Source organism: Cucurbita pepo, chromosome LG06 (assembly GCF_002806865.2).
Source record: "Cucurbita pepo subsp. pepo cultivar mu-cu-16 chromosome LG06, ASM280686v2, whole genome shotgun sequence".
NCBI lineage: Eukaryota > Viridiplantae > Streptophyta > Magnoliopsida > Cucurbitales > Cucurbitaceae > Cucurbita > Cucurbita pepo.
The window spans coordinates 8,160,418-8,232,506 of record NC_036643.1 but is presented as its reverse complement, the minus strand read 5'-3'; the positions used below and the strand labels follow the sequence as shown (position 1 = coordinate 8,232,506).

Below are 72,089 nucleotides of genomic sequence, written 5' to 3'. Positions count from 1 at the left end.
AACCGTACTTCCTTCGACTCTTTAGAAGTATTTGTGAAGCTAACTAGTTTCTGCTTGCCCATAACACATCTCTCACACAAACCCATATCAACCGATTTTAGGCCTTCTAAAACTCCTTTAGCCAGCATCTTCATTCACTTAATGCACATATTTTCAAGTCACTTGTGTCATAGACTTAAAAGAGAAAAACTCTCAGCAATAGCAACCATGTTTATACACCCTACAATGGTGTATAAAGTTCTATAGTTTGTATGATGTGCTACCACCATAGCACCCTTCACAAACTTACCTGGACTATTTTCAAACTCTACTGCATAACTATGTTGTCCACTGACCAATGGAGATCAGGTTCTTCTTGAGACGTGTGATATACTGACATCCTTCAATGTCCGTTGATCTTTTGTTGAAGTTTGTACACAGACATCCCTCATCTGTTCAATCTCCAAGACTTTATTGTCAACAAGATACACCTTCCCAAAATTTTCAAATTAGAAACTTCAAAACAGTTCTTTGTTTGGAGATAAATGAAAAGATATACCTGAATAAAAAAATCCATGATTCAATCGAGTTGAATTGGAGCCTCCTCTATATATTTTCCAGAACTTATATAAATATTGTCACCTCTAGATGTGTGATTCTGCTCCTTCTTCAGTCTCATACAATACGTCTGAAAGTGCCTCTTTTCTCTACAATTTCAACATGTTACTTTTGGTGTGTTCGAATATTTTCCTCTGTTATTTGATTTTTATCGACCATGTATATTTGGGTCCTTCGATTTACTTCTTCTCCTCTTATAAACACTGAAAGCACTTTCTAATTAATCTCCAATTTCTCGTTTGTAAATACTTTCAGTGAAAACTACATCTCGAATTCATCAAACTTTAGTTTCTCGAATCCTCGAGAATAGCTGATCACAATAACAAAAGTATCCTACTATTCAGGTAACTATGACATCAAATTCAATGTTTTAATTTTATCTTCGAAGTTAATTTCCACAAAACAAAATGACTTACAATCATATTGAAGTCATTTATATGATTTGCAATAGATTCATCTTCAAATATTTGTAGATTGAACAATCTACGCATTAAATATACCTTATTCATAGCCGACGATTTTTCATACATATTTGACATTGCCTTCAACCAATCTGATGTTGTCTTCTTCTTGAAGATATTGAACGTCACATTTCTAGATAGCGTCAACATCATCAACCCTAGAGCTTGTCAATCCTTGAGTTTCTACAACTCTATGGTCATGGTATCCAACTTCACCACAGATAAGAATTCGTGATGATCTTTATGATACAAATACATCTTCCCATAACTGAAATTGAATCCATCAAAATTCTTGATAACAATCTTTCAACTTTCGATCTTCATAGATTGTGGTGAATATCTCTTAGCTCAGATAACCAATTGTTTTGATCGCATAACAACTCACACACATCATCATACTAATAACAAGCAAACTATAACCCTTTTTTCCTTTTCTTTTCCTTTTTACTTTTCTGTTTTTTTTGGGAATATGATCGGTTTAGGATCTTTTCAGACCCCAAATGATAATTTTGCTCCTTGGTTTTGACCAACATTTTTTATTTTTTATTTTTTTATTTTATATTTATCCTAGGTTATTGAGATCGTTCTAAGCATTTTTATGTGTCTCAATAAAAGTTTAGAAGTCTATCTTAAAAGAAAGAATCAAGAAAATTAATTCTCATTGGAGCTCGTGCATTACATATCCTCCCCTCCTTAAAAACATTTATCCTTCGAAAGTTTTTTATGCTTATTTCCCAAGGTAGGTCAACCTTAGGTCTGCTTATCTCACTTGCATTGTGATGTCATTCCGACCCTTGCTCCATTGGTTCATAACCTTAGTTATTTGCTTAACTCACGTCTTTCCATGGACAAAGAGGTCGTAATAATCCCTATCATCCTCCGAAACACCTCCTTGAGTTCTCTGACCACTAGCATAAGTCTAACACCTAGAGTGCACCTAGGGCTACCCTACCCTTTGTACATGATGCACTCCCTTACTGGGTATTAAGGGGTCATTCCACGACATCTCAGTCATGAAGGGCATGGTAGGATCACGTAGGTTCTAAAAGTTCTAATTCTAGTGGACATGTTCATCGATCATTTTTTTTTTAATATTATACATAAATGCATATCATTAAGGTCAATCAGCGTAAGATTAAACTATTAAAAGATAAAGGAGAGTACCTATTACTACTATTCTAGGTCATCATCCTCCCTCATTTCCCTGCTCTAGTACTTTATGCCCACCCTAGTTTTGTTAATTCTAGTTGACATGTTCATCAATCATTTTTTTCATCATACATAAATATGTACCATTAAGGTCAACAAGCAAAATGTTAAATGGTTAAAGATAAAGGAGAGTACTTATTACTACTATTCTAGCTCATCATCCTCCCCCATTATTACTACTATTCTAGCTCATCATCCTCCCCCATTGTCCTACTCTAGTGCTTTATGTCCACCCGGGTTATACTGTATAGGTAGGTTAGCATTTGGTTCTTCATTTGTGTATACTCGGCCAACTTGTGGCCTTGCCTGCCACACCTAAAGCACACCCCTATTCTCGCCAAACACTCGCCCTCATGATTGCGGATGCACTTTGGGCATACAATTTCGCCATCATCCTAACCATGCTCGTTCTTGCTTGTGTGTTCGTGTCAACTACGATCATTTCTAGTAGCATTCCTATTCGACTTCTTCTCTTCTTCTATGGGAGTTTGTGTGTTCGTGTCAACAATAGCAGCCATGTTTATACACCCAACAATAGTTTGAACAATCGTCATCTCTCATTACACTTGGGGCTTCATGTTAGACTTTTGATTGTTCACAAGTGCCTACAGAATCAAGCTTGTTTCAGCCCGAGTCTCCACATAGTCTGCATGAATGATCACAGGATATCTAGAGAGAGTTCCCGTCGCCTGTAAAGGCAACACTAGTGCATGAAGAGCTTCCTCAGGGGTCTATCACCACAACTCTCTTTCACTCCCTTCTGAGCACGTCTAGTCGTGCCACCCCTGTTTCCGCAACAAACAGGGGTGGGTGCAACACCAATGGTATTTTCCTTGGCACGAGTGCCCAAGGAACTATCTCAAGGGAATCTCGAGTCACGATTCTCCTTCGACCTCTCTTAGACACTCGTGCCTGCAACATGGCTCTGTCGACATTAAGAAGCAACTCTCTAGCCTCGCCCTAGGGTGGATGTTGTTCCGTTGTAGGTGTCGAAATTGTGATGTCATCTTCAACCCTTCTTCTATCTTTCCTAAGTTGAGGCCTGACGTAAGTCCCTATTCTCTTAGGAGCCATAATCTACCAAGAAGACAACAAACTTAGGTTACTACATATCCTAGCGCATTGTTCCATCAAGCAACCTAAATAGTAATCATCAGTCTCATAAGTTACATCCTCATAAGTCTTATAACACAATACAGGTCTAGACAACATATCTAGTCACAATGACGTGTGTCAAAGAGTTGAGTCACAGAGGTATAAAACACTCTACCTAAAAAAATGGCTTATAGGATCTAAAACTCGGCTACTCTAATATCAATCTATGATGACAAAAAATTTTGAATTTTCGAAAAATTAGACTACGACCAAAAGTCGAAAGATAAAAATAAATAAAATAAGTAAAGTAAATTAAACAATTAAAAATGCAAAAAGTAAGTTAAAATTTTGTCCCATTTAAAATCATAAAATAGCATCGAAAAATCCAAATCAATAGAAATACAAAACAAGTACTATATTAGTTATTTACAAGCGTGTCACCCGTGCGAAAAACCAAAAGACTACAAATGAAAACTCTTAAAGATAAGAATACAAACTAGCACTAACGCTCAGATTGACACCCCTCTGTGAAGGTTCAACTTCCGAGCACATCCAAACCTCACCTCGTACTTGAAAAGAAAAAGGGAAATGGGTGAATATAAAAAATATTATTAAAATATTATTATCCTAGGTCAAATTTTAAAATATTATTAAGCTCGTTTAGTGAGATATTTTAGTGAAACAGAGCCTTGTTGATCAAGGTAAAACAGTTGCAAATGGCTTGTATAAGATACTAATAAAAGACCATCAACATCTTCTAAAAACCTCCATTAGCATTGGTAGCAAGAAAAGAAAGAAGAAACAAGTGGATCGAAAGAAAAAGAAGCCGAAAAAATGAGCCAAGAAAACACGAGATGCTAATCCATATGAGAGGCTAATCCATATGAGTCCTAAACACTTCTTTAAATGCATAAATCTTACTTAAGCATCTTGACCGTTGCCACAAAAACCTTAATGCCTTATAATAGGTCTTTACAAATAGTTTATCCTTTTCCACATAGTTCATACCCCAAACAAATAGTCCCCTCATGAGATCTCCCTTGATTACCCTTATGACTTACCCTTATAGTCATAAGTGAGTCACACATAAAGTTTCATAACACTTGGAACTCCCTCAGGGTCTTCAAACATGTCAGAATTCTTGTAGGACTATTTGAGCTATTTACAAATACAAAACTTGGTTTAAGTTGAACATATTCCAATGATCTTGAAACTTTTCACAATCCTTCTAAACCACGAAATAAAACTTCATTTAATGTCATTTAGAAGTCACATAAGTCATAAACTAGTGGTATGTAACTTTAAAGTCATTTTGGTTATTGTACACTTATCCTTTGTTCAACTCTTTAACCTTGTCAAATGACCTCCAAACTTCATCCATAACCTGATCATGTCATGCTAAGTCTTCTATTAAAATATCATGGATATGAGAGTTCATTCATAGGGTTATTTTAAAGTCACTTGAATCTCAAGAAAATTGGGGGTTTAGGACCTTAAATTTTGGTTCTTGTCTTAAATATTCCATAATCCCTTTTAACTCTTACTTAAATTAGAGTTTGTATAGATTTTTGAGTGATTCCTACCCGTATTTTACTTGAGAAAAGTCTAGATTGGCTTGAAAAAAATTCATATACTTTCATCATTGTAAATCTCCCACTTCACTCAATCTCAATTCATAGTTTCATAATTGTATGTCATATTTCGAACCCCTCATATCGCAATCCACATCCATACAAGTGTGGAAAATATTAATAATCATGACACTACATTTTTTTTTATGTTTTGAAACATCTTAATAAAACATCTAATCTTCTTCGGCAAAATCATTTTCATGCCTATACTAGTTTCGGTAGCCTACTACTTTTCATGATTCTACGACTTCAAGATTTTAATATAAATTCAGCTAAATCTAAACCTGTTTTGGATCATCAATACCTCATGTACCGCTCACATTCTAAGCATAGTTAGTCACAAAAAAGTAAAAATAATATCGTTTATTATATTTCCTAAGGCATAATATCTTTTATTTTCTTTCGTCAGGCATACCTAACAGTGATGAAGCGTTCGCTGCAAGACAATGGAAACATTCTGAGTGTACATCGTAGGCTAGTCTACTGAATCTATAAGCATAGAGCTCTAATACAATTTATAACGAATCATGTCAAAGATTCAAATATTAGATTCAACATCTAGTGACCTCGTCCATTCCCCTATATCCCTTGCGATAGGGTCACATTACTTGCTTGTAAGACCCCTAGTAAAGTTAGGGACCTAAGTAAGGTTAATACCTAGGAAGGAATTATAAGGACTTAAAGGTGTTTGGAAAAGGTTTGTTAAGGAAAACCTATGCATAAAAAGCAAAAATGTCATTTTGAGTTTTCATGGTCGTGGGATGGAAAAAGTTACAAAATTCAATCCGAGACTACAAGAAAATTCATCTATCCAAATCAATACGAATCGGTTTCTAGGCACTCAATGAAGAAGTTTCATGAAGACCCAAAATCTAAAGACCTAAAAATAAAGGACAATCGAAGAAAAAAACTTGTGAGATTCGTTTTTTATGAATTTTGGAAAAAAAAAAAAACTCCAAATTTTTCGACTAAGGTCCTTTAAGCTTTAATCCAAGGATTATATAAACTCGAAGTGGATGAGAAAAGAATATTTCATAAAGAAGTTGACACCGGAAGAGCTCTCTATCGAGTTTCGCAATAACCTTTAGAATCTGCAAAAAGAAATTGGTATCATGTTGAGAGAAAGAATCGAGAAATTTGCTGCATACATGATAATTTTCCTTCAAAAATGAATTCCCAAGGTTGAGAGAAAGATAAGGAAGAAACCTCATGAAGGAATCGGGAGCTAAAAGTGCCAAGAACGTTTCAACAAATAACAAGTTTCTGGGTTTTAACTTTGGTGAGATATAAGTTTCCGAACGAACTTTAAAGCTTATAACTTTAGCTAAGGTCCATGACGATGTGAATTCTTGATCTCTAGCTATTCCATGCAACATGATCTTTAAATTTCATGAGAAATAAAGGGGCCGTAGAAGGCGATTTTCAAAGCAACCTCGCAACAGGCCACGCACTTGTAAATAGGTCTAATGAATACATATGTCTACAAAACGTACCATTTCATCAAATTATCCCTTTCCGTTTCATGGTAAATACTTTTAAACTTTTTTTTTTTATTATTATGTAATTTCCATGAGATCCGTAAGAAATCAATAGAATTATTACGAAAACAACAATGGAAATTGACTTATTTGTTTCTTCTAACAAATAATTATTCTTGAGAAAAATTTTATAGTATTTAAAATTCAATTTACATCCAAGTGGTCACATAATAAATAGCGCCCATGGCCTAATGGATAAGGCGTCTGACTTCTAATTAGGCGATTGTGGGTTCAAGTCCCACTGGGCGTGTCATCTTGTGAACATGTAACCCACTCTTAGGGCGACCATAATATGTGTTAGGATATATACTATCAAGTCAAGCACATGGGTTGTGAGGCTGCTGGGCTGGGGGACGAGCGTCTTGGTCCGAGTGGCTATTGGGCCTAAGGATGCACTCATAGGCTAGATGCATGTCGGGTCCGCTGCGACATCTGCCTGGGCTAACTGGGGTTGGATTTTTGTTGCTGCACAAATGGCCCACGTTTGCTTAAGGGTTACAAACCTATTTGGTTTGGACACAGATTTGAGGTTTGGGTTTGCAGTCCACCGAGGCTGTGGGTTGGATTTTTGGTCGGATTCTGAGCCTCAGGCTTGGGCATGGACAAATTCCTTTGATTTTCCCTTTTCTTTTTGTTTTCCCTCTTATTTTTTTTACGTAATTTAACCTAATTTTCAATCGAGTTGAGTTAATTTTGATTTGTTGTTGCTCGTAAATTCCTATTTTTTTGCAAAGTGACTCTAACTGTAATGGCTCAGGCCTACCGCTAGCAGATATTGTCCTCTTTAGGCTTTCTCTTTCGGACTTCCCCCCAAAACTTTAAAACGCGTCGGCTAGGAAAAGGTTTTCACACCCATATAAAGAGTGTTTCGTTCTCCTCCCGAACCAATGTGGGATATCACACTAACGTAGAGACTGAGAGAAAAAGAAGTTATTTGGAGAGTGTTTGAGGGAAATGACCTTATGAGTGGAGAGAAAACTTGCACGGAGTAGGTTAAAGTAACCGTACTTTATTTATTTATGTTNGATTTGTTGTTGCCCGTAAATTCCTATTTTTTTGCAAAGTGACTCTAACTGTAATGGCTCAGGCCTACCGCTAGCAGATATTGTCCTCTTTAGGCTTTCTCTTTCGGACTTCCCCCCAAAACTTTAAAACGCGTCGGCTAGGAAAAGGTTTTCACACCCATATAAAGAGTGTTTCGTTCTCCTCCCGAACCAATGTGGGATATCACACTAACGTAGAGACTGAGAGAAAAAGAAGTTATTTGGAGAGTGTTTGAGGGAAATGACCTTATGAGTGGAGAGAAAACTTGCACGGAGTAGGTTAAAGTAACCGTACTTTATTTATTTATGTTCGCATGAAGATTTGAGTTATCTTGATTCGGAAAAAATATTTACAACACATCTCCTATAAAATTGTAGACAATAACATGGTTGAGACAACTATCACGTCTTGCAATCGTTATTTTATATTTCTATTGATATGTCGATGGGTTTGACATCAAGATTGTTAGACGAACACGACTCTCCACAATGGTATGGTACTGTCCACTTTGAGCATAAACTCTCATGGCTTTGCTTTGGGCTTCCCCAAAAGGTCTCACACCAATGGAGTTAGTATTCCTCACTTATAAACCAATGATCATTCCCTAAATTAGCCGATGTGGGACTTCCATCATCCAACAAAGATAAGTAAATTAAAATTTCTATTATATCATCTCGCAGCATGAACTCTGCACATTGTATCTTTTGATCATCTGGGCAATTGGTCAGCCTAAACACTATCTCTATTGACTTCAACCATAGTTGTGCCACTGTCAGATCATCTGTAGAACCACTAAAGTTACGAGGGTCATCCCTCATGAAGTCTTGCAGGTGCTTTGCTTTTTTGGTTGATGATGAGGCATTTTCCTATTGCGTCGTTACTATTGTTTGCATAATTGCTTGCAATGATTCCATGAGGGTAGTTGTGGGGTCTTGTGCAGCCTGAGGTGTCGCTAGAGGTGGGGGTGGCACTATTTCGTCAGGTCGAATCATCGATTCCTCGCGTAACGGACCTCGATCTCTTCTTTCCCATTCCTCTATCTCTAATAGGGACGCCCTCTTCCTCGTCCTTTAGATGTATAATCTTTGCATTAATATAATTACATTAACATGCTTGACGACATGAACTTTATTTTAATAAAAATTAATCTACTACATGTACCATTTAATTAAACCAGTTACTATCTTTAAAAAGCATACCTAACGTTGACAGTACATCTGTTGGAGGACCATGGAAGGACATGTATCATACCTAAGGACATGTATCATACCTAAGGACATGTATCATAGGATTAGTAATGCAATCACACACCTAACATGATTGGGACCTATCTTTTAAAACTGTAACATGACTTTAGACTCTTTCCAATTTCAGGCAGGGTTCGATGTGTAGTACTTCTCCACCTACGACCCACGTACGCGAACATGAACCCACCAGGCAGGCTCGTATACATACTCCCTTAGGGCTTATGAAGCACAATGCATTACACGACCAGACGCCTAAGAAAAGAAAAGACCCGCATGATATCATGACGAATATAAATATCAAAGGTAAACACCCGTACTAGCATAACATAACGGAGAAGTATCTTAATGCACATGACATACATACATGCATGAAGTCTCAGGATCATTTATAACATGAAATTAATTTCATTTCTTTCTCCTTTCATTCATAACATATTTCATATATGCATCATGTATACATGACAATCATCACATAATCCATCACACAACTTTACACGGCAAGACATAACGTTACTGACATGAAATTTTATTTCATTGATAATATAATGTAAAGGACATCACATGCATACACAACATACATCACATGACAATAAAAAGAGCATACAAGCATCACATAACAATAAAAAGAGCATATAAGCATCACATAATGAATATGATACATGCATAAACCATAAGGCATGTACTATCATACATCAATCAATTATCTAACTCCAACAGCAACGTCACTTGCTTCTTTGGTCTTGGCCGAAGTTACTAATTACTCAGTAGCCACTTCAAAAAGTATATTCCAACGCTTAGTTTTACCAATGTAAAACCATATCACATACTTTAGAGCATATCCCTAACTTATTCTAGCTAAACATGACGATTATTTCCCATATAAGTCCTAAAACTAATTTAAATAGAAGTCTCATTTGAGGTCACTGAGGGTCGAAAACTTAGGAAATGATATAAAGTTTGTATACCAAGCCGCCTAAGCCGAGGAGCTGAGCTGCCAAGCCGAGCCTGAGCGAGCCGAGAAGCTGAGCCAAATCGCAAAGTTGCTGAGTCGAGTCGAGAGGAGCCGCAGTTGGAAAATGGGTCACATGTCAGGCACGTGCGGCGCTGAGGGCACGAGTTGTCACTCGAGTCAAGGTGCTAGTATAGGTCACTAGATGTAGGATGTTAGACTTAGTTGACCCGCGTCTGGAGAGTAGACGTCTTCACAGGTCGAAATGAGTTGGGTCGTGCACGTCTAGAATAGGTATTAGCTTTATGGGCTGCAATGGCTTAGGTTCGTGGGTTAGGGTTCCGACTTAAGTCCAGCAGCTTTGCCTCCTTCGCCCAAAAACACATAGTAATCCTTGATCTTTCTCCCCTCTTTTCTGATGGCTTTATGATGTCGTTTATGCACGATTCTATCGTCATTTGTCTACCTCTCGTTTATGCAATAACACGACACTCCTTTGCTCCCAAAACCCAAAAATCTTAACCAAAATTTGAAATCTTTATGGGGTAATCTCTCGGTTTCCTTCTCAGACAATGCTCTCGTTTTCTTGCTTGGATAACTCTCGGATGCGTAAGTGGGTTGCATAATGAAGAAAAGATTATGTTGGTGATGGAGAGCATGAAGGGTTTTTAAGGGGAGTTATGGTTGGTTACTCTACAGATATAATGTCTCGATTCCTCGCGAAGTTTGAGTGTATCGTTTTTTTTCCAAAATTCTACACAACCCCCGTTTCTTTTATAGGACCTCTAAATACTTGACTCTAAAACCGTTATAGTTATAATCGATGTATAAACTGTCTGGATGACCAAAAAGTGTCATGTACATCATTTATGTTGCAGGATGATGCACGTATATAGTGGAAATCTAACCGAGAATTTCTTAGCCCAGATGGTAGTATGAGCAAATGATCACAATTCAAGAAAGCATTTTAAGAAGAATATTACCCAAGCCAGGGAGAAGAAATGCTAAGTCCAAGCAAAAGGTCTAATCTTCCCCTTTTTATTTTTTAACCATTCCTCTTTATCTTCAAATGTTTTATTCTCCCTTCTATAAATAATCTTTTAATTAATTTTATTTAAACGTAATATTACAATTTTAAATAATTATTTTATTTTTTATTTTTCATTTAAAATTATTTGGTTTGAATTAGGATAATTTCAATAAAATTATTCTCTAGCAAAAAAAAATATTTAAAAAATTTCTTAGTAATTTATTTAAACCAATAAATAATCAATTTATCAAACACGTTCCCTAAAAAATTTGTTGCCCCATGTACTGAACAAGCACACATCTTAACCATTCAGCAAAAGCAACAACTTTTGATAGATGATCGGTGGATCGTGGACTAATGATCGATGACGGAAGCGTGCAAGAGTTCTGTAGCTGCGATTGCTGTTAGATCTGTATCATTGTCCCTGTTTTATATTTTAATGTCGTTTCATAATTAAAATGATCAAAATGCTCCTATAGCTACGTTCCACTAGTTTATGACCAAATGACCTCTAAATGACATGAAATTTAATAAGGAACTTTATTTCATGCCTAAAGGAATTATCAAAATGTTAAAAGAAACCAAAATTTGGGGATAAATGAGCCAACAATCCCTATAATAATTATGGGTTGATTAAATATTCTAAAGGATAAAAACAAAAAACAAACAACTTTATATGAGACTCATTTATGACCTTAAGGATAATTATGTGAGGTATCACCAGAGTATTAGAACATGTTTGGGATATGAACCAAGAGGAAAATGACGAAAGTACCCCTTAATCCTTTACAAGATGCTTTGGAAGTGACAAGATTTATTAATACCAAGTGACAAGATGTTTAGGAAGATTTATGCACGTGAAAAAAAATGTATATGACTCATATGGATTTTACAGCATACATGTTACGAAATTTTTTTTGGTTGTGCATCAAGACTTAACAAAGAACTCTTAAAACTAGAAGCCGAGATATCCCTAAAAAGCCTCCTGATATGCAATGAAACTTGGTCATACGACACAGACTACGTCGTAGGGAACACATGAAGTCCTGGACATAGGTATTTAAGCTATGTCACGGAGAACGCATGAAGACCTAGACATAGGTATGTAGATTGTATCGTAGAGAATACATGAAGTCCTTGACATAGGTATGCCGATTGTATCACAGGAAAAACATGAACCCCTAAATGTAAGTATTAAACATAGGTCAGGATTGAGTTGTTCATTGACCATAGGACCAACAGGACTCCCAAGGAAGTATTTAAAGGACAAGAACCAAGGTCTTCGATACAAAATCATGCACCAAATGGGGGTTATCTAAAAAAGGTTGAAAGAAGTAAGCAAGTCATATTCTAAGTAGTGGAAAGTTGGGAATTAAGACCAAGTTAAATATCTAAGATATTTCAGCATTAGTATCAACATGATATATCGATTTCAACAAAGAGCTTGAGCCATGAATCTACTTGACGTATGGATAGCACGATGGAATAAAGTTGAAGTAAATCGAACCATATATACGCTAGCTATTAAGCCAAAACTTCAAACACCTTACCATTTTTTATGGAATATGTTAATTTCACAATACGAGAAAAGATTACAACATAATCAGTGTCTTTCTATTATGTGAATATCTATTAACTACTAATCGAGTCTTGAAACTTCTTCTACCATCTCGTTCAGTCTTGATTCTGGACACTACTTGTTCAATAGAGCTCTCTTTCCTATGGATAACTCAGTCAACATTCACGTATTACTCTTTTGAAGTGAGCTCATCTCATCACTCAATCAATGAACTATGGTTCTCTTTAGTTAGTTAGCAACAAGTAGTGTAAATGATCTCCTTAAAACCTGCTTAGAGCGAATTTTTTAGCAGTAGTCTTAAGAGTTTCTTGAGATTCTGCAGCGATATTACTGGGTGAGGTTTTCTACAACTCAAGCTTAACTCCCACTTGCTTCGTAGTTTTAGAACTTTTCTTTTTTTTTTTTTTCTGGAACATGACACTTCCATTGAAAGTTCCGTCACAATGTCTCAGAATTTTTCTGTTCCTATCATCCCAAAATTTATATCCGAATAGGTCAGAATAATAGCTTATGAAGCAGTACTTCACAACCTTAACATCAAGTTTGTCTCTCTTCTCTGGATAAAAATTACCATACATAGTGTAACCAAAAGTTCTCAAGTCAGAGTACTTTAATTCATTTTGTGTCCATAACTCTTCTCGCTTTTCGAACCCCAAAGATACTAACGACCCTCTATTGATCAAGTAGGCTGTTATATTCACAACATCAACCCATAATTCTTTGGTAATCTAGAATAAATTCTCCTACTCCTTGCTCGCTCATTCAATGTTTTTTTCATCCTTTCAGTAACACCATTTTATCTTGTCTTACTCGGAACTGTCATACTTTCAGCAAAAAAAATGCTTTAAATTCTAATTTGTTGTACTCTTCTCCACTTTCTGACATCAAACATTTAATCTTCCGATCAATATGATTTTCAAGTTTAGCTTTTCACTTCTTGCAGGTGGCAAACAAATTTTAATTTTTGTTTCACGAAATAAAACAATACCTTTCTGCTAATATCATCAAGGAAGGTGACATAAACCTTGGATCCAAAAAATGATGGAACTCGAGATGGTTTCCAAACATCCATATGGACCAATTCCAACCGTACTTCCTTCGGTTCGTTAGAAGTCTTTGTGAACTTAACTTGTTTCTACTTGCCCATAACACATCTCTCACAAAGACTCATATCAACAGATTTAAGACCTTCTAAAACTCCTTTCACCGCGAGCAGCTTCATTCATTTAATGCTCATATTTTCAAGTCAATTGTGTCAGGCTTAAAGGGAGGAAACACTCTCAGCAATGGCAACCATATTTATAAACCCTGCAGTGGTGTATAAAGTTCTATAGTTTGTATGATGTGCTACCACCATAGCACCCTTCACAATCTTACCCGAACTCTTTTCAAACTCTACTGCATAACCTATGTTGTCCACTGACCAATAGAGATCAGGTTGTTCTTGAGACCTGGGATATACTGACATCCTTCAATATCCACTGATCTTTTGCTGAAGTTTGTACACAGACATCTATCGTTCCTTCAATCTCTAAAGCTTTGTTGTCAACGAGATACACCTTCCTAAAATTTCCAAATTTGAAACTTCGAAACAGTTCCTTGTTTGGAGATAAATGAAAAGATGTACCTGACTAAAAAATCCAGGATTCAATCGAGTTGAATAAGAGCCTCCTAAATATCTTTTCCTGAATTTATATAAATATTATCATCTCTAGATTTGTGATTCTGCTTCTTCTTCAGTCTCGTACAATATGTCTGAAATTGGCTCTTATCTCTACAATTTCAACACGTTACCTTTGGTGTGTTCGAATATTTTGCACGGTTCTTTGATTTTTATCGACCATGTATATTTGGGTCCTTCGATTTACTTCTTCTCCTCTGATAAACACTAAAAGCACTTTCCAATGAATATCCAATTTCTCGTTCGTAAATACTTTCGTTGAAAACTACATCTCGAATTCATCAAACGTTAGTTTCTCAGATCCCCGAGAACTGCTGATCAATAACAAAAGTATCCTACTATTCAGGTAAATATGACATCAAATTCAATGTTTTAATTTTATCTTCCAAGTTAATTTCCACAGAGCAAAATGACTTTCAGTCATATTGAATTCATTTATATGATTTTCAATAGATTCATCTTCAAATATTTGTAGATCGGACAATCAACGTATTAAATATACCTCATTCATAACTGACGGTTTTTCATACATATTTGACATTGCCTTCAACCAATCAAACGTTGTCTTCTTCTTGACGATATTGAACATCATGTTTTTGGATAGCGTCAACGTCATCAACCCTAGAACTTGTCAATCCTCGAGCTTCTACAACTCTATGGTCATGGTATCCAGCTTCACCCCAGATAAGGATTCGTGATAATCTTTATAATACAAATACATCTTCCAAGAACTAAAATTGAATCCATTAAACTTCTTGATTCCAATCTTTCAACTTTCGATCTTCATAGAACTTACTTTTCTCTTTTTTTTTTTTTTTTTTCGAGAATATGATCAGTTTACGATCTCTTCAGACTCCCAAAGGATCATTTTGCCCCTTGGTTGACTTTGACCAACATTTTTTATTTTTATTATTTTATTTTATATTTATCCTAGGTTTTCGGGATCATTATAAGTATTTTTTTGTGTCTACCACATCCTCAAATTCGATCTCTAAAACTCTCAATAAAAGTTTAGAAATCTATCTTAAAAGGAAGAATCGAGAAAATTAATTCTGATTGGAGCTTGAACATTACATAATCTCCCCTCCTTAAAAGCAATTATCCTTCAAAGTTGTTTATGCTCAATTACCAAGGTAGGTCAACCTTAGGTCTACTTATCTGATGTCATTCCGACCCTTTCTCCACTGGTTCATAACCTTAGTTATTTGCTTAACTCACGTCCTCCCATGGACAAAGAGGTTGTAATAATCCCTCTCGCCCTCCGAAACACCTCCTTGAGTTCTCTGACCACTACCATAAGTCTTAACACCTAGAGTGCACCAAGGGTTACCCTACCCTTTGTACATGATGCACTCCATTGTTGGGTATCAAGGGGCCATTCCACGACATCTCAGTCATTAAAGGCATGGTACGGTCACGTAGGTTCTAAAAGATCTAATTTTAGTGGACATGTACATCAATCGTTTTATTTTTATCATACATAAATGCATATCATTAAGGTCAACCAATAAAAGATTAAACGGTTAAAGATAAAGGAGAGTACCTGTTACTACTATTCTAGGTCATCGTCTTCCCTCATTGCCCTGCCCTGGTATTTTACGTCCACCCTAGATTTGATAATTCTAGTTCACATGTTAATCAATCATTTTTTTCATCATACATAAATATGTACCATTAATGTCAACAAGCAAAAGGTTAAACGGTTGAAGATAAAGGAGACTACTTGTTACTACTATTCTAGCTCATCGTCCTCTCTCGCTACCCTAATCTAGTGCTTTACGTCTATCCTGATTTTCCTGTTTAGGTAGGTTAGCATTTGGTTCTTCATTTGTGTATACTCGGCCAACTTGTGGCCTTGCCTGCCACACCTAAAGCACACCCCTATTCTCGCCAAACACTCGCCCTCATGATTGCGGTTACACTTTGGGCATGCAATTTCGCCATCATCCTAACCCTACTCGTTCTTGTTTGTGTGTTCGTGTCAACTACGATCATTTCTAGTAGCATTCCTATTCGACTTCTTCTCTTCTTCTGTGGGAGTTTGCGTGTTCGTGTCAACAATAGCAACCATATTTATACATCCAACAATAGTTTGAACAATCGTCAATCTTTCATTACACTTGGGGCTCGTGTTAGACTTTTGATTGGCCACAAGTGCCTACAGAATCAAGCTTGTTTCAGCCGAGTCTCCACATAGTCTTCATGAATGATCACAGGATATCCAGAGAGAGTTCATGTCACTTGTAAAGGCGACACTAGTGCATGAAGAGCTTCCTCAGGGGTCTATCACCACAGCTCTCTTTCACAACCTTCTGAGCACCTCTAGTCGTGCCACCTCTATTTCCGCAACAAATAGGGGCGGGTGCTACACCAATGGTATTTTCCTTGGCACGAGTGTCCAAGGAACTCTCTCAAGGGAATCTCGAGTCACGGTTCTCCTTCGACATCTCTTAGACACTCGCGCCTGTAGCATGGCTCTGTCAACATTAGGAAGCAGCTCTCTAGCCTCGCCCTCGGGTTGATGTTCTTCTGCTTTAGGTGTCGAAATTGCAAGTCACAGAGGTATACTAACACCCTACCTAAATAAAGTTTATTGGACCTAAAACTACACTACTCTAATACCAACTACCGTGACCAAATTTTTTTAATTTTCGTAAAATCAGACCCTGACAAGAAGACGAAAGACAAAAATAAATAAAATAAAAGTAAAATAAAACAAACAATTAAAAATTCAAAAAATAAGGTAAAATTTCGTTCCATTTAAAATCATAAAGTACCATGGACAAAAACCAAAATCCAAATCAATAGAAATACAGAACACGTACTATATTAGTTATTTACAAGTGTGTCATCGGTGCGAAAAACCAAAAGAATACAAATGACAACCCTCAAAGAAAAGAATACAAATTAACATAACGCTTCAGATCGACACCCCTCTGTGACAGTTCAGCTTCTGAGTGCATCCCCACCTCACCCCATACTTGAAAAGAAAAAGGGAAATTGGTGAATATAAAAATAAGTTTCCACCAGCTTGTCACAGGGCCCTAAGAAGTTTGAGCCTAATTCAGGTATCCCCTAACCGTTATCTCACACCAAAGTGGCGCCTATCACGAGCTAAATTATTTGTGTAGTCCCTCGTCTCCTCTTCGAGGATATTTCCTCCACACACAATGGTAGCTCTTCTATTTACTACTTATTTAGTCCCTCGTCCACTCCCAGAGTAAGTTTGTTCTACACACAATAGTATATCCTGAATCAGCTACTTGTGTAGTCCTTTAGTCCCACGTCCCCTCTCAAGGAAGATTATTATACGCACAATAATGATTCCTCATGTTATCTACTTATGTAGTCTCTCATCTCCTATCAAGGCAGGTTATTATACATACAGTAGCAGTTTCTTATATTACCGACTTATGTAGTCCATCGTCCCCTGTCGAAGCACGTTATCATACATACAATGTTAGTTCCTCATTTCATCTACTCGTGTAGTCCCTCATCCCCATTTAATGAGGGTTATAACCTACGTACAGTAGTGAGTCTTTGGGTCACTATTTTTATAGTCTCTCATCCTCTCTCAAAACGGGTTATATCCTACACATACAGTGAAATCTTCAAATTATCCGGTTCAAATTATCATCAATCTTATAAGTTTTAAAAGCTTTGAGTAAATCATTAAATATAAAATTAAAAGTGTTTAATATTTAAATATATATATATTTGGCTCAAAATAAAAAATTGAGGTCGAGTGAACTTTATATATATATATATAGGAAGTAGGAAAGTTGCACGTGGGAGTAGGGAGATGGAAAATTGTGCGTGTGTGTGTGTGTGGTTGTGTACGAAGCAAAAAGGCATTCAACTTTAATTTATTCTTCAAATCTCCCCCCACTCCACTCAATGGCCCAACTCCATTTTTTTGGTGGGAGTGCAAATGGTGGGCCTTCGTTGTACCCAAAACATCCCCATTCAACAACACCAATTATGATATGTATATATATAATATCCCACAACCTCACCTACTTTACCTTTTCTTTTTTTTTCTTTTTTTTTTCTTTTTTTGTGAAATCAAATCGCCCGATGTTCTCAATCACGGATCTCCACAATGGTATGATATTGTCTACTTTGAGCATAAACTCTCAGGGTTTTGCTTTGGACTTCCCCAACTAGCTGGTGTTAGGAATCACGACTCTCCACAATGGTATGATATTATCCACTTTGAGCATAAGCTTTCATAGTTTTGCTTTGGGCTTCCCCAACCAGCTGGTGTTAGCAATCACGACTCTCCACAATGGTATGATATTCTCCACTTTGAGCATAACCTCTCAGGGTTTTGCTTTGGGCTTCCCCAACTAGCTGGTGTTAGGAATCACGACTCTCCACAATGGTATGACATTGTCCACTTTGAGCATAACCTCTCATGGCTTTGCTTTGGGCTTCCCCAAAAAGCCTCGTACCAATGGAAATACATTTCGTTACATATAAACTCATGATCATTTCCTAAATTAGCCAACATGGAACTGACTCCAAACAATCCTCAACACTTTTTACTTTTTCTTTTCGTTTNATCTCATGGCTTTACTTTGTGCTTTCCCAAAACGCCTCGTACTAATGGAAATATATTTCATTACGTATAAACTCATGATCATTTTCTAAATTAGCCAACATGGGACTAACTCCAAACAATCCTCAACACTTTTTACTTTTTCTTTTCGTTTAGGTTAGAATCTCATTTTCGTTTCAAATTTGTTCCATTTTCTTTAGCATGAGCTTAATGGAGAGAATTTACGTTTATTTAACCTAAAACATAGGAGAAAGAGAAAAGGCATCTCAACACACACAAAAATTGATCTAGTTGATTCATGTAAAAGATATTCTGAAACAGTCGAATTTAAAAAATAAAAAATNATGGAGAGAATTTACGTTTATTTAACCTAAAACATAGGAGAAAGAGAAAAGACATCTCAACACACAAAAAATTGATCTAGTTGATTCATGTAAAAGATATTCTGAAACAGTCGAATTTAAAAAATAAAAAATTAGTACAACCACCAACCGTGGTACAAAATTCATTGACCGCTAATGAATTTTAGTGTAGAACTTCATGCATGTTGTATATCACACACGAGCATAAATGACTTCTCTTCAACAACATGAACATGATGGTGGAAAAGGAAGTGACTTTTGAAATATCAGAGGGCAAGAAGTTATAGATATTGTAACTTTAAGAAAAAACTTAACTTGAGAACTAATAATTGCTTACCGATTTCTTANGATGACTTCTCTCATATATTACGAACATATGTGTACAATATCATGTTATATGTGCTCCTTTCTTTTCTATTAGTTTTCGACAACATGAACATGATGGTGGAAAAGTAAGTGACTTTTGAAATATCAGAGGGCAAGAAAGGGTAGATATTGTAACTTTAAGAAAAAACTTAACTTGAGAACTAATAATTGCTTACCGATTTCTTATACCTAAATTATTTTATATCGTCCGGCTTTACAAGTGGCTCATCAAAGTCTTCCCTGAAACACCAACGATATTAAACGAGATCTTTGATAAGATATATATATATATATATATATGTAAAAGACTATTCTCATGGAAAGACTCTAATGCTCTCATGAAGTCTAACACGTAGATTATTGTAAAATTTAGAAGAATAATTTTGCACAAGTTTGAACTTGAAATTGATGTCGTTGGCTTGACTTGGATTTCAAAAGACAAAATTGGACTTTCATGAAGATAAATTAGTGACACCAACTTAAGCTAATCAAGTAAGTGGCTCTACTATCGGTTTCGGTTGATAAATTGTATTATGTATAATGGTGTGTTCCCTTTGGTCCCTGCACGTGCCATATGTATGAATGACATATGATGCTATGTTATGTCATGTCATGTTATGATATGCTATGCTATGATATGTTATGATATGTTATGATATGTTATGTTATGTTATGTCACACTATAATATGCTATGTCATGTCATGTTATGTTATGATAAGCTATGTCATGTATAAAAGCTATGTTATGATGTCATCATGTCACATGTCAAACGACAGCTAGAGCAACGTGTTTGCTTCGTAAGGAGACATATGTCACTTAATCTGATTCGACCCGCACCCACTTCTAACCCATAATCATGACCCAGTTCAACACCCACGACCTAAACCAACTACCTAACCCAACACGATCCTATCGCACCTTTTTGAACATGTGAAGGCGCATGGGGCACATGGATGCTCTATTATTAGCTCGCTCGACTCTCTTTTTCTATTTTTCGTCTTTATTCCAATGTTGACCTTAATTTCACTTGATTTAAGACCTACCAATAAGTTTTCAAGAAATTTGGAGCCTCCATATGGTGGTAAACTATGTTTGGGAGGGTATGCTTCATCCTGGTAAGTAGCCACATGCTCTTTAGGCAAGTAATACTTGTAGAGATTGCTAGGACTTGCTAGCATGCGAGAATATCTTATCTTATGTGGTTAACCATTAGGACTGAAAATGAGCAATTATGATGAGAATGATATGTATGTTATAAAAATTACGAAAATGTCCATAAGATGAGAATTCAAGCTCCATGGCTATGTTAATACTTTCCGCTATACTAAAGTATTGAATAGGATATTGTGATCTGTACTCCAGACGGTTAATGGATGTTATCTCCTCGTTGAGCATGCTTGAATGTATGATTTATTATTTATGATTTCCGTGCATTAGATGATTGATAAGGATATCTCCCTAATAAACATGTATTGATGAAAAGAATATGTTTTTCGTGTTTTAGGTGATCAATAGGAATATCTCCTTTGCAAAGCATACATGAGTGAAAGTTAAGAATAAGGTGTTAGAACTAGGGCTTGTTTTCACATTGTCTAAGATCGATACGTTTCTTGTAGACGTAGCACCCTAAGATCGTGAGCAGTGATCAGAGGTCTAGACCTGAGGACTAGTTTAGCCCATATGAGCTAACCCTAAACGATCTGAAAATGTGAGATGAGATCTAAACCACCTAGGAGCCAAGAAAATGTGAACCGACACTATTGTGTGTACAATAAAACCCACCTTTATAGAGGATAAGAGACTTCATAAATAGTTGATTTGAAGAGTTATTAGTATGTCTGGACGAAAACCATTTTGACAAGGGACGAGAGACTACATAAGTTGATGACAACCTTGAGAAGGGATGAGAGACTACATTAGTAGGCAACAAGAGAAACTATTACTATATGTAGAAAATAACTCGCCTTTAAAGAGATTAAGGACTACATAAATAGATAACATGAGGAACCATTACTGTGTGTAGAATATAACCCGCATATGGAGAGGTTAAGGGACTAAGTAGATTACATGAGTGAACCAAGTTAAGAATAGGATTCTAGAACTAAGACAATTTGCGCATTGACCGAGGTTAGTACATTTTCTCTAGACTGAGCGCCTTAGGATCATGAGCAGCGATTAGAGGACTAGACTTGAGGACTGGTTTAGCCCCTATCAGCTAACCCTGAGCGACTTAGAAATACGAGATGAAATCTAACCACCTAGAAGCCTTAAAAACCTAGTAAATCTCCACGACACTTGAGAAAAATTTATGATACTTATGAGGCCGCTAGCAGTGTGAACAGATCTATTTGAGGAGTCACTATTGTGTGTAATGAAACTCACCTTGGAACAAGGACTACATTAATAGTTGACTTGAAGAGTCATTATTGTGTGTGAATTAAACACATCTTGAGAAGGGACGAGAGACTAGTAGATGACAACTGCTATTGTGTGTAAAACGAAACTCACCTTAAGAGAAGATGAGGAACTACATAAGTAGGCAACGCAAGGAGCTACTACCGTGTGTAGAATATAACCCACTTTAAGACACCTTAAAAAGGAAACGAGGGTCTACATAAATAGATAACATGAGGTGTAACGTCCAAAAATTTTGTACTTAATTTAAGGTCGCCACTGTATACGTATCATGAACATTGAATGTGGAAATACTTCATTTAACTTTCATAAAACATCACCTTCATCTTAAAACACAAACATGGACTTGCGTGTTTTGAAAACACCTTTAAAACGATACAACAAAAGACTAAAATAAAATAAATAAACGTTTAACTTAAAGCATCCTATTATAGCCTAAGTCTAAAAAAAATAAATGTGACTACCCTATGCATGTGTCATGGTCTCGAGTTGCGATGTTGTCGTCAACCATAGTATGTGGTTTGAGTATTTAAAGAAATACTCAGTAATTGACCCCACTATTGGGGTTAAATGCAAGAACGTGCGAATGCAATGACGAGACCTATCATATCAGTCTATTTTCCTACGGCACTATCCTAACGGCAGCTTGGAACTCTACACACAGCCCATACGTGCGAGTATGGACTCACCAGTCAGTTCGCATACCGTTGGGCCCCTTTCCTTGTCGGACGAGCATGCTTGGTAGCTATTTGTGCCAGACACCCGTTAGAATTAGTAACTATCATGACAACATTATGTAAAACATAATGATAGTTCTCCTACCTATTGGTGTACGAGTCCGTACTATGGGGAAGGAATAGGGGTATCCCCAATGCATGAGCACATAATAATGCATAAGGTCCCAATATTTTTTCGTTTTCATTATTGTTTAATACAATCCCGCTAGCGTTTCGTACATATCATATCGTCTTTCATATCATTTCACATATCGTTTATCATATCATTTACCATATCTTTCATGCATACGCTGGGGTTGTATTTCATGCTAGTTCGTCATTTTGCATGTCAATCATATCATATCATTCAAATTACATAAATATATCATATCATAACGCTTCATGCTTCCACACAACAATTTTTATCATATATATATATATATATATATCATACCAAAATATAACGCATCACAATATATCATATCATAAACATGTCAATTTATCACATACCTCGTACCATAACATATTTCATATCATATCACAATATATATATATATATATCTCCATCATTCACATGTCGTATCATAATCATATCATATCGTAAATACTTCGTGGTCATATCATTCCCTAACTTATCATAGCATTAACATTCTTATACATATCACAGTCATATCGTTACATGAACGTATCTTAGTCATATCGTTATAGGAACGTATTCTAATGCTATCGTTCTATCAATCTATCATAATCTTATCCCTTTCTACCCATAACCTAACCGTATTCTTTTATGAATCGATCGTGACCATATCGTTTTTATCAACCTCTCATATACATAGCACTTCGATACATAACTTAACCTTAACGTTTCATGACCATATCTTACTCCTATCGTTACATTATGTTTAATTCATCATTCTCGTATCTTATCTCAACATATCATTGAACACATCGTACCGTAAGTATTATCATACAATTCACATATTATAACATATACATATCATATCATAAGCATATCGATCCATAAATAATTCACACATATCAATATATATGACACGTGCAGAACTACGGGGCACGTGTCAATATCAAATATAACATTGCCGATAGTAAGGCCACTTACTTGGATGACCTTAGCCGAAGTTCTACCTAACTCCAAATTAGCTTGCTTTCGTCCCTTGAATTCATTCCCATGGCACTTCACCCTATTAAAGATGTTCACCGGTTCAGTAATTTCTAATTCCTAAATTTTGTTAAGTATTTAACAAATTCTTAATTTTTCTCTCTAGATTTGATGTTTCTTAAGATATAAATATGTCTAACAATGCAATGCCTAAACATACCATTTATTAGATACTATACTTTCCTAATAACGTTAATTAACTAATTTTGTTTTATTTATCATTTTTTAATTATTATTATAATTTTTTTTATTTTTTTTTATTTTTACATTTGTTAGATCGGGAAAATTTTTGAACTAGGTCCGAATTTTTTAGAGCTTAAAGAATCCAAAGAAACTTTACTCGACACGGCGCATCATGAAATAATTCTTACTCCCTCATGATTTACATATGAACATGTTACTCACACACATGCTTGACGTCTTCAAACTAACTATTCCTAATACACAACAAATATGCATGTAAAACTATCCCGTTCATCATAAATATCGAACATGTAACACAAATCACAATAATTCACACATATCTTACCTAACCCTAAGATTCACCCGGAGAATCATTTACCTTGAAACGACCTCAATTCTACGTTCCACTTGTCGATACCTTGAAACGAGGACAATGAGAGGAAAACGTTCCACTTGCTGATACTACAAGGACAGAAATCAAAAATGTTTGAGTCGAGCTCTAACAACAACCTAAATAGAGTGTCGAATTGACTTAAGCTATGACAAATTCAGAGATCGCAGTTCTCCTTCAAACGCTCTACAACTAATAACTTCTCCTATAAATATTCCACTGTTAGTAACGAACACTCGACCATCACTAAATCGAGTAAAGACTAACTACAAGTCAAAATTATTAATTCACAACGAGGACAGTGAGAGAAAGTGAACGTTCCACTTACCGATACTGCAAGGACAAACATAAAAAATGTTTAAGTCGAGCGCTAGCAACAGCCTCAATAAAGTGGCAGACGAAACCGTGACAACGATCGAACCGACTTAAGCAACAAAAAATTTAGAGATCGACCATTGGACGACCAATATGAACAAAGATCTTGAGGTGGTTAACGTAATTTATTATTATATATTTGTATTCTATTATTCTATTATTTGATTGTTATTAGCATTAAAATTAGAGGAACGGTGGAGTGGTCAAAGGACACGGGGTTGACCACTATATATATATATATATATTTATTTATTTATTTGTATTACCGATATTATAAAAAAATAGGATAATTTTTAATTGGTCTTATTTGGTTTGCGAGTCAAAAATAATAATAATTAAAGGTAAGATAATTATTTTTCTTTTTTACTTTTATTTACTAAAAATGTGCTTACCTTTTTACCATTTCAAAACTTATTCATTAAACCTTTTAATTATTAACTAAATTTTAAAAATAAAAAATAATTTTTTTTTAAAACACGTAGATAAAAACAAAAATCACGAGTCTGCATTTAAAAGTTTAATTTAAAAAAAAAATAAAAAATAAAATAATTATCATTTATTTCACAAAATAATAAAAAAAAAACTTTATTCGAGAATTTAAAAACAATCGAAAACCTAAAAATTTACTTTATTTGAGAATCATTCAAGCTCAACATGATCGATCTTATTAGTGGAATGATTCGAATTTCAAACAAGTGTTCTTCTCTTGAGATATTTGATCAACGAGAATCATTCAAGGTAGACATGATCGATCTTGCTTGTGGAGTAATTCGAATCTCAAACAAGTGTTCTTGCCTTGAGATATTCGATCAACAAGGTAATTTGAATCTTACTACCCTTGTAGTGATTCCTTATCATTTGGTATCAGAGCTTTCTCTTGGGTTTTTTCCTTATCATTGGTTGACTAGTTATCTCCGAAGACTTCTATCCTATCTAATAAGCCAACGGGGATTGTTAGCCCCAACCTTGGAAACGAGAAGGTTAAGCTCGCTCTCCTTAATGAAAAAGTTGGTTGGTCAAGGATGGGAACAAGCGAGGAACGAGTGACTGGACCCCACATTGGGAGAGGGAGTCAACGGAACATCTCAGGCATTAGTGGAAAGAAAGATAACTCCAAAAAAAGGAACGTCAATTAATAAATAAAGGTTCCATAGCCGTCACCGCGACATCGTCATTTATTCAAGGTGCCTTTTACCTGAAAAATAAGAGTAGCACGTGATTTAAGCATTTTAAGAAATACTCGATAAGTAACCCCTCTGTTGGGGTCGAAAAATGCAATCACATGGAATATGGTGGAACCTATCATTTCATAAAAATATCATGATATGGAAGTCTGAACAAAATTGGATATGTAGTACTTCACTACACACAAACCACACATAGGCACATGGATCCACCAAGTGAGCTCGTATACAAACCTTATGGGCATTGCTCATCGGGCTAGCGTACACTCACGCACTAGACACTTCAGAGGGAAAGGACCTAGATAATATCATGACGAGTATAAATGTCGTAAGGTAAGCGCTCCTAATCATAAAAGAGAAGTATTCCAATGCATGTGACATATATAAATCATAATCATGACACGTGCACAGACTATGAGGTATGCACATCGTACATCATACAATTCGTCCAACCAAACTGTAACGACCTAGACCCACTGCTAGCAGATATTGTCATCTTTGGGCTTTTCCTTTCGGGCTTCCCTTCAAAGCTTTAAAATGCATTTGTTAGGGAGAGGTTTCCACACCCTTATAAAAGATGTTTCGTTCTCCTCCCCAACTGATGTGGGACATCACAATCCACCCCCCTTCAAGGCCTAGCGTCCTCGCTAGCACTCGTTCCTTTCTCATATCGATGTGGGAACCCCACCAAATCCACCTCCTTTTAGGGCCCAGCATTCTTACAGGCACACCGCCTCGTGCCTACCTCCATTCGGGGAACAACCTCCTCATTGACATATTGTCCGGTGTCTGGCTCTCCTCTTTGGGCTTTCCCTTTCAAGCTTCTCCTCAAGACTTAAAAACGCGTATGCTAGTGAGAGATTTCCACACCCTTATAAAGGGTGTTTCGTTCTCCTATCCGACCAATGAGGAACATCACACAAACAATAGTGAAGTTATTTACCTAATTAGTTTAGGCCGAAATTACTAATTACTCTTGATAATAGTCTAAACTGTTTATGGCACCGTAACACTAATAATATTACGTGCTTACCCAGATTCGTACCTGGGAAGGTTAACTAAGGTTCGACTATTTTGATATCCATCCCACAGCTTAGCATCCATTGATTATGGTCTCTGGACATTTCCACGAGGAAGTCAGTGCTATAAACTGATGTGACCAAGTCACTGCCATATTTAACTTCAACCTCACCAAATGAGCCTTCACAATTTCCTATACCCTCATCCAAACCATTTCTTCTCGGCCCGGTAATCCATACGCTTACTCGAACCATTTATCGGGCACAAAGTCACCCTTTGTCACACCTATCGCATAGAAGCATCACTTCACCGTGCAATCCACTTTTACATGCTCACAGCTACCCGATATTGTACTCTTTAGACTTTTTCTCAAAGTTTTTGAATCGCGTCTGCTTGGGAAAAGTTTCGANGCTACCCGATATTGTACTCTTTAGACTTTTTCTCAAAGTTTTAGAATCGCGTCTGCTTGGGAGAAGCTTCGANCCTTATAAAGAATGTTTTGTTCTCCTCTTCAACCAATGTGGAATCTTACAATAAAACACAAGGGAAGCAAATGAACGTATAATCAAATTTTGCCCTAAGACCTTGTTTTCCATAGCTCTTGATCTTCCTTTTCCCATTAAAACTAACCGTACTTGTTGCAAAAGTTTTCGTGAGGGATTTGGTTGAGGTCGAGGGGTTAGAGATTTGGGGCACTGGGAGGCCGATTCACGGTCGTTACTTATATGGAGGAAAAAAAAGATAGATTTCTCGTGCATATTTCAACAATGTTGTGGGTTTTGAAATTTGTAATGTCGTGGATTTTGTGATTTCTCTTCCGCTCTATTTTATGTATGGGACCCGTTCTAAAAAGGGAGGAAATTCCCAATCTAGACCGGCACCGAGAGAGTGAAGAACATTTTTTCTTAGGGATGAGCGATAAAGACCCACCCAATTTACTGTCACACCGCTTAATATAAATATATTTTAAACATATATTAATACGTGTGTATATATCTATNTTTATTTTTTTTTTTTTTTTTAATATTTTGAAATTTTAATTATAATATTTAAATTAAAAACTATGATGGAAATTCTAAAAAACTACGTGTCCCGAATTCAATATCCATAAAAATAAATTAATAGTTTAGTGAAAATAAGAAATGAAATAGGTGGCGAGGATGGGGACGAGACGAACCGCCCCACCTTGTGGAAATCTCTACCTATCACCCTTTCTCGTTAAAATTATTTTAAATAAATAAATTATTTAAAATTAATTAATACTTTTAAAATTGTTGGAGGTAATTGAGACATTCAACTAAATATTATTTATTTATTTATATTAAATTTTAATAGCATTATATAACATCAAACATTATTATTTAATAATTAGATACTTTATTTGTAGACATCTTATTTTAATATATCGTTTGAATATCTATTAAGATTTGAATTTAAATAAAAATATATATTTTAAAAATTAAATTATAAAGATGGTTGGGATGGAGTCCACGTTGGCTAATGTAAGAAATGAGTAACGGATACATCTTAGCCTTTTGGGAAAGATCAAAGCAAAGTTACGAGAGTTTATGCTCAAAGTGGACAATATCATACTATTATGGAGAGTCGTGATTTCTAAGCTTTTTGGTTATGAATGTTCCTACAAATATATCATGTCGATTGCTCAACTGTACTTTGGCTATCTTACGTGGAGCTGAATTAAGTTTTTTTCGTGTTCTCGTTGAAAGACGCGAGCGTACTCCTTGCTTTTGGGGATATTGATCTGAAGCTCGAGTACAGTCCGTGCGCTGTTTTTGTACTTTGGCTATCTTACATGGAGCTGAATTAGGTTTTTTTCGTGTTCTTGTTGAAAGACGCGAGCATACTCCTTGATTCTGGGGATACTGATCTGAAGCTCGAGTACAGTCCATGCGTCGTTTTCGTACTTTGGCTATCTTACGTGGAACTAAATTAGGTTTTTTCGTTATTCTCATTGAAAGACGCAAGCGTACTCCTTGCTTCCGGGGATATTGATTCGAAGCTCGAGTACGGTCCGTGCGCCATTTTCGTATTTTGTCTATCTTACGTAGAGCTGAATTGAGTTTTTTCAATGTTCTCATTGAAAGACGCGAGCGTACTCCTTTCTTCCGCGGACATTGATCCGAAGCTCAAGTACGGTCCGTGCACCGTTTTTCTTCTCTACCATGACGAATCAATTGATTTAACATACGCATCGGTCTTTCCTTTTTACTTATTACCATGGTTTTCTTTTTTTTTTTTTACTTTCATAAAATTACCTTATAATAAATTAAGTTATTTTATTTAGGAAGGGTAGGTTCGAATCTTCTTTATTTCATTTATAATATATAATGTTGCGTTTAAAAAAAAAAAAACAAATAATAATAATAATAATAATTATAATGGTTGGAGCTTGTCACGTCACTTTCCACGATGTAGCGCGAAGGCGTTTTTGACTGCGTTTGGTCAGCTCGGTCAGCATCGTCCGGGCAGCTCCCTACCCTCACAAACAAAATACGTCTCTCTCTCTCTCTCACCTCTTTCAAGTTTCAATCTCTTTCTCTCTCTTTCTGCATCCATTCCTCAAAAGTAGAGAGCAAAAAAAAAACACTAATCCCACTCCAAAAACACTTTCAGAGAGAGAGAGAATCCAAAAGCGAACTATCTTCGATGAACAAAGCTGTGCCCGTGAAAGGGGAAAACAAATAATGTCTCAAATTTTCTGATTTTTTTTCTCTCTTCTGTGTTCAGCTCTCGCCAGATCGGCTTTGCGTGCTGCTTGTTTTTCACGATTCTGTGTTCGAGCTTAAATGTTGAAGTTCTTCATGGATTTTTGAACTGGGTTTCGAGTTCTTGAGTTCTCGCGGAGTTTTTTGGGGTTTAGATTTTGTTTCCCAACTGGGGTTTTGGTGATTCTGTGGTTTTTGGGTTTGTTTGTGAGTTTTACCATTTGGATCTGATGTTGATGATCACTTAATCAAGATGGAGCACTACAAGGTTTTGGTCTCTTTGATCTTGCTGCTTCGTTCACTATGGCTTGTTTCTGCTAACATGGAAGGTTTGTTCTGCTTGGAATTGCTTTCTTCTTTGTTGAATTCGTTCTTTTTGTGTTAAATCACTTCTGAATGTGGAAATGCCTCTGTTCTTCTCTATCTCCTTTTTGTTTCTTGTGTATTTGGATAACTGGAATTGTTCGTGGAGGTTAAATAGTTCATTATTTTGTGTGTTTTTGTCTCCTTGTTGGCTTGGTTGTAAGATTAGGATGATATTCAAGCTGCCAATGGTGTTTGTTAGAGATTTATGCATAAGACTGAAATATGTAATCTAACATCTATTGTAGAAGTGGGAAGACACCTTAATGGGTTCTCCATTGAGGGGAATTCAAAGTTTATATGCCTCAACTAAGATAATACAAAAGGGTCTGTTGGTTCTTTTCCTTCATTTCTTGTTGTAAATGATCAATGGTTGATTGCTGGGTCAAGGGATGTAATTCGTGTTCTTTTGGCCCTGTTTCTAATGTTTATGTTAAATGAAATCAGGGAACTTCCAATGGCTTGTTTATAAATCTTGAACTATGGACTTGATGGTCGTTGTGGCAGCTAAAACCTTCTTAGTTGTGAGATCCTGCATCGGTTGGGGTTGGGGAGGAGAACGAAATACCTTTTATAAGGGTGTGGAAACCTCTCTCTAGTAGACGCGTTTTAAAAACCTTGAGGGGAAGCCTGAAAGGGAAAGCAAAGACGACAATATTTGCTAGTGGTGAGCTTGGGCCATTACAAATGGTATCAGAGCTAGACATCGGGCGATGTGCTAGCGAGAAGGTTGAGCCTCGAAGGGGGGTGGACATGATGTGGTGTGCTAACAAGGACGTTAGACCTAGAAGGGGGGTGGATTTGGTGGGGGTCTCACATTGATTGGAGAAAAGAATGAGTGCTAGCGAGGACGCTGGGCTCCGAAGGGGGGTGGACTGTGAGATCCCACATCGGTTGGGGAGGAAAACGAAACACCCTTTATAAGGGTGTGGAAACCTCTCCCTAGTAGATGCGTTTTAAAAACCTTGAAGGACAGCCCCAAAGGGAAAGCCCAAAGAGGACAATATCTGCTAGCGGTAGGTCTGGACTATTAGATTAGCGTTTTAAAAAAACTTTAGTCTCTTGGAACTCTTTTTTTCTTTGTGCAGGCATGTTATTCTTATCCCTTTGTTAATAAGTTCACTTTTATTTTTGAACAGGTGATGCTTTGCATAGCCTAAGAACCAGCTTGCAGGATCCTAACAATGTCTTGCAGAGTTGGGATCCCACTCTTGTCAATCCCTGTACATGGTTTCATGTTACTTGCAACAATGATAATAGTGTCATACGAGTGTAAGCTATTCGCTCATACATGGTCTCGTCTAGAGACGCGTATGATAAGTAATAATTCACAGGTCTACAAATAATCTCGCTCTTGTTTTACGTTTTCTTCAGTGATCTTGGAAACGCAGCTTTATCGGGCACACTTGTTCCACAGCTTGGCTTGCTAAAAAATTTGCAGTATCTGTAAGTACCATTCGGTCTCTTTCAAGCTGTCATGGTCTTGTAATATATTCCATCAGTACAATGGCAGCAATCATATCGAATTTTGTTGAGGGAAAATCTGTTTTAACTCATTATGCGTCGGTATGATATAATTTATTCCAAGACTATGAACCTTAGGCATGGGATCTTGATCATAATCTTCTGTTTCTTTTTCCGTGTATAGTTTCTTCCTAACGTGTTGTTTATAGTGGTCAACCAAAATCTCTTGTACATAATATCCTCAACGTCCTAGAAGGCTCGAATCCGACGTGTTGTTGATCGCACATAATAATACCGACGATAGTTTTTCCATTTTCATCATCAATCTTTTATTTGACTAAAAATCTTTGTTTCCCCCTTTCTTGATGACAGAGAGCTCTACAGTAACAACATAAGTGGAGTAATCCCAAGTGATCTGGGAAATCTGACTAGTTTGGTGAGCTTAGATCTTTATTTGAACAGATTTTCGGGTCCAATTCCCGACACGTTAGGCAAGCTGTCAAAACTACGATTCCTGTGAGTTGCAGTTCTAATTAGTCTATTCTTCTGTAAATCAGCTTCTGATTGAGTTGTTTTGTTTAGTTCTTACATTGTTTTTTCTTGGAATGTTTTAATATGCATAGCCGGCTGAACAACAACAGCTTATCAGGTCCTATTCCTATGTCATTGACTAATATCTCATCCCTTCAAGTGTTGTGAGTATTCCTCTCTCGCCTTCAAAAGTTCGCCAAATTGTATCGATATTGTACAAATTATGAGGATAGCGTTTCTTTTCTAGGGATCTATCGAATAACCATCTCTCGGGCGTGGTTCCAGATAACGGTTCCTTCTCCTTGTTCACCCCCATCAGGTTTTTCTTTGATGATTGTTACGAGTCCGTGATTTCTAACTTTGATTTGTACGACATAGCTGAACAACTTGGTTCGTTTATCCCCCGACAGTTTTGCCAACAACTTGGATCTTTGTGGCCCTGTTACCGGACGTCCTTGCCCGGGATCACCTCCGTTTTCTCCTCCTCCACCCTTTGTCCCGCCACCTCCTATATCTTCACCAGGTGACTTATTTTCGGGTTGTTAGTGTATTCTTGCCATGAACTGCAGCATACATTCCTGGAATTTTGTTTTTGCTATATTACCTCCTTACTGGGTTTTTGTTGTCTTGCAGTTTCAGAGTTGATATTTGATAAAATTCTATATAGAAGTTTGAAATTTCTCACTTGTTTTTCCTTTGATATTCCATGATTTGTGCTCGAAGGGCTCGTGTCTTTAGAAGGAAGTAGCAACGACAAAAGGAATGAAAACTGTGAATCCTAAAACGTAACAATTGTGTGGTTCGATTAAAATCGAACGGTTGGTTTGGTTCGGTTTGAATAGCTATAAAAAGTAAATGGAACCAAACTGAGCCGGTTCATGTTCGTTCCTTTCACACCTACCTTAGAAGGTCTAGTGTTCCCCATTCTTTCTCGTTTTCTCTTCCGAGATACGTAACAACTTTCAAGAGACGTTTTTTTGAACCAGAAGTTTAAAGGGACATTGAAGTGAACCATGTTCCAAATATCCTCTATACATAAAATCCTCGTGTCGAGTACTCCAAACAATAGAATATAATCCCCGTCCATTACAGCATTTAGCTAATGGGGAAAAATCCCTCCCTGCTACCTCCCGTTCTTCGTTTAAACGAGGATTCATGAGATTCCCCATCTCGTTTGGAGCAGGTCCCCTAGGGCTCGACTCCGTGGGTTAAATGGATATCTTTAGTTCCCAATATATTTCTTACGAGTGCCCTCACATCTCCTTGCACTTTGAACACACCTTGTCCTTATGGTTGGTTAACGAAATACAATCCCAAAGTTGGGTAACAATCAACATTTTTTTTTCTTGTTGGGAAAGAAATCTGATAACCTTCCAATATTGGAATGAAGGATTCTTTAATATGAAATCCAGCTAGTCGACGCTTCGAAAGTATCGGCCATGTGCGACAGACAAGCCCTCTTGGGGGAGAGGTTTCCACACCCTTATAAAGAATGTTTTGTTCCCCTCTCCAACCGATGTGGGATCTCACAATCCACCTCCCTTGGAGTCCCAGCGTCCTCGTTGGTACACCGGTCGATGTCTGGCTCGGATACCATTTTTAACAGTCCAAGCCCACTGTTAGCGGATATTGTCCTCTTTGGACTTTCCCTTCTGGACTTCCCCTCAAGATTTTAAAACGCATATGTTAGGGAGAGATTTTCACACCCTTATAAGAAATGTTTTATTTCCCTCTCCCACCGATGTCGGATCTCGCACCAATTCTATCAAAAACATTCTATTTACCGTGTTCGAAATTGACTATCAAACATGGCATGGTCATTTTTAGCCCAATTTCAAATTCTACCATTCAAACATGCTCAAATTCAAGAAATACATCAATTATAACCATGTTTTCTACTGTTTGCCTTGTTTTTGGGTTATGAATCAAGGGCTAAGCTTCTTGTGGTCGTCTCTTATGAAGTTTTTTGTTTATACCCTTGCCTTATTATCTTGTCTCTTCTATATTCTTTTGCTGTGAATAGAAATCGATTCTTAAGAAAAATAATAACCATAACGATACTTACCAGGTGGGAACAGTGCAACCGGAGCGATTGCTGGTGGCGTTGCTGCAGGCGCTGCATTACTTTTTGCAGCTCCAGCAATCGCATTTGCGTGGTGGCGTCGTAGGAAACCCCAAGAAGTTTTCTTCGACGTTCCTGGTCGGTGTTTTTTCCTTGAAATTTTTTTCGATGAACTTGGTTTGTCTGATTGATTCATTCGTTATTATATCGCTATGCAGCCGAAGAGGATCCGGAAGTGCATCTGGGACAGCTTAAAAGATTTTCACTGAGAGAGCTACAAGTAGCTACTGATAGTTTTAGTAACAAGAACATACTTGGTCGGGGTGGATTTGGTAAGGTCTACAAAGGTCGATTGGCAGACGGTTCGTTAGTCGCCGTAAAAAGACTCAAGGAAGAACGTACGCCTGGTGGAGAGCTGCAGTTTCAAACAGAAGTAGAGATGATCAGCATGGCTGTACATCGGAACCTGCTACGACTACGTGGATTTTGCATGACGCCAACCGAACGACTTCTTGTTTATCCGTACATGGCCAATGGAAGTGTTGCGTCTTGCTTAAGAGGTACCTTCTTTTACGTTTGGATCGCCTATTCCGATCGTCGTAAATCTAAATAAGATTCATATATGTTGTTTTCTTATCGGTTTAGAACGACCACCATCCCAACCACCTCTTGATTGGAGAACGAGAAAGCGAATAGCATTGGGATCAGCAAGAGGGTTGTCTTATTTACACGATCACTGTGATCCAAAGATCATTCACCGTGACGTAAAAGCTGCAAATATTTTGCTAGATGAGGAGTTCGAAGCTGTCGTAGGTGACTTCGGGCTGGCCAAACTCATGGATTACAAAGATACTCATGTCACCACCGCGGTACGTGGTACAATTGGACATATAGCTCCCGAGTATCTTTCCACTGGTAAGTCCTCTGAGAAAACAGATGTTTTCGGGTACGGTATCATGCTTCTAGAGCTTATCACTGGTCAAAGAGCTTTCGATTTGGCTCGACTCGCCAATGACGATGATGTCATGCTACTCGATTGGGTAAGTGTTTATTAGTAATTACTTGGGGTGGGGGGACAGTGAAAGTGAAGGAGTGTAAATATATATACATATGTTTTGGATGTATAATAGGTGAAAGGACTCCTGAAAGAGAAGAAGCTAGAAATGCTGGTTGACCCTGACCTTCAGAATAACTATGTCGAATCCGAGGTCGAACAGTTGATTCAAGTAGCGCTACTCTGCACACAAGGCTCCCCGATGGACCGACCGAAGATGTCGGAGGTGGTTCGAATGCTGGAAGGAGACGGGTTGGCAGAAAGATGGGATGAGTGGCAAAAGGTGGAGATTCTTCGACAAGAAATCGACCTATCGCCCCATCCGAATTCGGATTGGATTGTGGATTCAACTGAAAATCTACATGCAGTCGAGCTTTCTGGTCCGAGATGACCTCGCCCGATCGGGTCAGTAAAGAAAAGGAATGATTTGTGACTTAAATTTCTTTTTCTAAGTAACCATGCCTGCCCTGATTATTCTGTAACACTGCATATTGTGAAATTCATTTGTGCATCAGTCAGTCATCAGCCTTTGTCCATTTGCAAATTGTACCATTTTATAGGCCTCTCTTCCCTATGTCATGCTGTTTTTGAGTATCTATTTCCAATTTTGATATCAATTTTAAGGCTCCAACAAAATTATAAGGCTCGAGGCACGATAATCCTAGTTCTTGCGCTTATCGAGTCTGTTTCGCCACATGGTGTAAGTACGATCATGTTTCTAGGACGCAAAAGATTGTAAAGATGGATTCAACAATCCCACAAACAAATGAGTATATGTGGACAGTTTGGGCGATGAAAAACTATGATGAAAGTGATAAAATCGTGTAAACGAGTATATCTAAAGAATCTACCTTAAGTTCTACGTCGGCTAATTTAGGGAATGATCATGAGTTTATAATTAAGGAATACTATCTCCATTGGTTTGAGACATTTTGGGGAAGCCCAAAGCAAAGCCATGAGAGCTTATGCTCGAAGTGGACAATATCATACCATTGTGGAGAGTCGTGTTCGTCTAACATGGTATCAGAGTCATGCCCTAAACTTAGTCATGTCAATAGAATCTTCAAATGTCGAACAATTGACTCCAAGAATCTTCAAATGTCGAACAAAGGACTCCAAAAGAAAAGGAGTCGAGCCTCGATCAAGGGGGGCGTATTTTGTTCGAGGGGAGGTGTTGGATGAAAGTCCCACATCGGCTAATTTAACAATGGGCAATGTGTGAATTGAGGGTCGAGAATTGAATGGTTGCAATCCCAACTTTAAGGCTAAAAGTAAATAGGGTATCATTAATGAGGCTTTAAGTATTTGTTGAATTTATCAAAATAATTTGATAATTAATATCACCTCACCACATGAAAAAAGTTGAATAATTGAGCAATAACTCGAAATCTAACAATTTATTCAAATTCAATTTATAGTGTTACATAAATATAGTTTTACCAAATAATAAAATAACAATTAATATTATTGTATTATTATTATTATTATTTTTTTTTTTTTTTTAATTTCAAAATAAAATATAACAATAATATTCTTTAGTGATGTCTACCGGGAGAAACCTTTTTGTTCAACGTTCGTACTTGCAAAATTCTTCATTTATTTTTAAGGTATGCTGTGACTGTTGGATGAAAATCCCACATCCGCTAATTTAGGGAATAATCATGGGTTTATAATTAAAGAATGTTATTGCCATGGGTGTGAGACCTTTACCACTTGTCACAATCGCACTTTGATGGCAGTGGACTTGCGATTGTGTGACACTCACTTCTCAGCAACAAGTGGGTTAAGCCTATTCGTTCTCGTGTCGCCTACGACCAAGCGACGTAGGCTCGAGTCTCTGGCCCCGTTCAAGAAGAAAGTTTTAGAAAATGGGGACGTTCTCGTGTCGCCTACGATCAAGCGACGTATGCTCGAGTCTCTGGCCCCGTTCAAGAAGAAAGTTTTAGAAAATGGGGACAAAGAGAGTTTTGGAAGCAAGATTTGAGAAATTGAAATTGGTGTTATATGGGAATGTAAGCAGAAGGCAACAACAACCGCTGCTTACTGCATATAACTTAACTATGAGAGATTATGCTTAAAGTGGACAAAATCATACCATTGTGGAGAGTCGTGTTCGACTAACAGTGGCTAAGATTCATTGAGGAAAATTCTTGGGGATCGGGTTCGCTCAAAGTGGACAATATCATACTATTGTGGGGAGTCGTGTTCGACTAACCGTGGCTAGGATTCATTGAGGAAAATTCTTGGGGATCGGGTTCCTTAAAAAAAAAATTAAAATTCAATAATTACAGCGTAGTCTTCCACGCTTAAAAAAAAATGTTAAAAGATATATATATAACCGTATTTTTTTATTAAAAAAACAAGGTCGTCACTGCATGCATGACATGTCTATTATGTGTAAAAAAATTCATTTAAATTCTTTTATAAACGATGTCATGTTTCTTAAACGTTCGTAAATTTCATTTCAAATAAAAGTAAACGTCAATGAAATAGTAGAAACGAAATAACAATAAGTTCAAAGTGATAAAAAGGCTATGATCTAACCTAACGGCTACAAAAACTTAACTCTGGATCTTCTTTGTTGCTTGACGGTTTTGGACGATACCAAAAGTCCAGAATACTTCTCCTCAAAGTTCTGAGAAAGTTTTTTAAAGGAAGCTCGACCGGAACTAGACTCCTCGTTGCCATGACGAAGTTGGTGATGGTTATTTACCTCCTCCCTTTCTCTAAAACTTTCTTCTCTCCACGATTTCTCTTTCCCTCTTTCTTTCTTTTTCCGCAAAAATGACCAAAATACTCCTCCAGGATTGACTTTGACCAATTTTTCGAACTTTTCACTATTTTATTATATATTTTTTCTAAGTTCGTGGGATGTTCTAGATATTTCTTTCTTCTACACCATCTTCAAATTCTGTCATGGCAGTTACTAATTCTAATGGGGTGTCCGGCATAAGGAGCTACCAGAGTAGGCTCACTCGACAAGAATAGGGGCTCCGCGGTGTGCAAACTGACTGGTGAGCCCATACTTGCACGTATGGGTTGTGTATAGAGTATATGGTACACATCCAAGTTACGCGTTAGGATAGTGCCGTAGGAAAATAGACTAATATGATAGGTCCCGTCATTGCATTCACATGTCCTTGCATTTAACCCCCAATAGTGGGGTCACTTAGTATTTCTTCAAACACCAAGCCACGCGCTACCTCTATAGACATTCATGTACGGTCTGACGACGACATCGCAACTCGAAACCATGACACATGTATAGGTTAGTCATATTTATTTTCTTAGATTTAGGCTAGAATAGGATGTTTTTAATTTAAACGTTTATTTATTTTATTTAGTCTTTTGTTGTATCGTTTTTTAAAGGTGTTTTCAAAACACGCAAGTCCATGGCTATGTTTTAAGATGAAGATGACGTTTTATGAAAGTTTAAATGAAATATTTTTGCATTCAATGTTCATGATATGCCTTCAGTGATGACCTTAAATTAAGTAGAAAATTTTGAGTCGTTACAAGAGGCCCTATTCAAAGACCCATGACCATTTTCATTCACGATAAGGGCACTAACATGAATTAGTCTCGATATACACTAGTCTATCTAACCAATATGGATCAAGCTTGATCGTACTAAAACTTGAACTTATCGATCGGGGTAGGGACACTATTATGCCTAAATCTATGTCCCTAGTAGCACAATAATTTACCCGTGTGAATAAGAACTGGTCTCCGTTCTGGTGATGCCGTTCCCGATCATTAATAGACATGGTAAACTATCACAAGTTCTCTTGAATGTCGTGATGGTAAACTAAGTACTTAACTGCACCTTGAAGGTTTATAACTCAAATTATTACTTCTAAGACTTTTTGGACTAGCTCTTGAGGCTAATCATAATCGGGAAGCACTAAAGTTCAGTTCTTTGATCATAACTCATAATTCATGGGTGCACGGATTATTAGAAACATCTATAATTAGCGATCACTGGATCTACTTAGAATTACTAGTGTTTCATTCTACTTCGATTATTTGTTTCGGTATGCTTCGATCGACCTACGGAAACTTCGAGAGTATTTGTGTAATTTAACTTTAAAAGTAATCAAACAAAAGAATAGCTTCAATCGAACTACGAACACTTATAACAAATACAAGAATCGAAAAGAACAATAGGATCTATCTCAAACAAAGAACATATTAGCCATGATAGTGATGAAGAGAAGCAAGGGGAAGATATCAATTTTGAGTGCCATATTGGGCGTTGTTGTTGCTTTGGGTAAGACATCAATGGAAAATTTCATGCCATTGTTGCAATGGTTACCATCGGTGCACACAAAATAGCGACGACGAGGAGGATTGTGTAGGGTTAAAATAATGGTGGAATCAAACACTATTCCTTGTTCTATGCATCCATCATAATCCTTTTGTGATTCGGCTTCGGCGTATGTGTGTGTCTCGTTGGCTCGTGGTATGAATTCTACATCATAAAACAAATATACATTTCTAGTTAAGATAAACCGACAAATAGTAATGATGTTCGAGATGTTTAAGAGTTCTGTTTCTCGTTTCGTTTATGTTGATATTACCTATAATCTGACTAAATTGGATTATCCAATTGAGATCGTAATAGTTAAGTTGGATTTGGTTTTATCGGTTTGGACAGGGTTGAATTTTTGAAAAATTGAAAATTCGGGTCAGTTCGCAAGCTGATATTTTTTTAGTCGGGTCAACTTGATCAACCCAAAAATAGAGTAACAGCCCAACCCAGTCCTACCCTACCTTTGATTTGGGTAGGGCTGAGTTTTTAAAAAATTGAAATTTGGGTCCGTTGTAGGTTGACATTTTTTAGTTTGGGTCAACTTGACCAACCCAAAACAATCTTACCTTATTAGGTACCGCCATCGGGTAGGGTTGAGTTTTTGAAAAATTTAAAATTTGGGTTGGGTCAGTTGGTAGTTTCACAACCCGAAAACAGGGGGACAACTCAACCCAATCGTACTTTACTTCTGATTTGGGTAGGGTTGAGTTTTTTATTCGGGTAAGTTCACATGTTGACATTTTTTTGGTCGGGTCAACTTGACCAACCCAAACTCAATCTTACCCTATTACGTACCGCCATCAACTCAATCAACCCAACTCAACTTGACCCATTCACCCATCCACCATTAGCATATATTTGTCCGTTTTCACCTATTACTTTTCACATCCTTATAAGGAATGTTTCGTTCTCCTCTCTAACCAATGTAGGATCTCACAATCCACCTCCCTTGGGATTGTCCGTTTTCGCNCAACTTGACCCATTCACCCATCCACCATTAGCATATATTTGTCCGTTTTCGCCTATTACTTTTCACATCCTTATAAGGAATGTTTCGTTCTCCTCTCTAACCAATGTAGGATCTCACAATCCACCTCCCTTGGGAGCCTAGAGTCCTTGTTGTCACACCGTCAGGTGTCTGCCTCTTATATCATTTGTAACAGCCCAAACCCACCACTAACAAATATTGTCCACCACTAACAAATATTGTCCACCACTAACAAATATTGTCCACCACTAACAAATATTGTCCGCTTTGGCCTGTTATGTATCACTATCAACCTAATGATTTTAAGACGTATTTGTTAGAGAGAGATTTCCTCACCTTTATAAGGAATGTTTCATTCTCCTCTCCAACCGATGTGGGATCTCACAATTTGATGCTTTAACCAATGTTAGTGATCCATTGCTACTTATGAATATTTGGTATTTGAGTTTTATAAATTTGGATTGCTTCAAAAGATTTTTCGAACCAAACCCATGTACATCCCTGTCTAAAAAATATATATTACATCAAAATTTTAGAGATCATAGAGCAAGAACTAAGAAATGATGATCAAAGATGTTTTTGTTTACTTTTCCAATAAAAAAGTAAGAACAATCAACAAAAATAAAAAATAAAAAAACGAAGAAACAAAAATAGGTATTGATAGTTATTACTTAGCCTGTCACCGACAAAGAACGTGGTATTACGAGCCCATTCAGAGAAGAAGGTGCGCGTCGGAGGCAAGTTCCAACCAAAATCACCTCCAACCTCGTGGTCAACAGCAACAATGACGGGTAAGAGAGTTCCAATAAACAAGAGGCAAGCAACCGAACCAACCGAACCCATAGCTCGACCCATTTTAATGAATTGTGTTCGAATTGAGAAGAAAAACAAAAGAAAAGGAGGGTTTTATAGAAGTTACAAAATTTGAATTTGAAACTAAGTAGAATATTGAATTAGATAGCCGTCACAAAACGCCAATGTAATTAACACGTGATTAACAAATCATTAATTACTCTCTACGGCCACCTTTTGACCACAACCAAACCGATTAATGCTGACGAGGTCTAATCAAAATTAAAATACTTAGAAAATATTAATAGCCTCCTTATCATGTTTTTAAAGGATGTTTTTGGAATTGTAAGAAACTATTTAAATGTAATATTGTATGTAGAATAAAACATGTTTACTTGCTCTTAGTGAAATACCCGAGCCCCACCGAAAAATTATCTAATATAGATTTCATGCATATTTTATATCACGGGCATTGAGATATTTTCTCAGTATGATTAGTACAGATGCATACATCATGATGATACACACTCCTTTCCCTTTATGGCTTCCAACAACGTGAATGTGCGCTAGACCGTAGTTAGACTCCGGTGTATGCATACGAGCCCATCTAGTGAGTTTAGGGTTTAGGGCATGGCATAAAACTCATACCTCCTGAAGATCAAGAACCATCAGCTGATGAATGATCAAATCCTGGATTTGGTTTCTGTGATGTAAATAAATTTGGGTACGAGAAGTATGGGTCGTCGTCCATCGATGGAAGCCTCTGGGGCTGATGGGGGATTGTTATGTGTTCGGATGGTGAATCACCGGGAGAGGAGTCGAAACCCGATTTCTGTGACTCGAACCGGTGGTGATCGGAAACATCTGAACCGGGGCTTTCTTTGTGATGTTCTTGGAAAGAATCTTGTGAATAATATGGCATAGAGCTAGAATGATGATGCCCTATAGAATCTTGTTGGTTTAGGTGGAATGTTTGTTCATGATCTGGTGGACTTGTAGTAGCTCCATGGAACGGATTCTCGCAACAAATTTCAGGGTCCTGATCGTTCGTTTTCATTGTGAGCGTGTCGATTCTAACCTTTGTTAAACTAGCTGCTGAGCGAGCTGCAGCTGCAGCACGCTCGGCGGTTTCAACAGCAGCCTGAGCAGCTGCCAACACGTCCTGCAAATCCAAACTCACATCACTCTTTGTCCTTGAACCAGAGGGTGGGGGTGAAATTATCTCCTGTTCATACTTCAAACCATATTTCTCATCAGGTGTCCTTGAAACCGAGGGTGGTGGTGAATTTATCTCGGGTTCGAACTGTGGTTTGAAACTAAACTTCTCCTCACGGGTCCTTGACGGGGGAGCTATAAAAGGCAAAAACTGTTTATCTTCACCAACCGAAATATTCATTTGATCCTTGCTGGGTGAAACAGATCGTACCGGTGTCACCTCCCCACGTCTCAAGTGTAAATCTTCTGGTGGGGTTTCAGGAATACAAGAATACTTCGATGAATCACGAGTAGTTTCAGGCGGTGGCGACGTTGACGGAGGAGGGATCATCGATGAAGCAGAACCAGGATCTATAGTAGAATGTGGAGATACTGATATCTTTGGAACTTCAGGGAAGTCTAACATGTCCAATTCAGAATCAGAATCAGGTTGTGGTGCATTGTATGCTTCGTTGTGTTTCTCTTGAGGAAGGGGTAATTTTGATGCGCTGACGAACTGTGCCGATCCATTCTGCAAAGAAAGAGCAGAAACTAAGGCATAAAGAGTCACCACAAGTTGAAACAAACAAAAAGAAGCAACACTTACAAGCAAATCTTCTGGTGATTTGTTAAACTCGGCTTCAGTTCCAGCAGGATCCCAATCTACGTCGTGTTCTTCGGCGATTTCCTTTAAGAGCTTCAGTTTCTTCTCGGGTGAAGGAGCACGAACAGAAAGCAGCTCTATCAGCTGCAATCAAAATTAAGAGGAAATATATAATTCTATAGACTGCAGCAAAGCGCTTTCCTTCTATCCCTCCACCCGATAGTTATATGCAGTAAACCGTTGTTGTTGTCTTTTGCTTACATTCTCATATAACACCAATTTCAATTTCTCAACTCTTGCTTTCAAAACTCTCTTTTGAAATCTCTCTGCCCCCGTTTTCTAAAACTTTCTTCTTGAATCGAGGCCAAAGGCTCGAGCATACGTTGCTTGGCCGTAGGCGACGCAAGAACGAATAGGCTTAACTCACTTGCGGCTGAGAAGTGAGTGCCGCACAATCGCAAGTCCGCTGCCATTAAAGTGCGATTGTGACTAATCAAACGTAAACAAGAAATTTTACGAACCTGACGATTAACGCCACAGTTAGGCATAAGCTCTGTTGCAGCTGATACAAATTCCTTCCCATATTTAACAGCAAAAAGCAACTGAACCTGGAGAAGCTCTGTAAGATCAGCACACCTTGGAGCAGCAAAACACACGCTCGAGATTGCTTCTTTCAAGTCTAGAGGACATTCCCTGAAAATTTTGACAGTTCACGATGACATTCAAGACAAAAATAAAGTACAATGGGGCATACGTTTCGATAAAATAACCATAAGAAACAAAGTGAAATTGGAATGAAAAGGCATAGAAAGACATAGCATTTATGAATACAGATACCAAATCACATTGAACTTGATGAAATAAAAATGAGACAATATGGAATATCGAGTAAGACTTAAAATTTACGGTTCAGATTGTTGAGGATTGTTGGGAGGAGTCCCACCTCGGCTAATTAAGGGGTGATCATGAGTTTAAAGTAAGGAATACATCTCCATTGGTACGAGGCCTTTTGGAGAACCAAAAGCTATGAGAGTTTATGCTCAAAGTGGACAATATCATACCATTGTGGAGGTTCGTGATTCCTAACATGGTATCAGAGTCATGCTCTTAACTTAGTCATGTCAATAGAATCCTCAAATGTCGAACAAAAAGTTGTGAGTCTCGAAGGTGTAGTCAAAAGTGACTCAAGTGTCGAACAAAAGGTATACTTTGTTCGAGGGATCCAGAGAAGGAGTCAAGCCAATTAAGGGGAGGTTGTTCAAGGGCTCCATGTACTTTGTTCGAGGGGAGGATTGTTGGGAGAGGAGTCCCACATCGGCTAATTAAGGGATTGATCATGGGTTTATAAGTAAAGAATACATTTCCACTAGTACAAGGCCTTTTAGGGAAACCAAAAGCAAAGCCATAAGAGTTTATGCTCAAAGTGGACAGTATCATACTGTTGTGGAGGTTCGTGATTCCTAACAAAGATACGACTTTGGAGATGTATTTTTGCGTTTCAAGTAACTTAGGACAAATCTATTATCCGAATGACCACAAGGGTTTTCACCAGGAAAGGAGAGCTTGATGGTTAACCAAGAAGTTTTGTGAATTGGGAAACGCAAACTAATCAGTTTCTTGTGGGTTTAGCAATCACCCTCAAAGAACTAAATTTCCACTTTGCAAGGCTTGGTGTTTTAAATCATCCAGAGCCGAAGAAATTGGATGATCGGGTTGGACAACTAGCTCGTTAACAATGAACACTATTCTAAGACTTAACTTCCATCATTGTAGGATGGATCTCCAATAGTCCAAACTCATATGGAAGAATATTCTTTACGTAATTCACTGAAGTTCTTCATATGCAAATATCTGTTCAAACTTTAATGTGAAGGACACCATATTTCTAATCTGCATTTGTATCAATCAAAAGAGCAGTAGAGCACATATAGGGATACTACTCATAGTTATACAAAGACGACAATAACCCGAGAAAAAGGGCCACAAGCCATTTTCAATTAGACAAGAAACACAGTTGAGAAAAATTCACTTCGTTCAACAACCATAAAGGACTGTAGGTACAACATCGGTGAGAAGGATTTTTTTCCTCTTTTCTTTTTGACATTAAGTACATGTTTCTTAATGATGCATCTGCTCAGTCACAAATTATAAACGAAATCCTCAACCAAATATTTTAAAATTTATTTATAAATGCAAAACATTAACAACTATACTCATTTAGTCATTTTTTCAGCACAACAAAGGTGAGGATGGGGATTTTGTAACGGTCCAAGCCCACTACCAGCAGATATTATCCTCTTTGGACTTTCCCTTTCGGGCTTCCTCTCAAGGTTTTTAAAACGCGTCTGCTAGGGAGAGGTTTCCACACCCTTATAAAGAATCTTTCGTTCTTCTCCCCAACCGATGTGGGATCTCACAGTCCATAGGGAGAGGTTTCCACACCCTTATAAGAATCCTTCGTTCTTCTCCCCAACCGATGTGGGATCTCACAATCCACCCCCCTTCAGAGCTCAGAGTCCTTGCTGGCACACCGCTTGGAATTTGACTCTGATACCATTTGTAACAACCCAAGCCCACCACTAGCAAATATTGTCCTCTTTGGGCTTTCCCTCAAGGTTTTTAAAACACGTTTACTAGGGAGAGGTTTCCACACCCATATAAAGAATGCTCCGTTCTCCTCCTCAACCGATGTGGGATCTCACAGATTTGAACCTTGAACCTCAAAGGAAGGAGTGTGTTCCTTAACCCCTAAGCTACATTCATTTAGTCATCTTTATTTAAAATAAAAGGAAGAAGAAGAAATAGGCAGTAAACAACCATAGCATTTCCTATTCGTATCATTTTCCCATTATAATCTTTTTATAATTACCCTAACTTTTATAATTATGATCTAACTTTTCTTACTTCCTATTGCAAAAGTTTTACGTAAATCCTATGGATAGAACTTCCTCATCTTTTGTAATTTCACATTATCAAGAAAAGGGTTTCATTGATTAAAGTTCACATATATTAGATATAGTGGAAAGCTTTTAAAGGTCGAGCTATCTGCTTCAAACCGAATTCTACAGGTTGAAGGGCAAGAATCCATGAAAGCACTGTAACATAGTTCACTCAGTTTCATTTAGAATCGATGAAAGCACTGAAAATTTACCTTTGTGTTTCAATAATTGGAAGACGAACAACAATAAGCTCACAAAACAATTCGAGAATTTCCTGAGCAGCCATCATATTCTCTTCTCTGATTATATGTTCTACCTGAATGCAAGAGCAGATCTAATTAAGACAACAAAAATATCCATTCAATTATGATTTACGATATGTAGCATATTACCGTTTATTATAGGCAAATATCTTGTATGATATTTAATCTTCCATTATGGTTTACCATAGGTACCATATTTGACTCTTTATTACAGGCAAATATTTAGCATTACGGCTTACCATAGTTATCATCTTTGCCTTTTTATTATAGGCAAATATCTTGTATCCATTTATTGCTTTTTCCATATTATTTGTAATTTATTTGATTCGGTAAATGATTATAAACAGAGAACTTTCACCACCATTTAGGTGTGATGGTTTCAGCAAATATTCTCATGATATCAGAACCCCGTTCTGTTTAACAATCCTAATCCTTTTTTTTTCTATGACTTCGGAATCCTCTTCTCATCTTCTTCCTTTCAACACTCTAACTCATATGATTACCATCAAACTTTCTTCCTCCAATTATCTTTGGAAAAGCCAACTTCTCCCTCTTCTTGAGAGTCAAGCCATGGTAGACTAGATTACGTTGATGGAACTATGGTTCCACCAACTCGCTTTGAATCAGAAACCACTACACCTGATTTTAAACAATTCCCCTTTTGCCTTATTCTCCCCCTTTAGATATTAACTTAACCTAAAGCATTTCAGAAAGTAACACATACCCGAATGCGAGCAGTCGCTTCTTGACCTGTCTCAAGAAGCTTAGCTATGTCTCGGCGCATCTGCTTAAGCTGAATCTCCCTCCGATTCCTCAGCAGCTTTATCCGTGGAATTGTCAATTTAAGCAGCGTTTTACTGCATACAGACGGGAAAATTAAACAAACAACCAAAGAAGGCGATCGTCTCTATCAAAAACAGACGTTCTGAAATCTCAAAACGAATCAATCAAAGCAGTGACCGACACAATTCAAAGAACAGAAAAGAGAATCAAGATAAAAGTAGGGATACCATTGGGCAGCCTTGAAGCCCTTGTAGAAGAAGGAGGCGAGCATGGACATGGAGATGAAGATCGATGAAGATCAAAACAAAGACGCTTTCCGGCACCGATTTACAGGATACGAAGAAATCGAATGGAAGAATCAACAAGTGTGGAAGCTATGATCGAGTTGAAAATTCGAGAAGAAATGGCGAGACTAAGATGAAGAAACCGAACCTGATCAATGTAATCAAGATGGAAAGAAATGGAGAGAAACCAAGGGGCCCAACCAGAGAGATGAACTGATACGACGCCGTATGCTCTTGCTTGGGACACGAAACGCATCGTTCCGTTCCAAACGTTTCCTTGTGCTACAAGAAATTTTCGTGGTTATTTATTTAATTAAATCAAATTAATTCGAATTTATTTTTAATTTTAAAATACAAATATTAATTTTACTTTTATATAATTTCATAATTTTTTTAATACTATTTATTCTCTAATAATTTTTTAATTATTTGGAAACTAATTTACGTTTTAATCATTAGAAGTCTAAGATATTTGATTCATACTCGTTTAGATCTTTCATATGTTATCAGAATGGTGAGTAGGTACACGGAGAAGCTTACTATGATGCACCATCAAGCAGTCAAGCACATTCTTCGTTACGTGAAGGGAACCACAAGCAACAACCTAAAGTATCACGAGGATGAAGATCTGAAGAGCTAGTCGGTTTTACTGATAGTTGTTTAATTAAAAGACATTGACGATAGATACTGGAGGAATTGTGTTTTGTCTCAACAGAGATTTGATCACTTGGCAATCTCAGAAGAAGCAAACTGTGGCACTATCCTTCCTGTGAGGCCGAGTTCATGACAGCAACGGTAACATTGTGTCAAGCATTGTGACTGAGAAACTTGTTCAGTGAAGTGTCCGAAAGTGAGTTAAAGACGGTAATCCTCTACGTTGACGGCGAATTTGTGATTCGATTGATGAAGAATCCGGTATTTCATGGATGAAGCAAACACATGACTCTCGATTCCACTTCATTCGTGAGTGTGTCAAGAAGTGATAGATTGTTGTGGAAGTCATATGCACTGGAGAGCAACGTGCAAATATTCTCACCAAGCTCTAAACAAGAGTTATATTTGAAAAGACATGGGAGTTACCCGAAATGAAGGATCTCGAGCAAAGTCAAGCTTACGAGTTAATTGTTTTGAGAGATTACCCATTTGACAATTTGACACAATTTGTCGAATGGCTCGTCATTGATTAGCATCATTCATCCTAAATTTGGACTAGTACTCCTGGGATAGACTTAAACTGTCTTCCTCTGTGCTTGGTAATATTACTCGATATCAGTGTCAAAGGCTTTTTAAGATACTGACGGTTGTAAGATTAGACAAGTTCGGTCTCACTGTTTCTCTCCTCTCCTCTTCTCGTCTCATTGCTTGTTTTAGTTCATACAAGTTCCTATTGAGCTTGTGTGATGTCCCACATTGGTTGGGAAGGAGAACAAACCGTCATTTATAAGGGTGTGGAAACTTTCCCCTAGCATACGCGTTTTAAAGCGTTAAGGGGAAGCCCGAAAGGAAAAGCCCAAAGAGGACAATATCTGCTAGCGGTGGATCTGGACTATTACAAATGGTATCAGAGCCAGACACCGGACGATGTGCCAGCCTTCTCGCTGTTCCCCGAAGGGGGGTAGACACGAGGCGGTGTGCCAGTAAGGACGCTGGACCCCAAAGGGGGTGGATTTGGGGGCAGACCCACATTGATTGGAGGAAGGAAAGAGTGCCAGCGAGGACGCTGGGCCCCGAAGGGGGTGGATTGTGATGTCCCACATTGGTTGGGGAGGAGAACGAACCACCATTTATAAGGGTGTGGAAACCTTCCCCTAGCAGACGCGTTTTAAAGCCTTGAGGGGAATCTTGAAAGGGAAAGCCCAAAGAGGACAATATCTACTAGCGGTGGATCTTGGTCGTTACAATTTCCAACCATACTTTCTTCTGTTTTTTGGTAGCTTTTGTGAAACAAACTCATTTTTATTTGCTCATAACGCAGCTCTGACTCATATCAATAGAGTTCATACCTTCTAAAACTTCTTTGGCAGCTAGAATCTTCATTCCTTTCATGCTCATTTGTCCAAGTCTATTGTGTCATAAACTTGAACGGGAAACACTCTCAGCAACAACAACCATGTTTAAACACCCTACAACGGTGTATAAAGTTCTGGGTTTTATGACACGTGCTACCACTATAGCACCGTTCACAATCTTCCATGCACTAATTCAAAACTCTGTTGCATAACTTATGCTATCCAATTGACTAATAGATATCATATTCTTCTTGAGACTAAGAATATATCTGACATCCTTCAATGTCCACTAATTTCCTACTGGAGTTTGTATGCAGACATCTCTATTTTTCTTCAATCTCCCAGGCTTTTCTTGTCTGCGAATACTTTAGTTAAGAATAGTATCTCGGATTTCATCAACCTTCGATTTCTTAGATCCCTGAAAACTGTTGATCACAACAATAATAGTATCGTAAGACTTGGGTAAAAATGACATCTAAAACAATACTTTAATTTCATCTTCAAAATTCAATTGATTTATAATCATATTGAATTCATTTACATGATCCACAACATATCTACTTTCAGACATCTATAAATTGAACAATCTACATATCAAATATACCTTGTTCATAGCCGACGATTTTTCGTACATATTTAACAACACCTTCAACAGATATGACGTTGTCTTCTTCTTGATAATATTGAACACCATATTTTTGTAGAGCGCCAATTGGATCAACCCAAGAGAGTAACATGTGGATATTCTTACAAAAGCTTAACAAAAGTTAAATTTGCAGACATGCGGGAGTCCGATGCAAGCAGAGCATGGTTGGGTATTGATGGACTATCATGAAGAATCAGTAATGACGTTGACCTATGTCGCTGCTCGTTCAGAGTCCAATGCAATGAGAGGATGGCTGGGTATTGAGGGACTATCATAAAGAATCAGTAATGATGTTAACCTATGTCACTGCTCGTTCAGAGTCCGATGCAAGGAGCATGATTGGGTATTGAGGGACTATCATGAAGAATCAGTAATAACGTTGACCTATGTCACTGCTCGTTCAGAGTCTGACGCTAGGAGAGCATGGTTGGGTATTGAGGGACTATCATGAAGAATCAGTAATGACGTTAACCTATGTCACTGCTCGTTTAGAGTCCAATGCAAGGAGAGCATAGTTGGGTATTGAGGGACTATCATGAAGAATCAGTAATGACGTTGACCCATGTCACTGCTCGTTCAGAGCCCAATGCAAGGAGAGCATGGTTGGGTATTGAAGGACTATCATGAAGAATCAGTAATGACGTTAACCTATGTCGTTGCTCGTTTAGAGTCCAATGCAATGAGAGGATGGCTGGGTATTGAGGGACTATCATGAAGAATCAGTAATGACGTTAACGTATGTCGCTGCTCGTTTAGAATCCGATGCAAGGAGAGTCTGGTTGGGTAATTCAGTGATTGAGTCGAGGTCGCAATTGATTACTACCATTGATTCCACTCTTTTCATTGAATCTAATTATCCAGAGGTTATTCAACTTCCAAATCCGGTTGTCGAAAACCACACTCCAGTGATGCGAAGGGAGATGACTTGGACTTATTCTATTGGTTGGTTGACGAACGTCTCTAATTGGCTTCCTCAACTTATTAATAATACCGATACTACCCTCGTTAATTATTCATTTAAAAACTCTCCCACATGCTGATTAAAGAATTAAATCCACTTGATGCCCAAAGTTCATAAATTACATTATACAATAAGCCTTATGCTAAAGCAAACAAAAGCAAGCTTTCCTTTTCTAAATTAAATTTATTAAATTATCAAACAAATTAAAAATACATTGCTTTTAATAAAAGTGAATGACCCAAATTAAATATATTTTCTTTAAATTAAAACAATTTAAAATTTAAAAAAATTTAAAAAAATGGGACCCACTGCTATCATGCGCCTCCATGGACAAACAAAGCCATTCGTCTCTATTACCCCTTTCTGGCTTTAATATAATTTGCGGCAAAAATCCGTTTCAACTTTTTTTTTTTTTCTTTTCCTTTCTCTAACTTGGCGATTGATTAATGATGCTTCAGCCATGGCGCCGTCGATTTAAACTTCAGTGATCTCTTTCGCTTTCAACTCTGTCGGGTCCTGTACGTTCTATTCTTTCCTGATTTGATCTGATTATGTTGTTCTTTTTTGGTAAATTGCTGAAGTGGAATTAGAATGTTGGAATTTTTTTTTTTTTTGTTTTTGAAGTCAATTTGTTAGTTGATTCGAGCTTGCTGTGACTGGTATACTTGTTTCCAGTTTGGAAATGAAGATGAAGTGTATCTAAGATTCCGAATTTTGATTTTAGTTCTTTTTTTTTTTTTTTTTTTTTTTCTCTACATAATTGCTTTGCGTACTACAAGTGCATCTCAGGAAGTGCGATTGGGCGTTTCCGGTTTGTTTTTGTGATGGATCTTTCGAGTTATTACTGCCTGTTTTATTCGATCTTCCATCACTCCTTTGAAGTTAGAAGGTCTCTGAAATTTTGAATTGCTTGCTTTTTAGATGGTTATATCACGTCTACACGTGGTGGGTTTTGCTGGTTTTTGTTTTAGTGGCGTTTATGAGATTTATTGTTTGACTTTAGTTGATATTTAATGATTTTTATGAGTGGTATTCTTCGATGCAACTTGGAGGGAAGGTCGATTGAGGCATCCTTCTGGTGTACATGGACGGGTTACTGAATTATGATGTAATGACTTAAATTTTTGCATCAGTGATTCAATTTTATGATGAACTTAGATGTATGCGTCTTATTGTCACAGTTTTTGGCTTCCAAAATTCTGTCAATTACCATAGAATCTTTGCATTCCAAATGCGTGAAGGCCCTTGTCAGCTCTATGGATTCTTATTTAAGCTTTAAATTATTACGCTCTACAATTTTTTTTTCAATCTTAGCTTACATTGTGGATTAAAAACCAAGAAATAGTTGCGTTTAAGTGAATGTTTGCTTGGTGTTATTCCCCCTGTTTTCCTTAATTTTACCGTTGCTTTATGCATGGTAACTTTGACTATCTCTGTGAGATCCCACATCGGTTGGAGAGGGTACAAAGCATTCTTTATAAAAGTATGGAAACCTCTCCCAAGTAGATGCGTTTTAAAACCTTGAGGGAAACCTGGAAGGAAAAGTTCAAAGAGGACAATATCTGTTAGCGGTGGGCTTGTGCTATTACAAATGGTATCAGAGCCAAACACTGGGTAGTGTGCTGACGAGGAAGGGGTGGATTGTGAGATCTCACCTCAGTTGGAAAGGGTAACAGAGCATTCTTTATAAGAGTGTGGAAACCTCTCCCAAGCAGACGCGTTTCAAAACCTTGAGGGGAAGCTCGGAAGGGAAAGCCCAAAGAGGACAATATCGGTTAGCCGTGGGCTTGAGCTGTTACACTCTCTTTCTTCTCTCTAAGATTTTGCTTCACTGATATTGAGTTTTATTATGTGCAGTATCATCTGTAAATGAATACGTTATATATTTGTGAGAACTGTTGTAGCTCGGTTTTGTTTTCTGATACTTTTATGTAGACTGTTCTGATTATCAATCAATTGTGGTGGACAGGTGTGTTTGATTGCTTGAGGGGTGGAAGCCTTCCAAGAAATAAATTTTGAGCACCCCAGATGAGGTATAACTAATGTTATTGGCAGTAGAAGGAGGAGGGTTCTTTTCTGCTTCAGCTTCTGGGTATAGCAAGGGTTTGACCCTTCTCCTTTTGGGTCAAAAGGACGAAGATAAACCCATGAGAGTTTCTCCGTGGAATCATTACCAGTTGGTGGACCAAGAATCCGAATCTGACCTCCAGCTGGCTTCCACAAAGAACCGCATTTCCCGCGGCTGTGCCTCCTTTGTTTGCTTTGGTCGCACTTCCGCAGGGCTCGACAGTTCCCCTTCTCCTCTTAAAGTAGGCCCAACCTTACCACATGATTCCTTGCCTGGGTCTAAAAGTATCGATAAGGTCAAAGATGAAACTCCAAATGTGGAAGATGGTAGCATTTTAAGAAATATAGCCCTTAAAAGTAGCTTGAAAAGGCCAAGTAATGTTGTTTCAATTTCTCATCAGAATGCTGATGTAAGTGAAACAATGAGTAAAAAGGATGGTGATATACGTTGTCTTACTGATAGAAGGAAAGTTCAGTGGACCGATGCTTGTGGGAGTGAACTTGTAGAGATCAGGGAATTTGAGCCCAGGTATTGATGTTTACTTGCATTGTTTTTTCTAAAGCACAAAACTTATTTATGTCTGTTGATTTCCTTCACCATGTTCTTTCTCTGAACTATGGATATTGCTAGCAGCATCTATTTAGAGCCTCAACTTTAACTTTATCCTTCATCATCCTCTACGTCTCCTTGTTTATGCTGTTTTATGCTAATTACCTTTTATTTAAGTAAAAAAACGAACTTCACTTAGAAAAAATGAAGGAAGACACGGACATCTAAAAGACCTAGTCCACAAAAGGAAACCCGGCTAAAGAAAGGAGCTTAAATCAAGTAGGAAAAGGCCTAGAGCATAACTACAAAACAACCTCATCACCAATGCCCAAAGAGAAACATAGTACTTTAAAGGGACCACACATCACTAGATTCCTACTCCTCTAAAGGTCCTATTATTTCTCTCACTCCAGAAGCCTCACAACACAGCACGGACCTCCACCTGCCACAAAAACTTCCACTTTTCTCTCAAAATTGCTGATGGAGAAGGAACTCCTTGATCATCTCCTTAAGAACTTTGTGTGTATCAAACTAAAAGTCAAACACCTCAAAAAAGAGGATTCAAGCAATTCGAGTAAAGTTGCAGCTCCAAAGAATATAATCAAGGTCTTCCTTCACCCTCCAACAAAGAATGTAACAAAACAAACCAATCAAAGTTGGAATTTTTCTCGAAAACTAATCTGAAGTATTAAGTATTCCATGGATGATCCGTCAAACAAAGAATTGAACTTTCTTTGGAACTTTCATCTTCCAAAGAGAAGAAAAAACAGGCTCGCTAACAGGGGAGGTATTCAATAAGCATTGGAAGAAGAAGAACAAACTGCAAGAAAAACCCTTAGTGGGGTTGGACTGGCAAAACAAATACCCCTTCTAACCCCGGTCTAAGAACAAGCTCCCCAATCAAAGATAAGAAAGCCAAGACGTCCATTATTTTCCTATTGACTCTGCAGTTTTATGCCAATTACCTTGTTTACTTTGAGCTGATTTTTTTTTTCATGCTGGCATATCTCTATATCTTCTTCTACATTTCTTTATTTAATGTTTGCTGATTTGCTTGCTACCATGGTATCATGTTTTAGGTATCTTTTACCACTTCAGATGTTTTTTTTTTGTTTTCTTTTTAATAAGAAAACACATGACAAACCTAACAAAGGTGTACCTGAAAAGAACAATAAATATTGTGTTCTCTCATGGTTGTGAGAAAAATAAAGGAATATCTCATAAAATCTTTGACTCACTTGTAACTCCTGGAGGCATTGAGGCCAGCGATGAATTCTGTGACGAAATGAAAGGTTTTCTTGTTTTGGAGTGAACGATGAATCATGTGATCATTTTGTTTTGGATAGGAAACAATTTCATCGATTAAATGAAATGAACAAAAAGGAGCTCATCCAATAGAGATTACACATGGATATAAGAGTGTTTTTTACTATTATTGCTAAAAGGTAAAAAAAATTTACACCAATAGAGAGCCAAGAAAAGAGATGAATCAAGCATTCCATCAAAGCTCTATCCTTGTTTTGCAAGATACTTGAGTTCTGTTCATTCCAAATGGGCCAAACCGTAGAACGAACAAAACAAAATGTTGCCAAATAATCTTTCTGTGTTGCTTGAAAGGGTGATCTATGAGTAATAAGCACAACCAATGCAACACTTCTCTAGGAGGCACCACATTCCAACCAAAGCCTTCAATAGACAAGCCCGAATCTCAGAAGTGAAGGGACAGTGAATAAATATGATTCTGTGATTCCCCATCAGATTTGCATTAACAGCACCAGTTGGGAGAGTTGACAAACTATGGAAATCTTCTCTGAAGCCGGTCATATATGTTGAAGCATCTATGACTTAGTTCCCAGCGATGGAACTTTATCGATTTTTGGTATTTCTCCTTCCAATATTCTTGTATAGACCACAAGCTTGTGTGGGAGTTCCCGCCGATCGAAGGGCAAGCAAGGACTTTGATGAGAAAGAGCTGTCTTTTTCATGTTTCCATAACCATCTATCTTGTTCTGTGGAGGGTTGGTATGATGGGACTTGCGGGAAAAAAATGATCCACTCTTGGATTTCAGTATCTTTGAGGTTTCTCCGCAAACTTAACACCCATGACAACTTATCTGTCGTAAAATTCAGCCACAGTAGCGAATTTTGAATTGCCTAAGTTGTATAATAGGAGAAACCTGGAGCAAAGCAGATCGTTTCCAACTCATAAATCATGCCAAAAAAACGTAGAATCACCAATTCCAACCTTGCAAGTAATATATTTTTTTTATCAATAAGCTCTTGATTCTGTATAATGAATTTCTAGGGGCTTTTATGAGAGACTTTAGTCGGAGCATTTGATTTAAGATTGAAATGTGAAGTGCCAAACTTTAGACTGATAACTTCCGAAAGGCATTCTTTTCCTAATCTCCAAGCCCATTTGGCTAGAGGAGCTTTATTTCGCTGTTTGATATCAGTTATACTCAAGCCCCCTCTGAAAATTGCTTCTCACTTTGGCCCATTTGATGAGGCGCAACAGCTTTCTCCATCTATTTCAAGACCATAGGAAATCCCTGAAGGATTTTTTGATGCTTGCAGCTGCTTTTGTTGGAATCTGGAAGATGGATAAGTACTAGATAGGGGTGTTTGTGAGGGTGGCATTGATTAGAGTGAGCCTATCTCTCTTCGTTAAAAGATTACTCTGCCAAGATTGGAGTTGTCTTCTGATTTTATCCATTATAGGCTGCCAAAAGGAAAAGGACAGATGGGTTACCTATAGTGGGAGACCCAAGTATGTAGACGGCCACGAGCTAACCTTGCAGCCAAATCGGTTAGCTAAGAGGGAAATCCAGCTTTCATCACAATTAATACCCAAAAAATCAGATTTTTGCCTATTGATATTCAGTCCTGATGTTTTTTTCAAAAATATGGATAAAATTTCAGAGATTTTCCACCTCTAATTCTGCTTGGGAGGAGAAAAGAATTGTATCATTCGCAAATAATAAATGATTAATAGACTTACTATCTCCAACATGAAAGCCTTTGATGATGCCCCTCTTTGATGTATAATCCAGAAAACGGCTAAGGCTATCCATCACTAAATTGAAGAGAAAAGGCGACAAGGGATCACCTTGTTGAAGACCCTGGGTGGCTCTAGTTTTGCCTCTCGATTTACCATTAATAATGATTGAGTAGTTGGTTGATGAGATACAACCATAAATCCACCACCTTCATGTGTTTATGAAGTCTTTAACCACCAAAATCCTGTCAAGGTATTGCCAATCCACTTTGTCAAAGGCCTTTTGAGTATTGAGTTTGATAACCACTCCCATGTTTTCCTAATCATGCGATCATGCTCCACGTAGGTGACTTTGAGCAATCTTCTCACTTCAGACTTATTTAATACGTTGATCTTTTACTGAAATGTTTGGAAGTCCTTGATTTGTGTATTTTCTAAATGTAACTACTGCTGGAAACTTAGTCCGTCAATGTAAGTCAATCATTATAATGCACGGACCTGATATTTACAATTAGAAACTTTGAATGGCCCTGGAAAAAATACAGCCCTGGCTTGCACAACTCAACCCTGTAAAGTTATTTGAAAAGGGGTGAAACACTTTAAGCACGTCTTTCTAGAAATGTTCTACAACTTATCTCAAATAGAAATCAGTGTTCCAGTGAATGAAGCACTAAGTTTTTAAGTGTGTCTGTACTGAAACTTGTTAGCCTAGCCGCAGGTGTGTACGAATCATCTAGAGGAAGACTCAAGGTATGAGGTGGTAGGTGCTTCCTAATATCATTGACTCGCCAGTTTTCCTTTGTTATTGGAGGAAAGCTTTTTGACCTCATCCTTCTTGCCAAACTAGGTGGCTGGTTATAATTTATTACATTTTAGGTTAGGCTTAATGCACTTACGCATGGGCCGCAGGGGTGGGTTCTATATATATCTAAGGCATGTTTAAGGCTTCTGAAATTTAAAAAAAAAAAGTTTTTGGTGGTAAAAACATGTGTCTGGATGATTTCGTATCCATGGTTCATAGGTGGGCAATGATAGTAACCAAATTTTGCATCTTTAATTGGTTATTGTCACATTTTCCTTTTATCTTCAAATTTGATAAGTTGAGTAATCTTTTCAACCTAATCAAAGTCTTTAAGTCTACTGAGGCCATGACTGCTGGTGGTACAAGCATAAGCATACTTAAATGTGGGCCTTATAGCAGAGATGTAGAATTTTGGAATTGGTACCCTCCCTATGGTCTACCATGGAATGACATCTTGGATATAACTTATAGGCCACTCCTGGCTGGAATCCTGTTGAGAAAAATTAAGAAAATCAACAGAGGAAATCACAACATTTCAAGATGCAATGAGTTGACTCTTGTTCAACGAGTTCTCTTTATCGTCGCATAGGTATCATATTCACTAAAAATAAGTAAGAACAAGTGTAGCGAGCTACAATCTTGAGTACAAAGTATTAGGTCAATTCTAAGAGGGCCAGCTTCTCTCCTATTGTTCCCTAATCAAATTTCTGTTTGTCTCACTCATAGCGTCTCCTCATAACATATACATTCAACCCATACAACTTCCTGACCAACTCTCCATGCATTCCTATTTCTACTCTTCTAACATTTGCATTTAATATGGTGTGGGGGATAACGGATTTCAATCTATTTTTTCCTTTTATTCTACATCCCAAAGCCCACTTGCAAAATGGTGGATAGAATCTCCATGAACATATGGAAGCTGCTATCCAAGTAACATGCAACCCAGACACTCTTTCAAAAGATCGTGGAGGCTTTGGAATTGCATTAACGAAGGAAAAAAGGAGGCTATCCTTATGGAACACTTTGATTTCAATCCTATTTTGGTTCTTAAACTTTTATGCTTTTTCATTTTCACCTATAAACTCATTTTGTTTTAGTTCCTGAACTTTGAAAAATAGTCATTTAATCCCTTAGATAATTTTTTATATAAATTATTTACCCTATGTTAGACTTGGGTTCGTCTTTTGTTCATTTATTAAGTAATATCTGCATGAACGACGGGTAGAAACCACATATATGCCAAGTGTTGAGTTTCTAAACAAATTCAAAATTTTGTTAAATGATCAACAAAAAAATTAATAACTACTGAAGTAGTTTTTATGCCTACTTTAGGAACTAAAAAGTAGACATCTGAGTTGAGGGATCAAAATAGAACTGGCAGACTATTCTGGGATAAGAAACAACTGATAGTAACTCTAGTTCTTACCTAAATGGTATCTGCCAACTTACAGTTTACAAGCCTAACAGAAAACTAAATACCAACAACAATACTAAGGGCCCAACAAAACCCAGGCCCAAATACAGCTAACACCCAATAAGTCCAGTAAAACTTAACACCCCAAAATATAAAAGCTTGTAGATAATATAGATGTACGCAGTTAACAAAGAAATACTAATTAGTTCCTTCTAGACTCCTCCTGATGTAAGTATAATTAACTGGAGGCCTAACACAAATTTCTGCCCTTTGGTAGATTCCTAGATAATGTTTTTATGATGATATTGGGTTGGTCTAAATATTTTATCTTTCCATTCACATAGTGCATCTTAATTTATCTTATGAAAGACTGGATGGACTTCTCGTAATCCATTTGATTGGGAGTACCTTCCCTTTTGTATGTTTTATTTTATCAATGAAATATTTGTTTCTTCTGTATGTATGTATAGTGAGTCTAAACTGAAGAGGATGACAATTTGAATACTAAACTGTCTTAAACCACATCACTTTTATAGAGATTATATACTGGTTCTGGGTGATCTAGATTCTGACTACTTCTGGTTTGCATGAAGCTCTAGCTTTAGGACACTGATAGGGAGGAAAAGTTGAAGTTCGAAATTTGAAGGGCAGGGGCGAGAGATGTTGAGGATTATTGGGAGTGAGTCCCACATTGGTTAATTTAGTGGAAGATCATGGGTGTATAAGTGAGGAATACTATCTCCATTGGTACGAGGCCTTTTGGGGAAGCCCAAAGCAAAGCCATGAGAGATTATGCTCAAAGTGGACAATATCATATCATTGTGGAGAGTCGTGATTCCTAACATGGTATCAGAGTCATGACAATAGAATCCTCAAATATCGAACAAAGATTGTGAGCCTCGTAGGTGTAGTAAAAAAGTGACTAAAGTGTCGAACAAAGGGTGTACTTTGTTTGAGGGCTCCAGAGAAAGGAGTCGAGCCTCGATTAAGGGGAGGCTGTTCGAGAGCTCCATAAGCCTCAGGGGAGAGGCTTATAGTGTACTTTGTTCGAGGGGAGGATTGTTGAGGATTATTGGGAGTGAGTCTCACATTGGTTAATTTAGTGGAAGATCATGGATTTATAAGTGAGGAATACTATCTCCATTGGTATGAGGCCTTTTGGGGAAGCCCAAAGCAAAGCCACGAGAGCTTATGCTCAAAGTGAACAATATCATATACCATTGTGGAGATTCGTGATTTCCAAAGGCAAGCCCAAAGCAAAGCCACGAGAGCTTATGCTCAAAGTGGACAATATCATATACCATTGTGGAGATTCGTGATTTCTAACGAGAGATTGCATGGGGGTGGAAGATTACATAAATAGAAGTTAGATAGTGATGTAAGAATGTGCAATATGTCAGCAAGCTTTCATGGTTTACACGGACTCTTAGTCTGTGATACTTCTAGATAGCTAGCTACAAGTGTAGCATAGGGAGGGATGATGGAAGGATAGGAAGTTGCTAAAGGGTCAGGTTTGCAACCAAAAAGCTTAAGTTGGTCGGTTACGGTAAATTTAATTTTATATTCATGCTTCTTTTCAGAAATATGTATACATACACACACATGAATTTTGAAGTTATAAAAACCATACTGATGGACACCAATTAACCAAATAGATCAACTTAACTTATTTATTAGTTTCCTCTATTTTCCTTCATACGGCTTGCATATAAGGTCATGGAGTTGTCCAATTGATGGGTTGTATTAGGAACTCGGCAATTAGAAGTAAATCTTTGTATACTTTTCTAGTCTTTGCATTTATCTCTAACAATGTTCTGTTTTGCTAATGGTTCCATGTAATGAATGTGTGAGAATGATTTAATTATGATTAAAAGTGTGTTTATGATGTTTTAATCTCTTACAACGCATATTTTCTTTCATCATTTACTTCTATTTACACATAAAACTCTTAATTCTCATTAACTCTGCCCATGTGCTGTCTTTTCTCCGCAAATAGGTCTCTCACTAATCTCCTAGCACACACTCTTGTTATCATCATAATACACCCATCTTTTACGAGTTAAAGAGACTTTCCAATATGATTTATTAGTAAATACTTTTTTAGTTCTACACACATTTCACTGAGAAGTATCCTTTATAAAAACTAATGCTTGTTTCCAATGGTATAGAAGTCATCGACGCTGCATTGCTCCTTGTTAAAAACCACGACCCATAATAGTATGACATTGTCCACTTTGAGCATTAGCTCTCGTGACTTTGCTTTTGGTTTTCCTAAAAGGCCTCATGTCAATGTAGATGTATTCCTTACTTGTAAACCCATGATCAACCCCTTAATTAGTCGATGTGGGTCTCCTTTCCCAATGATCCTCAACAATCCTCACTCATAAACGCGCCTTAAAAAACTCCCAGTGTATAAAGGAAGGTTCGGGCCCCCCAGGCGTCGCAGGGGTCCCTCACTCGGGTATCAGGACGAGAAAGGATATAACGGTGCATTGAAAGATTTCTGATCTCTAATGAACCTCTCGATAGGATTCGAACCCATATTCAGTTCTTACCATCTGTCAGAGAGAAAAGAACGAATGGATCTTGTAGGATTCCCAAGAAATTCTTCGATTTCTTCCCAAGATTAATTCATTAGTTTCATTTATTAAAGTTGAGGAGTTAAATCATTCCAGTACTCAAAGTTAAAAAACTTGGAATTTTAACTTTGAAGTGATTTTGCTCGTTCACATTTACATTTACGCATGTTCATGGTGAACACATTTGATGAATTCTCTCAGTTGTACTGTGATATCCCTCTTTTGTTTGATTGCCATTGTCTGAAAAGTTCTTGCTGCTGAATGGTGTCCTATTACATCTCAAGTTTTGAAGTTAGAACGTAGTTTTCTTTCTCGAATCGGTTGAATCTGTTTGAAGTAAATTTTCTCAGGGTTGAAGATTTATTTGCACATTGAAACTATGCTTCTCTCATTTCGTATTTGTCCTGTTTTTGTTTCATCTCTCTTCTCCCTGGAATGTGTTCTTATGATTCAGTCCTTCATTCTAATTGTTACCTGGTTCAATTACCAGTGAAGCAGATCTTTCGGACGACGAGTTCGATAGTGAAAACAAGCGAAGCTGTTCTTGTGCAATTATGTAGCTTGTCTCATGTCCAAAATTCTTTAGGATGCTTCAAGAAACAGGGCAACTTTCTAAAACAAGGGAACATACTTGTCTGTCTCCTTTGCTCAACATTCTTTGTCGATACTCGTAATCCAGATACGTCACGACCATGTCGACAACTTCATTCAATGGTGTTACATCTCCCACTCGATCGATCGCCCACCGTTCATCAACCATTCCAGTTTTCAGTTTTGTTCCTACGTGTGCTCTCTGTTTATTATTATTGTCATTTGTAAGACTTCATCCATTGTACACTATCTTCAGTATATTCCTTCTGTTGTCGTTTGCTGTATAATGAATATTCATTTGTTGTCCCAAGTTCCCCAAATGGTACCATCCTGATGGAATTATATAGTACTCTACTCTCTTGTGCTCTCTTCAAGATCAAATGTTTTCAATTTCTTGATATTTCAGATAGGATGCTAGAAGTTTAAAAGTGAAGTTTAAATCCTTTTTTTTTTTTTGCATAAATTCAGGCAGGTGGGACGGACATCAACCTAAAACGGTGAAGTTCTTCATTTGGGAAATAGCGCATAAAGCTATCAGCACGAGTGAAAATCTTCGAAAAAGAATGCCTTACATCAATCTGTCTCCAATCTGGTGTCCACTATGTAAGAAAGAAAACGAATGACAAAGTCACTTGTTTACGCAATGCACATACACTCAAAATTTTTGGACAACGATTCTTAGGGAGGTAAAGGATTTTTTGGATATGGCCTTAACGTACCACTCTTTCAAGAACACAAAAGCCCTATTATGGAAAAACTTCAACATGAGTTTCTTTTGGAATTTGTCGAAAGAAAGAAAGAAATAGAATATTTGCTGGAACGACACAAACCTATACAAAACTTTTCGATAATGTTGTTTACCAAGCTATATCTTGGTATAAACTATCTAATATTTTTACTTCCTACAGTTATACTTCCCTTGGGAAGGTCTTTCGTCAATGAAATTGTCTTCTATATAAAAAAAATAATAATAAATAAATAAATAAATTCCGGTAGGTGATTTTTAAGAACACCGTCAAAAATGCTATTCTAAATTTCTAATATAAAAAATTAGGAATTTGGAGTTGATGGCTAAAATTCCCGTGTATATTTTAAATATATAGCCGATCACATTGATTTTTTTTTAAATATAGAGTGCTTCACTCGTTCATTTTTTTCCCTTTCCCTTTATTTTATATTAGTTCATTTATTCTTAACCATATTAGTTGATCAGAGAAAATATACTACTAACCAAATTCATAAAATATATCAAATATATTATTAACAAATTTCTGAAAATAGGAAAAATGATAAGATAAACCAAAAATATTATTAACAATAAGGAAATTTTTTATCGGATTAAAGTTATATAAAATATATTAGAAACTATATTCTAATGTTTTTAATCCTTAAATTCTTGAGGAGAGTGTNTTTTTTTTTGAAAAGTTGAACATTGTTTTTAAAAACATTATTTATTTCTTTATTTGGACCAAATGGGCGCCGCATGGGTCAAAGTAGCCAACCAGCTGGACCACGTGATATGCGCCCCTTCCCTAGGCATGGTTGTGCTTGTGTGTGGTTCCGTGCATAGTGTCATAGTGTCGTTTGGTGGGACACTTGTTCTAACTCAGTGAATAAGTCAGTTGTACAGAAGCTGGACTTTGCTGACAATCTTGGCATATAATTGAGCCTTGGGTCACGTTTGAAAGAAATATATTAGAAAACGTGAATGAGGAAATGCGTTGACAATAATTTAAAAGAAATCAATGTTATAAGCAAAAAATGAATAAATAATGACAATAGCTTTGATTAATATAACCCGAATAGAAAGAATTGACAACTAGTCACATTCCCTATAATACATTTTGGAGCATTTTAACTCTGGCGGGTGTAGACATGATTTTCGTGATCGGTCATACACCCTCGTATTAACACATTAAGAATAGTAAAATGAAAGCAAGTAAAGCGGGTTTGCAACGGTCTTGCGGCTATGGAAAACACGTCCTGGACAAACATGACTGAGACATATGATACGAGGAAATACATCTTGGACAAGCATGACTGTGACACATGGGACACTCTCCAGGTGCGTGGTTCGTGCGTACGACACGTGGTGAGCTCCTATTTTGTTTGTTCGACCTTAGTTCGATTAATTTTTTTATCCGATTTCGATATTGACCTTATTATAACTTGAAGTTAGTAGCACGACCCAAGTGATGACCCACGTGCATTTCCTAGTCACCACACGTGCAGGACGTGTCCTCCCACTTGTTGTGGCTCATCTCAACTTGCTTAACGGCTCAACGACTTGAGTTAAGGCTTATTCAGCTCGGTAAAAGGGTTTTCAGACTCGTTTCTCACATTTTCGACCCTCCGGAAGTTGTTTTTTTTAATCCTATTAAGGGTATTTGAGGTCACTAAGACTACTATTTACTCAAATTAAATATTTCTTTAGCTAAAAGTTGGAAATATTCAATACGTTTAGGTAAACTAACTTCCATGATATACCCTATTGTTGTGGCACGAGTCCGTACGTGGTAAATTGGATGTTGAAGGACAGTTTCAGACCAGCTTAAAAACATTTAGGGACTCCGGTTAAGACCGAACAAATGAGTGGCTCTATTGTTAGTTGGTTGGAAGAATTGTATGATGTATGATGACATATGCCCTGTGACCCTTGCATACGTCATAATTAGAAATGTTATGTTATGCTGTGTATGTTATGTGATGACCTATGATGCTATGTTATGCATACATGACTCATACGTATACTACGTCATGAATGAAGGGAATAACGAAATTACTCTTATTATATGCTATGATTTTAAGTCATCGGGACCTCATATATTTATGTATGTCATGTACATTGGGATACTTCTCCTTTATGTTATGTTAGTATGAACGCGTACCTTTCGATATTCACGTTCGTTATGATATCATGTGAGCCCTTCTTTCTATGGTATTCGGTGACATGTCAACGTGTTTAATCCAACGAGCTAGGCTCAGGGGTACGTATACAAGCCTGCCTGGTGGGTCCATGTGCGCTTGCGTGGGCCATGTGTGGGGAAATACCACACATCCAACCGTGTCTTCGAGCTCAAAGTCATGTTATGTTGTTTTAAAAAAAGATACGTCCCATCATGTCTGTGCGATTGCATCACCTAACTTCCAACAGTGGAGTTACGTCCTGATTATTTCCCCTTATATTTCAGGTAAAGGTTAAAATGACTCTGCACGGATGACAGTGATTTCGTTTATGTTACTCTGATGCCAATTGACCAGAATAAAGGATCTCCTTTATGTTATGTTAGTATGGACGCGTACCTTTCGATATCATGTGGGTCTTTCCTTCTATGGTGTCCGGTGACGTGTCAACATGTTTAGTCTAACGAGCTAGGTTTACGGGTACGTATATAAGTCTGCCTGGTGGGTCCATGTGTGGGGAAATACCGCACATCCAACCGTGTCTAGATTGAAAAGAGCTCAAAGTCATGCTATGTTGTTTTAAAAAAAATGGGTCCCATCATGTATGTGTGCGATTGCATCACCTGACTCCCAACAATGGGATTACATACCGAGTATTTCCCCTTATATTTCAGGTAAAGGTTAAAACGACTCTGCACGGATGACAGTGATTTCGTTTAAACAACTTTATTAATGACGTCTCTAAGAATTTCAAGAGATTAGACAACTTATACCAATGTTACTCTTATGCCAATTGACCGGAATAAAGGATCTCCATAGTAATATAAACTCTCATGGGTTTTCTTTTAGTTTTCCCGAACGCGCTAATACCAATGGAGATAGTGTTTTTGAATATAATGACAAAAGATTCCCGAACGGTTTTGTAACAAACTTCAAACCGTAACGGTTAAAATGAACAATTTTAAGTTGGAAATATAAATGAAACTAATTTCATAAGTCGTAAGATATTTTGAATAATTTAATAATTGGGTCGCATTAATGTGACGATTATAACAATAAAGTTTAGCAATAACAGTCAAATAAGTTAAACACATTTTTAATCGTGCGGTGGAGAATCGTCGCTATGATAATACAGCAAACAGAACCGTTGATGAAGGAGCACATGTTCCCATTAATATTGCGCTTTCAAATCTCCAAGAAAAGTTCGTGAATCTATGTTCTTTTGTTCTTGCGTTGATTCATAGCTGAATCCAAAAAAAAAAAAAAAAAAAAAAAAAAANAAAAAAAAAAAAAAAAAAAAAAAAAAAAAAAAAAAAAGATTGAGAGATCATGGGGGCTGAGAAGATCGACAATGGCTTGGTGGATGTGGAAGAATCTGTAGGAAATGGAGATGGCAACACCGAGTCGTATCAGTTATCGACTCTGTCCGTCGACCATTATCTTCCTCTTCCCGCCATGATCCCTCGCATAATGTTCGTATTGGTTCGGTTCCTCTTTTTCTTGTTTCCACATACGGATTGTTTATGGCGTCTATTTCTGTTGTGTTTTCGATGAACTGGAAGCAAGATGAACAGTGCTTCTTGTTTTTTGTTTTTTGTTTTGAATTTGATGATGTCATCTCCTAGCTTCTCGAAGCAAGACGAACAGTGCTTCTCGGAGAAAGACGAACAGCGCTTCTTGTTTTTTGTTTTTGTNTTTTTTTTTTTTTTTTTTTTTTTCTGTTTGGTTTCAGTTTGTTTGAATGTTTTTGTTCTGAATCGGTTTCTTGATTTTCTTGCAGCGAGATGTGTAAGGATCTGTTCAAGCAGTGGTCGGAGCTGGATGATTCTCGGTTCTCTGTTGAAACGGTCTCCGGTGGGATCACGAATCAGCGTGAGTGTTCGCTTACACAATGGATTTCTTCGTTCAATTAGATTACGGCAAGGCTGTGTTCGAGGTTGTGGCTATTGTTTCTTCGTTGCTTGTGGATTTCTATTATGTGAATGGATTTTTTTGTGGACTTTTGCAGTGCTTAAGGTTACAGTGGAGGAGGAAAATGGTAGTAACGTTTCCATCACCGTCAGACTATATGGACCTAACACGGATTATGTTATTAATCGTGATCGGGAACTTCAGGTGACTTGCATCGCTTCTTGATCGATTATTTAGTGTGAAAATATCCGTTTATTGTGTACGTTTCGTGTAGTGTTTGGTTTTAGTCGTTGTTCTTAACGTCGGCAACTCGTTTTCCTTTGCTGTCATGGTGTTTCATCTTTTAGCATAGTCAACCCTAAAGCAATCTAGCCACGCACTCTGTGAATCGAAAGCTAACCGTTCTAAAGGTGATATATAGGTTTTGTTCTTAATGTGATATGGAAACTCTAGCTAGTTGAATCTAAGAACCCTCGTAAGCGCCTGGATTTGCAATCCCTAGTTCACAAATGCTAAAACTCCCCCATTAATTTGATTTCACCCCAAGGAAAAAGTAAAACTCGGATTATCTTGTTGATCAAATATTTCAAGGCAAGAACACTTGTTTGAGATTCGAATCACTCCACAAGCAAGATTTGATCATGTCAAGCTTGAATGATTCTAAACATGCAATCTAAACTTGCAAAGAAAATGAGTCATTGACTAAAGGAAAGTATAAATGCTCTTTTTGCTACATTTTCCAAGTCTCCTTTACAAATATAACATACATGCTTTATATAGCCTCATAATGAAAACCCTTAACCTTGCATGAAATATTTCAAGAGTTGTAACCTTCATACTTTATGACCATAATTAGCCACTATTTAATCAACGTACGTAATAAGTAAACTAAAATTCAGCTATGTTTGAAAATATTCTCATGCTGTACATTTGGTGTTCGTTCATGTGTACATGACAATCAAAAACTGTAGCTTTGACAGAAGAAATCTATTGTGCTCAAGCCTGATCTATATTGGTTCAGAATTCATATGTATATATCTAACTTTTTTTTACCATTGGCAATTGAGTACTGAACCAACATCTACGAAGTGGTTATTATTATTATTGTTTTGTGAATCATCTGATTAGCAAAATTGATTTTGGTGTTCTGGGTGATCTATATACAGCTCTTAAGGTAGGTCGTATTCTGTTCGTTTTTGTTTTATGCGTGCATACAAGTATTGAAGACTTCTTCTCTGTAATCAATTCATATTTGCTAAAGAGAGTGCCAGTTGTTTTTCTCTCTGTAATTGAGTCTAAGTTATCTTCTTTGTGTGGGAAATCCTGTTCCTGACACAGAGAGGCGCGAATTGCCTGGGGTTGGATCTTGCGACTTTCAAGATTTTGAAACTTGATTGGACTTGTTGCTCAGAGGGTGTAGTGTAGGCCTGGATCTCTTAAATCATGATCTTCTTTCTCTCATTCATAATTTCCTTGTCTTTTGTTCCATTTTACTTTCTTAATGATTTTTCCTACTACTATTATGATCTTACTTCCCTTACTTGCATGGTCTTGAACCAAGAGGATTCAAGAAAGTTTGTGTGGATTTCATGAAATCTAGTGTGCAATCTATATAATACAACCATGTATTTTTTATTCTTATCTTGAATTTGATTGTCCAAATAATGCAACTAGTTTTTTTATTTTTCACTTGGCTTCACTCCGTAATCTCATGAAATCTTGTATTAGGCAATCAAATATCTTTCAGCTGCAGGATTTGGTGCCAAGCTTCTTGGAGTTTTTAAAAATGGCATGGTGCAGTCATTTATTCATGCACGTACGCTAGAACCATCAGGTAAGAAGGCATTGAGAATCTGTCTGATGTAGACCTTATTTACACACAATACAGTTGAAACATTCAATATAGAAGATAGTTGCATCATTATGTAGCATTTCATCTAAGAGTGGCCACGTTGAAAGCTTTGTAGTTAAGATCTATTAGAGACAGGAAATGAAATATTAATTCAATACTAATATGTACATTTTAATAGTTAGATCTTGGTCTAAAATTTGTTTTTCACGTCCAGCAATATGTCGGTTGGGTTTTGAACATTTCACTTGAGAATCTTAATTTTTTCAATAGTAATAATTCAAATAGCCCTTGATTGGTTTAGAACCAGTTTATTCTTTAAGTACTTCATGCTCACAGCACCCCGCGCCTCCTCCCCCCCCCAACCCCCACCTCTCCTTTTTCCCTTCAACCCCGGTTTTTCTTCATCAGTTTCTGCATTTAAGTTAGGTGTTCATCCTTTGATCTTGGATTTTATTAGCTACTGGATCTTCAACCGATTCATCAGTTTCTGCATCCAAGTTTAAACAGTTTTATCTGATTTCGGCTTCCAAGTTGAGCATCAGGTCTTAGTTTCTTTTTTAAGTTATGTTTCTGGTTTACCCTTCTTTTGAGTGAAGGATTTAAGGAGCTATTGTGTAAACAATAAGTATTTATGCTGGTTAGAGAATGACAGCTTCTTTGTTGAAGACATGGCCAACAAGCTGGTAATCCCCGGGGATGAATTTGGTACAACTCGCTTATGAATAAGATCTTCTCTAGGTTGGAGCACTGAGTGTGCAGTTTAGCGATCATCAGGAGCTTGGAAGAAAGCTTAGTCAAGTCTTTGTGGAAATTTCTAAAAAAGGTTGGCTCATTTTATGGGGTATGTTAAATGACTTCCTAAAGAAGTATGAAGAATAATTTCAGAAATCACAGAATCTGCCTAAGCTGCCCATGGTTAAGGAGTCTGTCAACTCCAGTCTCCAGAAGTTATGTGGAGATGGTGAACGGAAATCTGAGGCCCAATGTCCAATTGAAAAATCTTAATAGTTTTAAAATCTTCTCAACCAATTTGGCTAAGAAATGATCATGAAGTGGTGAACATGAGTTTTACTGAATTATTTGTTATTTCTTGAGGTCACTGTTTTGATCAAGCCTTTTATGGTCGATAAAGCATTGCTCAACATGGATGAAGGAAGATTTCTAAAAGATTAAGGATCAAATGGAAGATGGAAACTCTTAGGAAATTTCATTTGATGATAGAAAAGTGTTCAAGAGAAGAACAATTTCACTCAGATCTTGTTGAAGAGCATGGAGGTTGGATATCAATTAAAAATTTACCTTTATCAGTTGGAAGAAAGGCACTTTTGAAGCGGTAGCATAACACGTTGGAGGTCTTGTTATATCTCTGAAGCTTATATGAAAGTAGGAATTTTGATCCTTCCTTTGATCCTCTATTTTTTAATAGGAAGTTGACTGAGAGTGACTTTTCGAATTCCTTGGATTTTTAAGGGTTAAGTCAGCAAGTAAAGGTGAAAAGGCCCTACATATGAAAAAATTGATGAGATTCCAGCCATATTAAATTCGGAAGGTTAGAGATTATACATCAATGACTTATGATTGGTTGATGTGTTTAAATGACCAAGGGCTGCTTGATGACCAGTCATTACTTATAAGGAGATTCCTTCATCTACAGTACGTCTACGATTAATGATCTGCCAATTGAAGAATGTGGTATTAATGTAACGTCTGTTGATGTAAATGCAATAATTAAAGAAAAGTCTCTTCACGATCCTTCAGTGGCTTTCAACCCCTTATTCCTGATTCTTGAGGAAGTAAGAAACAGTTTTAGTGAGGCATATCCACTCTATTATACACGGTAAAAGGTAACTGACCCCTCAGTCCCTACTTCAATGATGAATGATTTTAATGCAGATTTTTACATTTTTACATTTGCCTTATACCAAAAAGGATGGACGCATGAGAAGTCAGGGATTATATACCTATTAGCCTCATCTCTTACCTTTACAAGATCATTGCTAGAGTCCTTTTGGAACAACTCAAAAAAGTCCTCTCCACCGTTACTAATTACCGATCAGCTTTTGTGGTGGGTAGACAAATTGTTGATGCCTGATTGATTGCCAATGAAGTGGCGGAGGTATGTTTCAAGAAGAAGAAAAAGGGCATTGTGGTTTAAATTGATATTGAAAATGCTTTTGACAAAATGGATTGAAATCTTCTTGATTTAATCCTCAATACCAAGGGTTTTGGTACAACAGGGAGGAAGTCGATCAAAGGGTGTATATCATCTCCAAACTTCTCCATGTGGGACTTTGTTTGCACCTAACAATCTTCCCTTCAAACCAAGTACCACCCTTGAGCCTCCCTTCATCCATCCACTCTCAATTACCTACAAGAGTTTGTTCTTATCAAGGCCTAGAGCAAAGCTAGATAGAGCACTGACTACAAATCACATTGTTTGATAATACTTGGTGTCGATCACTATCACATTCTTAATCTCCTCTCTTCAAATAAAGATTCTCCTTCTATCAATCAACCAGATCTGATAGGACTCTCCCATCCAAGTCCATCTAATTTGATAAAGTTCTACTTGCTTAATACATCACAAGCACTTCTTGTCCAATCTAGGGATTCATCTACAATGGCTCACTAATTTTGTTCGAAATCACTAAGGATCTCACCAACACAGCTAGGTTGATTCCAATTAATAAGGAAAAAGACCTCCATATATCTTCACAATGGGATGATGTTGTCCACGGTGGACATAAATCCTCATGACTTTACGTTTGGAACTACCTTAAAAGTCACATACTAATAAATATAATTGTCGTCAGTCACATCATAGACTTGCCCCTTCCCTAGCCAATGTTGGAGTTTGTTTGCACCTAACACAAGGAATGTAACAACCATCTCTTTCAAGGTAAGAAAAACACTTTTTTTTAAGGAAAATACTTTTTGTTAAGTCACCGCTATACCCACAATCTTAAACTAATAGGATGCATTATATTTAATTATATCAATATTTCAACACTCGTTACTTGTGGGCATGAAAATTTGTGAAAGACCAAACAAATGGAATCAATATTAATTCAGGAGGAAATGATATTACAAGGGTTACAGGAGTTCGAATACAAGGCCTTTTACTCTAATACCAATTTGATAAAGACAAAAAAGACCCCTCCACATATCTCTACAATGGTATGATATTGTCCATTTTGAGCATAAGCTCTCGTAACTTTGCTTTTAGAACCATCCAAAAGGCCTCGTACCAATGGAGATAATAATCCTCACTTCTATTCCATGGATCAACCCTCTATGTTCTCGTGTTTCCTCCCTTCACCCAAAATTTTCTTGCCTCCAGCCTACTATTCTATCCAGTGTTCGATTAATCTAGTTTTTTTTAGATTTTGTTCGTGGTTATTTTGTGTTTTTATATTATTAAGTTGATCCCAAATTATGGAGGTTTGAAGCCGTTGTATATGTGATAATTGTTTTTGCATTTGGTATGAAGTTGATATGTTCTATATGTTGAAATGTGAAGTACAACTAGGTAACTCCCTTCTCCCTCAGATATTTGATGGGGTTGACGACACTTTAGTTGAACTATAGCAGCTTCCAAAGCAAGCTTGTTTCTTTAAACAAGATATGATGA

General features: G+C 37.3%; 4 protein-coding genes and 1 non-coding gene across 8 annotated transcripts in view; 4 read left to right on the top strand and 1 right to left on the bottom strand.

Annotated features, from left to right (window-relative positions):
• The first annotated feature begins 6,708 nt into the window (after positions 1–6,708).
• TRNAR-UCU lies at positions 6,709–6,781 on the top strand. Its single transcript has one exon. It is a non-coding gene; the product is annotated as a tRNA-Arg (tRNA).
• Positions 6,782–29,355: 22,574 nt separating this feature from the next.
• Positions 29,356–35,403, top strand: LOC111797063 (somatic embryogenesis receptor kinase 2). The gene is made up of 11 exons (XM_023679948.1): positions 29,356–29,867; positions 31,041–31,173; positions 31,276–31,347; positions 31,738–31,881; positions 31,989–32,060; positions 32,144–32,215; positions 32,307–32,419; positions 33,965–34,096; positions 34,177–34,518; positions 34,604–34,998; positions 35,089–35,403. Exons 1-11 carry the CDS (start codon positions 29,792–29,794, stop codon positions 35,401–35,403), a joined length of 1,866 nt encoding a protein of 621 aa, XP_023535716.1. The 5' UTR covers positions 29,356–29,791.
• Positions 35,404–41,533: 6,130 nt separating this feature from the next.
• LOC111797723 lies at positions 41,534–47,430 on the bottom strand. Its single transcript, XM_023680832.1, has 6 exons — positions 47,115–47,430; positions 46,829–46,961; positions 46,054–46,157; positions 43,424–43,595; positions 42,906–43,046; positions 41,534–42,830 (listed from the first exon to the last, which is right to left on the bottom strand). Exons 1-6 carry the CDS (start codon positions 47,162–47,164, stop codon positions 41,763–41,765), a joined length of 1,668 nt encoding a protein of 555 aa, XP_023536600.1. The 5' UTR covers positions 47,165–47,430; the 3' UTR covers positions 41,534–41,762.
• Positions 47,431–51,168: 3,738 nt separating this feature from the next.
• Positions 51,169–62,165, top strand: LOC111797337. 3 transcript variants are annotated; one of them, XM_023680316.1, is made up of 3 exons: positions 51,169–51,305; positions 52,757–53,383; positions 61,691–62,165. In XM_023680316.1, exons 2-3 carry the CDS (start codon positions 52,830–52,832, stop codon positions 61,758–61,760), a joined length of 624 nt encoding a protein of 207 aa, XP_023536084.1. In that variant the 5' UTR covers positions 51,169–51,305; positions 52,757–52,829; the 3' UTR covers positions 61,761–62,165. The 3 variants fall into 3 exon arrangements, with proteins under 3 accessions (XP_023536084.1, XP_023536086.1, XP_023536085.1); XM_023680318.1 differs by lacking the exon at positions 51,169–51,305 and adding an exon at positions 51,395–51,732; XM_023680317.1 differs by lacking the exon at positions 51,169–51,305 and adding an exon at positions 51,743–51,895.
• A 3,835-nt stretch (positions 62,166–66,000) lies between these two features.
• Positions 66,001–72,089, top strand: part of LOC111797734 (probable ethanolamine kinase) — a 10,355-nt gene continuing 4,266 nt past the window's right edge. Inside the window, exons 1-4 of one of the 2 annotated variants that reach the window (XM_023680844.1) lie at positions 66,001–66,167; positions 66,476–66,567; positions 66,704–66,810; positions 68,335–68,440. In XM_023680844.1, coding sequence (XP_023536612.1) covers positions 66,025–66,167; positions 66,476–66,567; positions 66,704–66,810; positions 68,335–68,440 — 448 coding nt within the window. In that variant the 5' untranslated portion in view covers positions 66,001–66,024. Of the gene's footprint in view, positions 66,168–66,475; positions 66,632–66,703; positions 66,811–68,334; positions 68,441–72,089 lie in introns of both variants that reach the window. The other variant, XM_023680845.1, reaches the window with a different exon arrangement.

Excerpts from the sequence above, each read along its gene's own strand:
- LOC111797337 (XM_023680316.1), top strand. The coding sequence starts at position 52,830 with ATGTTATTGGCAGTAGAAGGAGGAGGGTTCTTTTCTGCTTCAGCTTCT. Across the intron at positions 53,384-61,690 it reads ATCAGGGAATTTGAGCCCAG|TGAAGCAGATCTTTCGGACG; the intron begins GTATTGATGTTT and ends TTCAATTACCAG.
- LOC111797063 (XM_023679948.1), top strand. The coding sequence starts at position 29,792 with ATGGAGCACTACAAGGTTTTGGTCTCTTTGATCTTGCTGCTTCGTTCA. Across the intron at positions 29,868-31,040 it reads TGTTTCTGCTAACATGGAAG|GTGATGCTTTGCATAGCCTA; the intron begins GTTTGTTCTGCT and ends ATTTTTGAACAG. Across the intron at positions 32,216-32,306 it reads TCCTTGTTCACCCCCATCAG|TTTTGCCAACAACTTGGATC; the intron begins GTTTTTCTTTGA and ends ATCCCCCGACAG.
- LOC111797723 (XM_023680832.1), bottom strand. The coding sequence starts at position 47,164 with ATGTCCATGCTCGCCTCCTTCTTCTACAAGGGCTTCAAGGCTGCCCAA. Across the intron at positions 46,158-46,828 it reads AAGCGACTGCTCGCATTCGG|GTAGAACATATAATCAGAGA; the intron begins GTATGTGTTACT and ends TCTTGCATTCAG. Across the intron at positions 43,596-46,053 it reads CCAATTATTGAAACACAAAG|GGAATGTCCTCTAGACTTGA; the intron begins GTAAATTTTCAG and ends CAAAATTTTCAG.